The following is a 72,089-nucleotide window of genomic DNA, read 5'->3' on the forward strand; positions in this document are numbered from 1 at the left end:
CGATAATCCACGCAGGGGCGCAGAGTACCGTCCTTCTTCTTAACAAAAAGAACCCCGCCCCGGCCGGAGAAGAAGAAGGCACTATGGTACCGGCGTCAAGAGACACAGACAAATAATCCTCGAGAGCCTTACGTTCGGGAGCCGACAGAGAGTATAGTCTACCTCGAGGAGGAGTGGTCCCCGGAAGGAGATCAATACTACAATCATACGACCGGTGAGGAGGAAGGGAGTTGGCTCGGGACCGACTGAAGACCGTGCGCAGATCATGATATTCCTCCGGCACTCCTGTCAAATCGCCAGGTTCCTCCTGGGAAGTAGGGACAGAAGAAACGGGAGGGATGGCAGACATTAAACACTTCACATGACAAGAAACGTTCCAGGATAGGATAGAATTACTAGACCAATTAATAGAAGGATTATGACATACTAGCCAGGGATGACCCAAAACAACAGGTGTAAACGGTGAACGGAAAATCAAAAAGAAATAGTCTCACTGTGGTTACCAGATACTGTGAGGGTTAAAGGTAGTGTCTCAAATCTGATACTGGGAAGATGACTACCATCTAAGGCAAACATGGGCGTAGGCTTGTCTAACGGTCTGAAAGGAATGTTATGTTTCGAACCCATGCTTCGTCCATGAAACAACCCTCAGCCCCAGAGTCAATCAAGGCACTGCATGTAGCACCCGAACCGGTCCAGCGTAGATGGACCGACATAGTAGTACAAGATCTAGATGAAGAGACCAGAGTAGTAGCGCTCACCAGTAGCCCTCTCAGAAGAGAAATGGCTCCCGGAGTAAGACCGTAACCCTCAATCGTTCTGAAAGCCCGCTTACTGATGGGCTCTGGCCTCTTACTGGACATGAATTAACAAAATGTCCAGCAACTCCGCAATAGAGGCACAGGCGGTTGGTGATCCTCCGTTCCCTCTCCTTAGTCGAGATGCGAATCCCTCCCAGCTGCATGGGCTCAGTCTCAAAGCCAGAGGAGGGAGATGGTTGCGATGCGGAGCAGGGAAACACCGTTGATGCGAGCTCTCTTCCACGAGCCCGGTGACGAAGATCTACCCGTCGTTCTATGCGGATGGCGAGAGCAATCAAAGAGTCCACATCTGAAGGAACCTCCCGGGAGAGAATCTCATCCTTAACCACTGCGTGGAGTCCCTCCAGAAAACGAGCGAGCAGCGCCGGCTCGTTCCACTCACTAGAGGCAGCAAGAGTGCGAAACTCAATAGAATAATCCGTTATGGACCGTTCACCTTGGCATAAGGAAGCCAGGGCCCTAGAAGCCTCCCTACCAAAAACTGAACGGTCAAAAACCCGAATCATCTCCTCTTTAAAGTTCTGGAACTTGTTAGAGCAATCAGCCCTTGCCTCCCAGATAGCTGTGCCCCATTCTCGAGCCCGGCCAGTAAGGAGTGAAATGACGTAAGCAACCCGAGCTCTCTCTCTAGAGTATGTGTTGGGTTGGAGAGAGAACACAATCTCACACTGCGTGAGAAAGGAGCGGCACTCAGTGGGCTGCCCGGAGTAGCAAGGTGGGTTATTAACCCTAGGTTCTGGAGGCTCGGCAGGCCAGGAAGTAACAGGTGGCACGAGACGTAGACTCTGGAACTGTCCAGAGAGGTCGGAAACCTGAGCGGCCAGGTTCTCCACGGCATGGCGAGCAGCAGACAATTCCTGCTCGTGTCTGCCGAGCATGGCTCCTTGGATCTCGACGGCAGTGTAACGAGCGTCTGAAGTCGCTGGGTCCATTACTTGGTCGGTTCCTTCTGTCATGCAGGTGAAAGAGGACCCAAAAGCGACTTAACAGAAACAGAGTTTATTTAAGTAAACAGGGAATAACAGAAATCCTCTAGTCTGTAGAGGGGAATAACTGGAGAAGCGGCCACAGACTGCAGGTCGCTTTAAAGTTCGGGTAGGCGCAGGCCGTAGTAGACAGAGACACCTGCTCACACGTAGCATCTGATGAAGGCAAAAAACACGACAGGACAGGGCGATACACAATCACAGCAAAAACACGACAGGACAGGGCGAAACGCAATCACAGCATGGTGAATACTAAACAAGGAACCGACGGGACAGGAACGGAACACAAAGGAATAAATAGGGACTCTAATCAGGGGAAAGGATCGGGAACAGGTGTGGGAAGACTAAATGATGATTAGGGGAATAGGAACAGCTGGGAGCAGGAACGGAACGATAGAGAGAGGAGAGAGAGGGAGGGGGAGAGAGAGGGATAGAAAAAGGGAACGAACCTAATAAGACCAGCAGGGGGAAACGAACAGAAGGAAAGGCAAAATGACAAGATGATATAAGACAAAACATGACAAATCTCTTCTCTTCTGAAAGAGAAGATAAGTATGTGTGGTCATTCATAACAGAGAAGCTCTTCCCTTCTGAAAGAGAAGAGAAGTATGTGTGGTCATTCATAACAGATAATCTCTTCTCTTCTGAAAGAGAAGAGAAGTATGTGTGGTCATTCATAACAGAGAAGCTCTTCCCTTCTGAAAGAGAAGAGAAGTATTATTCATAACAGAGAAGCTCTTCCCTTCTGAAAGAGGAGAGAAGTATTATTCATAAAAGAGAAGCTCTTCCCGTCTGAAAGAGAAGAGAAGTATGTGTGGTCATTTATAACAGAGAAGCTCTTCCCTTCTGAAAGAGAAGATAAGTATTATTCATAACAGAGAAGCTCTTCCCTTCTGAAAGAGAAGAGAAGTATGTGTGGTCAGTCATAACAGAGAAGCTCTTCCCTTCTGAAAGAGAAGTATGTGTGGTCATTTATAACAGAGAAGCACTTCCCTTCTGAAAGAGAAGTATGTGTGGTCATTTATAACAGAGAAGCACTTCCCTTCTGAAAGAGAAGTATGTGTGGTCATTTATAACAGAGAAGCTCTTCCCTTCTGAAAGAGAAGTATGTGTGGTCATTTATAACAGAGAAGCACTTCCCTTCTGAAAGAGAAGTATGTGTGGTCATTTATAACAGAGAAGCTCTTCCCTTCTGAAAGAGAAGAGAAGTATTATTCATAACAGAGAAGCTCTTCCCTTCTGAAAGAGAAGGGAAGTATTATTCATAACAGAGAAGCTCTTCCCTTCTGAAAGAGAAGAGAAGTATTATTCATAACAGAGAAGCTCTTCCCGTCTGAAAGAGAAGAGAAGTATGTGTGGTCATTTATAACAGAGAAGCTCTTCCCTTCTGAAAGAGAAGAGAAGTATTATTCATAACAGAGAAGCTCTTCCGTTCTGAAAGAGAAGAGAAGTATTATTCATAACAGAGAAGCTCTTCCCTTCTGAAAGAGAAAAGAAGTATTATTCATAACAGAGAACCTCTTCCCTACTGAAAATGTTCTTTCTCTGGGAAAGGGTGCCTGTCTGGCCCCTCTGGGCTACGGCATTCTACAGCTAAGTCTTGGGATGAGTTGATGAGTTTGAAATACAATACAATCAATATGTAGGCTATTTTATGTTTAATTTATTTAACCTTTAGTCAACCAGTTTAATAATCTCATTGAGATAAAGATATGTTTTATCTCAATGGGACTAACCTGGTTAAATAAAGGTTAAATAAATAAAAATTAATAAAATGGCCTACATATGGATTGTATTGTATTTCAAAATGCATCAACTCATCCCAAGACTTAGCTGTAGAATGCCGTACAGTGCAGTCTAATGTTACCGTATTTCAGGAAGCATCAATAAAAACCATCAACATCTTTAAACCAATTAAAACCCTAAAATAGTATTTTGTCTTTTTGCCTTATGTCTTCCTCTCTCCTCTTCTCCACAACGTTACATCTTCCTCTGAGACCTCATAAGTCTCATCACTGTTCAAGCCAGAGTATGGAGGCTACAGATTTATCACTAGAGGCAAGCCGGGCTTGACACCACCCAAGCACCAATGTAATTGCAGGTTTGTTTATTTCCTATTGAATAAACATTTATGGGTGGAAAAAGCAATTCCCCCCCACCTGCGACCTCTTAAGACCCACGGCGCCTGTGTCAGACAATACCGCAGTTATAAATAATCCCTTGCTCTCCTGGAAGCAGAAATTGATGGAACTGTTGCCTACTTGGTATATTTCAACTTGAATCATTTGTATTATTATTGTATTATTAAAAAGTATTACACTTTTAAAATCCACCATTTGTTTGTATAATTGGAGAAGGTTAAAACTGCAGCGCTACGGCAGTGTGTGCCGCATTGGACCTTTTCTTGAAGCTATAACGTTGACCTAATTGAGATATGTCTCAAAACATAGCCATTGTTAACAACAGATTTGAAGTAAGACTACACAAAAAAGCTCGTCAACACACCGTGAGCTTCATTCAACGGTCCATGTGATAGCTAGCTAACGTATATAGGAAGATTTGAGAACAGACCTTCAAATACCCTACTGCTCTCCTTCTGTCCTTTCCCCTGACATTGAGGGGTGGAAAACATGCCAGTCAAACGGTTAGGTGCAGCCTAGGGCCTAGCGGTTTAAAGGGGAGCTTGTTGTTTTCACCCATACACCTGCATGCACCTGCAGTAGTAAGCCACTGGGACACGTTGCCTGTAAACACACTGGAGATACGGGTGAAGAGAAAGAGAAAGCACCAAGGACGGTTGGTGAGAGGGAGGGATCATGGGAGGATAGGAGATGAAAGAAGGGCATATAGAGAGAAAGAAAGACAGACAGAGAGACAGAGACAGGGGGAGCGACATCCATCCAAAGAGCATGCATATTAGCCTGGTCGCAGTGTCTGTTCGGCTTTTACATTCTACTCCTTGCCACTCCAGTTGTTTTCCAAAGGAGTGGAATGTTGGCTAAAAAGACTGGTACAAGGAGTGGAATGTTAGCTAAAAAGACTGGTACAATGAGTGGAATGTTGGCTAAAAAGACCGGTACAGGGAGTGGAATGTTAGCTAAAAAGACTGGTACAAGGAGTGGAATGTTAGCTAAAAAGACTGGTACAGGGAGTGGAATGTTAGCTAAAAAGACTGGTACAAGGAGTGGAATGTTAGCTACAAAGACTGGTACAGGGAGTGGAATGTTAGCTAAAAAGACTGGTACAGGGAGTGGAATGTTAGCTAAAAAGACTGGTACAATGAGTGGAATGTTAGCTAAAAAGAGTGGTACAGGGAGTGGAATGTTACCTAAAAAGACTGGTACAGGGAGTGGAATGTTAGCTAAAAAGACTGGTACAGGGAGTGGAATGTTAGCTAAAAAGACTGGTACAATGAGTGGAATGTTAGCTAAAAAGACTGGTACAATGAGTGGAATGTTAGCTAAAAAGACTGGTACAGGGAGTGGAATGTTAGCTAAAAAGACTGGTACAGGGAGTGGAATGTTAGCTAAAAAGACTGGTACAAGGAGTGGAATGTTAGCTAAAAAGACTGGTACAGGGAGTGGAATGTTAGCTAAAAAGACTGGTACAAGGAGTGGAATGTTAGCTACAAAGACTGGTACAGGGAGTGGAATGTTAGCTAAAAAGACTGGTACAGGGAGTGGAATGTTAGCTAAAAAGACTGGTACAATGAGTGGAATGTTAGCTAAAAAGACTGGTACAGGGAGTGGAATGTTAGCTAAAAAGACTGGTACAGGGAGTGGAATGTTAGCTAAAAAGACTGGTACAAGGAGTGGAATGTTAGCTAAAAAGACTGGTACAAGGAGTGGAATGTTAGCTAAAAAGACTGGTACAGGGAGTGGAATGTTAGCTAAAAAGACTGGTACAAGGAGTGGAATGTTAGCTACAAAGACTGGTACAGGGAGTGGAATGTTAGCTAAAAAGACTGGTACAAGGAGTGGAATGTTAGCTAAAAAGACTGGTACAATGAGTGGAATGTTAGCTACAAAGACTGGTACAGGGAGTGGAATGTTAGCTAAAAAGACTGGTACAGGGAGTGGAATGTTAGCTAAAAAGACTGGTACAAGGAGTGGAATGTTAGCTAAAAAGACTGGTACAAGGAGTGGAATGTTAGCTAAAAAGACTGGTACAGGGAGTGGAATGTTAGCTAAAAAGACTGGTACAAGGAGTGGAATGTTAGCTACAAAGACTGGTACAGGGAGTGGAATGTTAGCTAAAAAGACTGGTACAAGGAGTGGAATGTTAGCTAAAAAGACTGGTACAATGAGTGGAATGTTAGCTACAAAGACTGGTACAGTGAGTGGAATGTTAGCTAAAAAGACCGGTACAATGAGTGGAATGTTAGCTAAAAAGACTGGTACAAGGAGTGGAATGTTACCTAAAAAGACTGGTACAAGGAGTGGAATGTTAGCTACAAAGACTGGTACAGGGAGTGGAATGTTAGCTACAAAGACTGGTACAGGGAGTGGAATGTTAGCTACAAAGACTGGTACAGGGAGTGGAATGTTAGCTACAAAGACTGGTACAGGGAGTGGAATGTTAGCTACAAAGACTGGTACAGGGAGTGGAATGTTAGCTACAAAGACTGGTACAATGAGTGGAATGTTAGCTAAAAAGGCTGGTACAGGGAGTGGAATGTTAGCTAAAAAGACCGGTACAATGAGTGGAATGTTAGCTAAAAAGACTGGTACAAGGAGTGGAATGTTAGCTAAAAAGACTGGTACAGGGAGTGGAATGTTAGCTAAAAAGACTGGTATAAGGAGTGGAATGTTAGCTAAAAAGACTGGTATAAGGAGTGGAATGTTAGCTACAAAGACTGGTACAGGGAGTGGAATGTTAGCTACAAAGACTGGTACAGGGAGTGGAATGTTAGCTACAAAGACTTGTACAGGGAGTGGAACGTTAGCTAAAAAGACTGGTATAAGGAGTGGAATGTTAGCTAAAAAGACTGGTATAAGGAGTGGAATGTTAGCTAAAAAGACTGGTATAAGGAGTGGAATGTTAGCTAAAAAGACTGGTATAAGGAGTGGAATGTTAGCTACAAAGACTGGTACAGGGAGTGGAATGTTAGCTACAAAGACTGGTACAAGGAGTGGAATGTTAGCTACAAAGACTGGTACAGGGAGTGGAATGTTAGCTACAAAGACTGGTACAGGGAGTGGAATGTTAGCTACAAAGACTGGTACAGGGAGTGGAATGTTACTGACTGGTACAGGGAGTGGAATGTTAGCTACAAAGACTGGTACAGGGAGTGGAATGTTAGCTACAAAGACTGGTACAGGGAGTGGAATGTTAGCTACAAAGACTGGTACAGGGAGTGGAATGTTAGCTAAAAAGACTGGTACTCAGACTACATGCATATTGATCGAACCAATTGTATTTTTGTCATTTTATTAAAACAATAACACTGAAATGAAACATTTTGAACACATGTCCAAATGGTACACATTAGCAATAATGCTATGGTATTATTTAAAATAATTAGCATAAGTAACAGCAACTTTTTTTACACTTACTTGACCACGGTGTAATCCCAGAGTAGAGTACACAGATAATAACTTACTGTATAAATCTTGAACCTGTCATACATGACTGTAAGACAGTCCGTGTGGATTGTGTGCTCATTGAAATACAGTTAAAGCTAATCCATAAAATACTGCATGTGTGTACAGCAGATTAATCATTGAGTCGCTGTCTGATGAAAACACAATTTTTGCCATTTACATTATTTTTTTTAAATTGAAAGCAGTAACTCCCTTCAATGTACTCTGAACATGTAATGACTCTAGGACCAAGAAAATGTATTCAAAATAGCTCCTGAAGTTCCAGAATTGTATGTTCAATAATGGGACAATATGGTAATTTCTTCCATTTCCTGAAGAAATGTGTTTTGGAGAATAGTGCTTTCCATCAGCCAGCGACGACTATGCTGTTGTACGCAGATTGTTCAGTAGGGCATGCAAGGGAAACCATTTCAAAAGGTGAAATTAACATCTGTGTATCTTACTGGACATTAGTCTAGGAGGTAGTCCCTCCCTGTTTCAGCCCGTTTTATATTCCATATGGTGCCTAAAGAACATGACCTCAGGTAAGGTCAAGCACAATGAAGTTGCACCAATGCTTCAATCTCCAATAAAAGGTCAAGGGGATCCATTAATCACAAATAAACGCGTTAAAATAACCAAAAAACTTGGAACAACTACCCAAGTTTATAACAATAATACCCAACAAATAACAATAATTCATAAATAATATGAATAGGATCCTCAGTTATAACATTATGCCATAGATACAGTGAGTACTGTACGCCAGATTCATCTATTTGATTGACATCATCATTATCATCATTCTCTCTGTTCGGGGACAGTGTTCTTTTCCACAATGCAGGTTTTCTCTAGTACCATTTCATTGGTCATCACAGCTTGAACTAACTTTGTCCAGAGCAGAAACCATCCATGAGTCCACAGGTGGGAATTATGAGCCTTTGGGACTTGTTACAGGTGATCATAGTGACAAATGGACAAGGGTCATAGACAGTGTGTGTAGCACGTTCCCGTCATGGCCTTACCTACATAGTGATGAAGGCCCAGTACATACCTACATACAGAAAGTTCCAAGCTCACAAAGATGACAATCCATTTCAATTCACAACATTTCTGATGAAATCAAATGATCCAGTTCATATAAAGTGAAGGGAATACTCAGGTTCATTTTCTAGGGCATTTTAATCTAGGGCAAGTTTCTACCCATTCACAGTCTAAAAAATAGTCTTTCCTTATAGTATATGTAAGGAATCTATAAAGTACATGGAAGATTGTGCTCTTGCTGGTTCCATGACACCAAGCTGGTGCAATGCACAGGTGGTTGGTGGCACCTTCATTGAGGAGGACGGGCTTGTGGTAATGGCTGGAGCGGAATCAGTGGAATGGTATAAAATACATTGAACATGGTTTCCATGTGTTTGATGTCATTCCATTCGCTCCGTTCCAGCCCTTATTATGAGCCGTCCTCCCCCCAGCCCCTTCCAGTGCTGAAATGCGCTGTAAATGTCTGTGGTTTATACTGACAAATAGGAGAGGTGTCATCGCAGAAATCGTTCAGTGTAGTGTCAGAACAGGAAGTGTTCTTTGAAGTCCCATGTACCTCTTCTTCCTGTATCGTCCGAAACAGGTCATTGGTCAAGAGCTACATGGGTTGACAGTGGGAGGGCTCCCAATGATGGATTGTTTGTCATGATGGAGAGGGAGGTGGCTTGGCTCATCAAAGCATAGACTAACCAGTCAGGGCTTATCAAAGTAGACTCACCAATCAGGGCTCATCAAAGCGTAGACAGACCAATCAGGGATTATCAAAGCGTAGACTGACCAATCAGGCCTCATCATAGCGTAGACTGATCAATCACTGGGCTCTCTAAGGGCAGAAGCTCCGTCGTCATGTTGGCACAAGTCTCAATTTGAACACACTGCAAAGACAGCAAGAGATACATTTAGACATTACAAACAATGACCAGCACACTCTATCAGGGACTCCTTGGCTGGACAAAGCTTATGACATACACTCCCCCATCCCCCTTTGCCCCCCCGTCCGTCCATCCGTCCCCCCCCATCCGTCCGTCTGCCCCCCGCCCATTCCCCCGTCAGCCACAATTTGTTTTTAATCTTCAAACTGTACAAGAGACGATAAATCTCTTTTAAGATATAATAGAAAAGAGGACATCTCTTTGAGCATCTTCTGCCTGATATGTCACACAGAGCTGCTGCTGATTTGTTATGTATTCTCACATTATGGCATCATAGACACACATTCACACTAACAGGGAGTACTAGACACAGACACAGCTCTCAGATGGAGACAAGTCACACCAAGGAGATCACCAGAAATCTATTCACACACAAACAAGTGAACTTTTATGTTTTATTAGTCTTATGTACAGGACACACATGGTAAACATCATCCAACGAAATGCTTACTTGCAGGTTCCTTCTTGACAACCAACAACAGTAAGACATGATAAAAGATAATAATGCAAATATAAAGGAAATGGCTCAGTACAATATCATTTTTATTTTTGCATAAGTATAATATATGAAGGCACAGTTTATAGTCCAATATTTACACGTGTTTTGGGGAAGGGACGATTGGTGGGCAAGTGTATAAATTGTGCAGTATTTAACAGTGATAATAAGAGTCTGGTAGCAGCAGTTGTGATGTGTGTGTAGCATAAATATGTGTGATTGTGTATGCGTGTGTGTATGTGTGGATGACTGCATATCAGTGAGGTTGTGTGAGTGATTAAGTGAGTGCATATGTGCTAAGGTGTGCAGAGTGAGTGGAGGTGGTCAGACCAGTTGTTCAGCAGTCTGATGGCTTGTAGATAGAAACTGTGTCTGAGTCTGTAGCTATCAGACCTCATGCTCCGATACCATCTGCCTGAAGGTAAAGGAGTGACTGGGGTGTGTGGGTTCCTTGATGATGCAACTGCTCGCCCCCAGGCAACGTATTGAGTAGATGTCCTGGATGGGTGGGAACATGGTCCCAGTGATGTACTGGGCCTTCTTCACCAACAGCTGGAGGACCTTGCAGTCGTGGATGAAGCAATTCCCGTGCCAGGCCGTGATGCAACAGGTCAGCAGTACTATTTGGAATTTCTTCAGCCGCCTTAGGAAGCAGAGACGGTGTTGTGGTGGTGTTGTTGGTCCATGTCATGTCCTTGATGATGTGGACAGCGAGGAACATGACTCTACTGTAGTCCCATTGATGTGGATCAGGCATGTTCCCCCCTCTGCTTCCTGAAGTCAACAATCAACTCCTTTGTTTTGCTGATGTTGAGGAAAAGTTGTTGTCCTGGCATCACAATGCCAGTTCACTTACTTCCTCCCTTTAGGCTGATTCGCCGTTGTTGGTTAATAGACCTACAGCAGAGGACTCAGGACACACCCCTGGGGTGCCCTTGTGTTAAGAGTCTGTGTGCTGGAGAATGGCTTGTCAATCCTGACAGCTTGTCGTCTGCCCGTCAGGATGTCCAGGATCCAGTTGCAGAGATGGTGTCCAGACCCAAGGCTCTGAGCTTGGTGTTGAATCAAATCCAATGATAATGTGTTTGCCACAGGCATCGTAAACAACAGGTGTAGACTAACAGTGAAACGATGACTTACGGCCCCTTCCCAACAATGCTGGGAGAAAAAAAGATCAATAGTAACACGAGGAATAAATACACAATGAGTAACGATAACTTGGCTATATACACGGGGTACCAGAACCAAGTCGATGTACAAGGGTACAAGGTAATTGAAGTAGATGTGTACATATTTATAGGGATAAAATGACTATGCAACAGGATAGATAATAAACAGTTAAAGCAACGTAAATGCAAGAGTTAGTGCTAAAAAGGGTCAATGCAGAAAGATACATAGTTAACCAATAGCTACCCGGACTAACTATTTAGTAGTCTTATGGCTTGGGGGTAGAAGCTGTTAAGGGTCCTTTTGGTACCAGACTTGGTGCATCAGTATCGCTTCCCATGTGGTAGCAGAGAGAACAGTCTATGACTTGGGGGGCTGGAGTCCTTGACCATTTTGAAGGCCTTCTTCTGACACCGCCTGGTATAGAGGTCCTGGATGGCAGGGAGTTCGGTCCCAGTGATGTACCCTCTGCAGTGCCTTGCGGTCGGATGCCAAGTAGTTGCCATAATAAGTGGGGGTGCAGCCAGTTAAGATGCTCTCAGTGCTGCAGCTGTAGAACTTTCCAAGGGCTCATGGTAATCTTTTCAGCCTCCTGAGGGGGAAGAAGCATTGTCATGCCTTCTTCGTGACTGTGTTGGTGTGTGTGGACAATGATAATTCCTTAGTGATGTGGACACCGAGGAACTTGAAGCTCTCGACCCACTCTGCAACAGCCCCGTCGATGTGGATTGGGGAATGCTAGGCTCTCTAGGTCCGGTAGTACACGATCAGGTCCTTCGTCTTGCTAATGTATAGGGAGAGGTTATTGTCCTGGCACAACACTGACAGGTCACTGAACTCCAACCTATAGACTGTCTCATCATTGTTGGTTATCAGGCAAACCATTGTTGTGTCTTCAGCAAACTGAATGATAGTGTTGGAGTTGTGTGCGGCCACACAGTCATGGGTGAACAGGAAGTACAGGAGGGGACTAAGCATGCACCCCTGAGGGGCCCCCATGTTAAGGGTCAGCGTGGAGGATGTGTTGTTGCGAATTGGAGTGCGTCCAGGGTGTTTGAAATGATGGTCTTTGCCATGACCAGCCTTTTAAAGCATTTCATGGCTATCAATGTAAGTGCTACTGGGCGATAGTCATCTAGACAGGTTACCTTGACCTTCCCGGGCACAGGGACTATGGTCGTCTACTTGAAACATGTAGGTATTACAGACTGGGTCAGGGAAAAGTTGAAAATGTCAGTGAAGACACTTGCAAGCTGGCCAGTGGATGCTCTAAGTACGCATTCTCGTAATCCGTCTGGCCCCGCGGCCTTGTGAATGTTAACGTGCTTAAAGGTCTTACTCACATCTACTATGGAGAGGGATATCACACAGTCATCCGGAACTGCTGGTGCTCTCATGCATGGCTCAGTGTTGCTTGCCTTGAAATGAGCATAGAAGGAATTTAACTCGTCTGGTAGGCTCACGTCAATGGGCAGCTTGTGGCTGGGTTTCCCTAATCGTTCATAGTTTGCAAGCCCTGCCACATCCAACAAGCATCAGAGCCAGCATAGTAGGATTCGATCTTAGTCCTGTATGGAAGATTTGACTGTTTGATGGCTCGTTGGAGGTCATAGCAGGATTTTTTTTAAGCGTCCGGATTAGTGTCCCGCTCCTTGAAAGTGGCAGATCGAGCCTTTAGCTCAGTTTGGATGTTGCCTGTAATCCACGGCGTCTGGTTGGCATATGTACATATAGTTACTTTGGTGACAACGTTGTTAATGCACTTCAAATAGCTACACTTTGCCTTCACACTTTGCCTTCATGACAGCTTTGCACACCTTGGCATTCTCTCAACCAGCTTCACCTGGAATGCTTGTCCAACAGTCTTGAAGGAGTTCCCACATATGGTGAGCACTTGTTGGCTGCTTTTCCTTCACTCCGCGGTCCGACTCCCACCCGTAGTCCAGTACGTCCTTTGCCTCCTCTCTGCACTTGCCCTGAGGTGCGTGTCATCAGCCCGGTGCCACCTGTACCGGTCCCACGCATCAGGCCTCCAGTGTGCCTCCACAGGCCGGAGCTTCCGGCGACGGTCCCCAGTCTGGAGCCTTAGGCGACGATTCCCAGTCTGGAGCCTCTGGCGACGGTCCCCAGTCTGGAGCCTTAGGCAACGATTCCCAGTCTGGAGCCTCTGGCGACGGTCCCCAGTCCGGAGCCTCTGGCGACGATTCCCAGTCTGGAGTCTCTGGCGACGGTCCCCAGTCCGGAGCTTCCGGCGACGGTCCCCAGTCCAGAGCCTCTGGCGACGGTTCCCAGTCCGGAGCTTCCGGCGACGGTCCCCAGTCCGGAGCCTCTGGCGACGGTTCCCAGTCTGGAGCCTCTGGCGACGGTCCCCAGTCCGGAGCTTCCGGCGACGGTTCCCAGTCCGGAGCTCCCGGCGACGGTCCCCAGTCCGGAGTCTCCGACAACAATCCACGGTCGTGTTCCACGGAAGCGGAGGGATCAGTGTAGGGAGCGGGACTGCATCCAGAACTGGAGCCGCCACCGAGGGTAGAAGCCCACCCAGACCCTCCCCTGTAGGTTCAAGTTTGCGGCCGGGAGTCCGCACCTTTGTGGGGGGGGGGGGAGTACTGTCACGCCCTGACCTTAGAAATCTCTGTTTTCTTTATATTTTGGTTAGGTCAAGGTGTGACTAGGGTGGGTACGTTTGTATGTCTAGGGGTTTTGTATGTCTAGGGGTTTTGTATGTCTATGTTGGCCTGATATGGTACCCAATCAGAGACAGCTGTTTATCGTTGTCTCTGATTGGGGATCATATCTAGGCATGCCTTTTTTCCCACTTTCTGGTGTCCACTTCCTTGTCTACAGTTAGGTGCCTGTGTGCACACTAGTAGATTCACGTTTTGTTAGGTTGTTGGTTGTTTTGTTTTGGTGAGTTTCAGTTCATTAAAAATATGTGGAACTCTATTCACGCTGCGCCTGGGTCTCCTTCATACGATGAACGTGACAGGAACTCAAAAGGTGTGATATAAATGACCAGAAATGTAGATCTGAATGTGCAAATAGTCAGAAATGATTCGCAAGGAAAGTGGATCCTTTTGAATATCTCAATGGGCCGTAAAGGTTATCACTCTACAAACAAAAAGTTTTAATAGTAAACAGAATGAGATCGGATCATCATCTAATTGGCATTCACATAACTCTTATATATTTTCCACGTGGATGGGGATATTGGAAATTTCATCAAAGTTTACGGGAGGACAACTTATTTTAAACTAAGACAAAATAATTTATAACTGAATTTTTCCAGTATAGTATAGGTTCAGCAAATCCCCTTATTGTTTGGGATACCTTCAAATGTACCTTCAGGGGTCATTCAATTCAATATTTATCAATAATAACAAAGCAGTTTCTGGCAAAAGAGCCAAGACTAACAAGGGATATACATTAACTAATAGTACAGGTTGATAGCAATAAAAACTATACTACAGAGATACAAAATAAGAGGAAAAACAAAAATAACTTATTGAAGATGTCATGTTTTGTCATTTATTATCTTGTCTTGTCCCTGTGCTTCCCATTCTATTCGTTTCCCTCTGCTGGTCTTATTAGGTTCTTTCCCTCTTTCTATCCCTCTCTCTCCCCCTCCCTCTCTCACTCTCTCGCTCTCTCTTCTCTCTATCGTTCCGTTCCTGCTCCCAGCTGTTCCTATTCCCCTAATCATCATTTAGTCTTCCCACACCTGTTCCCGATCCTTTTCCCTGATTAGAGTCCCTATTTCACTCCTTGTTTCCCGTACCTGCCCTGTCGGATCCTCATTTATAATTCACCGTGCTGTGTCAATGTTTTGCCCTGTCGTGTCGTGTTTCCCTCAGATGCTGCGTGGTGAGCAGGTGTCTGAGTCTGCTAGGTTCAAGTGCCTTCCCGAGGCAACCTGCAGTTCTCGATCAAGTCTCCAGTCTGTTCTTGTCTTTACGTGTAGTATTATGCTTTTTGTTTTGTAAAGTTTATTCTGGATTAAATACTCTGTTTTCGCCAAGTCGCTTTTGGGTCCTCATTCACCTGCATGACAGAAGGATCCGACCAAGGAATGGACCCAGCGACTTCAGACGCTCGTTACACTGCCGTCGAGATCCAAGGAGCCATGCTCGGCAGACACGAGCAGGAATTGTCTGCTGCTCGCCATGCCGTGGAGAACCTGGCCGCTCAGGTTTCCGACCTCTCTGGACAGTTCCAGAGTCTTCGTCTCGTGCCACCTGTTACTTCCTGGCCTGCCGAGCCTCCAGAACCTAGGGTTAATAACCCACCTTGCTACTCCGGGCAGCCCACTGAGTGCCGCTCCTTTCTCACCCAGTGTGAGATTGTGTTCTCTCTCCAACCCAACACATACTCTAGAGAGAGAGCTCGGGTTGCTTACGTCATTTCACTCCTTACTGGCCGGGCCCGAGAGTGGGGCACAGCTATCTGGGAGGCAAGGGCTGATTGTTCTAACAATTACCAGAACTTTAAAGAGGAGATGATTCGGGTTTTTGACCGTTCAGTTTTTGGTGGGGAGGCTTCTAGGGTCCTGGCTTCCCTATGCCAAGGTGATCGATCCATAACGGATTACTCTATAGAGTTTCGTACTCTTGCTGCCTCTAGTGACTGGAACGAGCCGGCGCTGCTCGCTCGTTTTCTGGAGGGACTCCACACAGTGGTCAAAGATGAGATTCTCTCTCGGGAGGTTCCTTCCTGTGTGGACTCTTTGATTGCTCTCGCCATCCGCATAGAACGACGGGTAGATCTTCGTCACCAGGCTCGTGGAAGAGAGCTCGCATCAACGGTGTTTCCCTGCTCCGCATCGCAACCATCTCCCTCCTCTGGCTCTGAGACTGAGCCCATGCAGCTGGGAGGGATTCGCATCTCGACTAAGGAGAGGGAACGGAGGATCACCAACCGCCTGTGCCTCTATTGCGGATTTGATGGACATTTTGTTAATTCATGTCCAGTAAGAGGCCAGAGCCCATCAGTAAGCGGAGGGCTACTGGTGAGCGCTACTACTCAGGTCTCTTCATCTAGATCTTGTACTACTATGTCGGTCCATCTACGCTGGACCGGTTCGGGTGCTACATGCAGTGCCTTGATTGACTCTGGGGCTGAGGGTTGTTTCATGGACGAAGCATGGGTTCGGAAACATAATATTCCTTTCAGACAGTTAGACAAGCCTACGCCCATGTTTGCCTTAGATGGTAGTCATCTTCCCAGTATCAAATTTGAGACACTACCTTTAACTCTCACAGTATCTGGTAACCACAGTGAGACTATTTCTTTTTTGATTTTTCATTCACCTTTCACACCTGTTGTTTTGGGTCATCCCTGGCTAGTATGTCATAATCCTTCTATTAATTGGTCTTGTAATTCTATCCTATCCTGGAACGTATCTTGTCATGTGAAGTGCTTAATGTCTGCCATCCCTCCCATTTCTTCTGTCCCCACTTCTCAGGAGGAACCTGGCGATTTGACAGGAGTGCCGGAGGAATATCATGATCTGCGCACGGTCTTCAGTCGGTCCCGAGCCAACTCCCTTCCTCCTCACCGGTCGTATGATTGTAGTATTGATCTCCTTCCGGGGACCACTCCTCCTCGGGGTAGACTATACTCTCTGTCGGCTCCCGAACGTAAGGCTCTCGAGGATTATTTATCTGTGTCTCTTGACGCCGGTACCATAGTGCCTTCTTCCTCTCCGGCCGGGGCGGGGTTCTTTTTGTTAAGAAGAAGGACGGTACTCTGCGCCCCTGCGTGGATTATCGAGGGCTGAATGACATAACGGTTAAGAATCGTTATCCGCTTCCCCTTATGTCATCAGCCTTCGAGATTCTGCAGGGAGCCAGGTGCTTTACTAAGTTGGACCTTCGTAACGCTTACCATCTCGTGCGCATCAGAGAGGGGGACGAGTGGAAAACGGCGTTTAACACTCCGTTAGGGCATTTTGAGTACCGGGTTCTGCCGTTTGGTCTCGCCAATGCGCCAGCTGTTTTTCAGGCATTAGTTAATGATGTTCTGAGAGACATGCTGAACATCTTTGTTTTTGTCTATCTTGACGATATCCTGATTTTTTCACCGTCACTCGAGATTCATGTTCAGCACGTTCGACGTGTTCTACAGCGCCTTTTAGAGAATTGTCTCTACGTAAAGGCTGAGAAGTGTTCTTTTCATGTCTCCTCCGTTACTTTTCTCGGTTCCGTTATTTCCGCTGAAGGCATTCAGATGGATTCCGCTAAGGTCCAAGCTGTCAGTGATTGGCCCGTTCCAAGGTCACGTGTCGAGTTGCAGCGCTTTTTAGGTTTCGCTAATTTCTATCGGCGTTTCATTCGTAATTTCGGTCAAGTTGCTGCCCCTCTCACAGCTCTTACTTCTGTCAAGACGTGTTTTAAGTGGTCCGGTTCCGCCCAGGGAGCTTTTGATCTTCTAAAAGAACGTTTTACGTCCGCTCCTATCCTCGTTACTCCTGACGTCACTAGACAATTCATTGTCGAGGTTGACGCTTCAGAGGTAGGCGTGGGAGCCATTCTATCCCAGCGCTTCCAGTCTGACGATAAGGTTCATCCTTGCGCTTATTTTTCTCATCGCCTGTCGCCATCTGAGCGCAACTATGATGTGGGTAACCGTGAACTGCTCGCCATCCGCTTAGCCCTAGGCGAATGGCGACAGTGGTTGGAGGGGGCGACCGTTCCTTTTGTCGTTTGGACAGACCATAAGAACCTTGAGTACATCCGTTCTGCCAAACGACTTAATGCCCGTCAAGCTCGTTGGGCGTTGTTTTTCGCTCGTTTCGAGTTTGTGATTTCTTACCGTCCGGGTAGCAAGAACACCAAGCCTGATGCCTTATCCCGTCTGTTTAGTTCTTCTGTGGCTTCTACTGATCCCGAGGGGATTCTTCCTTATGGGCGTGTTGTCGGGTTGACAGTCTGGGAATTGAAAGACAGGTTAAGCAAGCACTCACGCACACTGCGTCGCCGCGCGCTTGTCCTAGTAACCTCCTTTTCGTTCCTGTTTCCACTCGTCTGGCTGTTCTTCAGTGGGCTCACTCTGCCAAGTTAGCTGGTCATCCCGGTGTTCGAGGCACTCTTGCGTCTATTCGCCAGCGATTTTGGTGGCCGACTCAGGAGCGTGACACGCGCCGTTTCGTGGCTGCTTGTTCGGACTGCGCGCAGACTAAGTCGGGTAACTCTCCTCCTGCCGGTCGTCTCAGACCGCTCCCCATTCCTTCTCGACCATGGTCTCACATCGCCCTAGACTTCATTACCGGTCTGCCTTTGTCTACGGGGAAGACTGTGATTCTTACGGTTGTCGATAGGTTCTCTAAGGCGGCACATTTCATTCCCCTCGCTAAACTTCCTTCCGCTAAGGAGACGGCACAAATCATTATCGAGAATGTGTTCAGAATTCATGGCCTCCCGTTAGACGCCGTTTCAGACAGAGGCCCGCAATTCACGTCACAGTTTTGGAGGGAGTTCTGTCGTTTGATTGGTGCGTCCGTCAGTCTCTCTTCCGGGTTTCATCCCCAGTCTAACGGTCAAGCAGAGAGGGCCAATCAGACGATTGGTCGCATACTACGCAGCCTTTCTTTCAGAAACCCTGCGTCTTGGGCAGAACAGCTCCCCTGGGCAGAATACGCTCACAACTCGCTTCCTTCGTCTGCTACCGGGTTATCTCCGTTTCAGAGTAGTCTGGGTTACCAGCCTCCTCTATTCTCTTCCCAGCTTGCCGAGTCCAGCGTTCCCTCCGCTCAAGCGTTTGTCCAACGTTGTGAGCGCACCTGGAGGAGGGTGAGGTCTGCACTTTGCCGCTACAGGGCACAGACTGTGAGAGCCGCCAATAAACGCAGGATTAAGAGTCCTAGGTATTGTTGCGGCCAGAGAGTGTGGCTTTCCACTCGCAACCTTCCTCTTACGACAGCTTCTCGTAAGTTGACTCCGCGGTTCATTGGTCCGTTCCGTGTCTCCCAGGTCGTCAATCCTGTCGCTGTGCGACTGCTTCTTCCGCGACATCTTCGTCGCGTCCATCCTGTCTTCCATGTCTCCTGTGTTAAGCCCTTTCTTCGCACCCCCGTTCGTCTTCCCTCCCCCCTCCCGTCCTTGTCGAGAGCGCACCTATTTACAAGGTACATAAGATCATGGACATGCGTTCTCGGGGACGGGGTCACCAATACTTAGTGGATTGGGAGGGTTACGGTCCTGAGGAGAGGAGTTGGGTTCCGTCTCGGGACGTGCTGGACCGTTCACTCATTGATGATTTCCTCCGTTGCCGCCAGGATTCCTCCTCGAGTGCGCCAGGAGGCGCTCGGTGAGTGGGGGGTACTGTCATGTTTTGTCATTTATTATCTTGTCTTGTCCCTGTGCTTCCCATTCTATTCGTTTCCCTCTGCTGGTCTTATTAGGTTCTTTCCCTCTTTCTATCCCTCTCTCCCCCTCCCTCTCTCACTCTCTCGCTCTCTCTTCTCTCTATCGTTCCGTTCCTGCTCCCAGCTGTTCCTATTCCCCTAATCATCATTTAGTCTTCCCACACCTGTTCCCGATCCTTTTCCCTGATTAGAGTCCCTATTTCACTCCTTGTTTCCCGTACCTGCCCTGTCGGATCCTCATTTATAATTCACCGTGCTGTGTCAATGTTTTGCCCTGTCGTGTCGTGTTTCCCTCAGATGCTGCGTGGTGAGCAGGTGTCTGAGTCTGCTAGGTTCAAGTGCCTTCCCGAGGCAACCTGCAGTTCTCGATCAAGTCTCCAGTCTGTTCTTGTCTTTACGTGTAGTATTATGCTTTTTGTTTTGTAAAGTTTATTCTGGATTAAATACTCTGTTTTCGCCAAGTCGCTTTTGGGTCCTCATTCACCTGCATGACAGAAGAATGATCTAATGTAATCTATTACAAAAATAAAGCAAACTGGGTGGAATATGGAGAAAAATGCACAACATTTTTCCTGAATCTCCAATACAGGAACACGAACAAAAATAATTTGCAGAAACTCGTTACTGAAGAATCTATGATTCTCCAAATGGAATTTTATAAGGAATTCTTTCCAAATAATATAAAAAATAGAAAATTAACAAATGTACAGAAAGATCAAATTACAGAGGAAGAACAGAGGAAGAACTTTTTGATTCTATTAAATCCTTTTAGTCTGGAAAAACCCCAGGGCTTGATGGCATACCGGGTGAGGTACATCAAGCCTTCTTTAAATACTAAAAGCGCCATTGTTTGTTTTAACTACTCCTATAGAAATGGTGGTCTGTCAGGTACTCAGCAGGAAGGTCTGATTTCTCTATTATTAAAACAAGATCTAGATGGCAAATATAAAGACCCAGTCTATCTAAAAAACTGGAGGGCCCTTACACGTCAATGTACTAGCGAAATGCATAGCATTCAGAATAAAAAAATAAAAAATACACTTGAGGCATCAACCGTAGAGGAGAAATCAGTGGTACCCATTTACAGTACTAGTGGGTGTAACTAACTATCAGCACACAGTACACTGGATCCCCTCAGCGCCAAAGCTTCTGATCAGGAGGGTTTACTATGTTAGGCTTCCAGAGTGATTTTTCAGCTCCTCTCACCCTCTATGCTGTAAAGCTGTTGTGGGCCAAGGAGAAGGGTAAACGCCCTGTGTAGTAAGTGCTTATTAATCTATTCTACTTCTTAAGATGCTCTGCAGGTGAAAAAAACGATCAAGTAATATCATTTAGATAAATATAAATGACATATAAATTGGCTGTGAATCTAGTTATATTGTATACTGCGGTTGACTGCCAATGAATGAAATGGACAGCCTTCAAGATGATCTTTGGCAGACTGACCAAAATAATTGAAACCTGACAGCCATTCATAGTTCTTGGGTAGAATATTGACCCATAGAATTAGTAGTCCACCCATCACAGAACGTTCACCTTATTGTGAATGTCCGTTCTAGTCGTTTTATTTCTATAGATTTACCTACTTGGTTGTTCTGCCTGTGTCCATTGTTGAAGTCCATGATCCGGGGGGTGAAGAGCGGGTCATGCTGCTGCGTCGTCTCCACCCTCTCCAGCCTAGGAGATATGGGACGTCCTCCTCCACTCCCCATGTCTCCTCCGTCCCCCACCCCAACCCCGTTCGCCTTGTGGAGACACAGGACCTTCCTGAAGCTCTGCTTGAAGTTGTCAGACAGGAAGCCGTAGAGGAGCGGGTTGGCACAGGAGTTGACGTAGGTCATGATGACCAGGAAGAAGTAGACGCCGGCGGTGACACTGTTCTCTGGTATGATGAAGACGAGGTTGACTATGTTGGTGGTGAAGAAGGGCAGCCAGCAGATGACGAAGACCACCACGATGATGACCACCATGCGGGTGACTTTGCGTTCGGAGCGGCGCCGCTTGGTCAGGCCCGCCCTGGCCCCGGCAGACTTCACCTGTGATGAATGGGAGGTTTTGGTCTGTGACTTTGTGAAGGAATAGCTCTGGACATGGACACCTTTGAAGATCACTATATTGAGAGGATTTATAGTGGTTTGGAGAGGTTTTAGGCCCAGGCCAGGGTCTAAGGCACTGGTCCATTGGGTTTGGAAATAGAAACAAACCTAAGAACCATTAGAATTCAGTTTGGGACAGTGAGAAGAAGGGATTAAGGACTCAAATGCATTGGGGCCTCAAACAAATGGAATGGGGTTTCAAACAAATGGAATGGATCCTCAAACAAATGGAATGGGGTCTCAAACAATTGGAATGGGGTATCAAACAAATGAAATGGATTCTCAAACAAATGGAATGGATCCTCAAACAAATGGAATGGATCCTCAAACAAATGGAATGGGGCCTCAAACAAATGAAATGAATCCTCAAACAAATGGAATGGATCCTCAAACAAATGGAATGGATCCTCAAACAAATGGAATGTGGTCTCAAACAAATGGAATGGATCCTCAAACAAATGGAATGGATCCTCAAACAAATGGAATGGGGTCTAAAACAAATGGAATGGATCCTCAAACAAATGGAATGGATCCTCAAACAAATGGAATGGATCCTCAAACAAATGGAATGGGGTCTCAAGCAAATGGAATGGATCCTCAAACAAATGGAATGGATCCTCAAACAAATGGAATGGATCCTCAAACAAATGGAATGGGGTCTCAAACAATTGGAATGGATCCTCAAACAAATGGAATGGATCCTCAAACAAATGGAATGGATCCTCAAACAAATGGAATGGGGTCTCAAACAATTGGAATGGATCCTCAAACAAATGGAATGGATCCTCAAACAAATGGAATGGATCCTCAAACAAATGGAATGGGGTCTCAAACAAATGGAATGGATCCTCAAACAAATGGAATGGGGTCTCAAACAAATGGAATGGATCCTCAAACAAATGGAATGGATCCTCAAACAAATGGAATGGATCCTCAAACAAATGGAATGGATCCTCAAACAAATGGAATGGGGTCTCAAACAAATGGAAGGGGCCTTAAACAATGAACAAACAATGAACAACATAAGACTAAAGAGGATGTGGGTTATAGTACAACCCAACTATACCTTGATGATGATGAGCAGGTAGCAGAGGCAGATGATCAGCAGTGGGCCGAAGAAGCCCAAGATGGCCGTGTAGAGGATGAAGACCGTTGACCACAGCTCCTGGGGATCAGGCCAGCTCATGTTGCACGAGTTGAAGCGGTCCTGAACATCTGAGTAGATGGTGACCGGCAGCACCACCACGAACGACACCACCCACACCAGCCCGTTTATGATCTTAGCCACCTTCGGCTGCCGCCACTTGACGCTCCGAATGGGGTGCACCACGGCCAGGTAGCGGTCAATGCTCATTACGGTCAGGCAGAAGGTGCTGGTGAACTGGTTGATGGAGTCTACCGTCATGACCACACGGCACAGAAACTGCCCGAACGGCCAATAAGAGAGCACGTTCTGGGTGGTCAGGAAGGGAAGTCCTAAGATGTACAATTCATCTGCCAGGGCTAAGTTCAGAAGGTACATGTTGGTGACAGTCTTCATCTTGGCATAGCGCAGGACCACGTAGATGGCCAGCGTGTTGCCCAGGAGGCCCACCATGAATACAGTCATAGAGATTACTGCCGTGATAACGGTGCTGCTGTCCTGGAAGGGAGCGCTCTCGCCGGACTCATTCAAGAAGAGGTTGGTGACCGTGGAGTAGCCCCTGGAGGAGGAGGAGAGGTTGAAATCCCCAGGGATGGAGGTGCAGTCTTGGGGATTCATAGCGGGGAGGTGGGGGTGGGGTTGGAGGTCAGGGAGATGAATCAGGAAATGGCCCATAAGGCTGAAAATAAAAATAGAACTGTCAGTTATTGAGGATGGAAAATAGACATTCTAATAGATGGACATTTTGAAAAGAACAGAATAGAAGAAGAATATAGAATAAATTAGAATAGAATTGAACATCATTAGTCATTCTGACATTTGTCTATGAAAACCATCTTATGGATGAGAGGTTGAGTGATGTTTCAATGTTTGTGTTATGTAATAGTGTGATATTTCACCTTTTCCACTATACTGCTTCACCACTCCACTTTGTTCACCCACAACACCACATGGACATTCTCTGGGCAGGGGGCCCATATTGACACTGTTCACTCTGTACATCATCAGAAAAACAGCACATTTTCATGGACTACCTCAGGCAGGCATACATCCATGCACTTCTTCCACATATTCCTCATGCCTTACTACAAAGTAGTCACCCTGCAACTGACTTGGTAAATAGCTGAAGGATGGGGTTGGAGAAATGTAACCAAAGTGGTCACCCTGCAACTGACTTGGTAAATAACTGAAGGATGGGGTTGGAGAAATGTAGCCAAAGTGGTCACCCTGCAAACTTGGTAAATAGCTAAATGGGGTTGCTGGTCACCCTGCAACTGACTTGGTAAATAGCTGAAGGATGGGGTTGGAGAAATGTAACCAAAGTGGTCACCCTGCAACTGACTTGGTAAATAGCTGAAGGATGGGGTTGGAGAAATGTAACCAAAGTTGTCACCCTGCAACTGACTTGGTAAATAGCTGAAGGATGGGGTTGGAGAAATGTAACCAAAGTGGTCACCCTGCCACTGACCTGGTAAATAGCTGATGGAGAATTGTAACCAGTTCATAGACAGAGCTATGGATGCAAGGACTGACCATCCAAGATATCCAAATTATACTTTTAACCTTGTTTTGATGCTATACAGTGTTTGTTTACAATTGCATTGTTTACAAACAAAGGGGTAAAACATGGTTATATTGGGGCGGCAGGGTAGCCTAGTGGTTAGAGCGTTGGTTGCAAGTTCGAATCCCCGCGCTAACAAGGTACAAATCTGTCGTATTGCAGTTGGCTGTCATTGAAAATAAGAATTTGTTCTTAACTGACTTGCCTAGTAAAATAAAATAAAATAAAATGTGGGTTCTGTTTGGTTCTGATGGGGTAAGACAGTGGAACTAAACTCTTATACTCTTCAATGGGTTTATATTATGAATTCTAAGTCCAAGAATGGACGTAACAATCTGGCTAGTCTGTCAATGGCGTGCAAGTCCTGGACAATGCTGGGTGTATCTGATTGAAGACTCGGTCAAGGCTAGGTCAAGGGTTGACATTTTATTGTTCATGATGGGTCAGTGTTTCTGAGTAAACCCCTAGCCCTAGCTCCTGAAACCTGTTGCGCCAATAAGTGGTCTGATGTGGGGATTCATTGAACCGCAGTCCAAAACATTGGAATGACGTCCATTCAACAGCCTAGTGTTGTGACTATAAACAATTGCATGTGGCATGGAGGCGAAGTTGCATAAATCGGTTTGACATTTCTGTCAATCTAAATCAAAACTATTGTAAGGACATAATTGTCTGACTCTATTAGCGCAAAATCATGACAGTTTCTATTTTCACTCATGAAAAATTGCACTTTCCAGTGCCCAAAAATTGGTTATATAATATTCAAATGTATACAGAAAATAAAGTAAACATAACATGACTTTGTTTAATAACTGATGTTTGTGCCATTTACAGAGGCAATCCGCAGTTACTACATCCATTTTTGCACCGTTAAATGATTGATATATAGCCAATGATTCTTGAATAATATACTTTATCAAAGCCTCATGAGCTTAGTTCAACTGTAGGAACCCATCAGAAGCCAAAATATAAGCTTGTTTTATGTCAATGTTTTTAAACAAAGTCCATGTAAACAACCACTATAGCTTTAAAACATGGTAAAACTATCATTTCAATCTCATGGATGGTAAGTCCTTGCATCCATAGCTTTGTCTATGAATTTGTGAGTGGTTATATTACTCAAGCCCCGCCCCTCAGCTGTTTACCAATCCAAGTGGCGGGGTGACTGCTTTGTAATATTTTGAACAGTCTATGTCATGGAAAGAGCAGGTGATCCTAATGTCTTGTCCTCTCTGTGTGTGTGTGTGTGTGTGTGTGTGTGTGTGTGTGTGTGTGTGTGTGTGTGTGTGTGTGTGTGTGTGTGTGTGTGTGTGTGTGTGTGTGTGTGTGTGTGTGTGTGTGTGTGTGTGTGTGTGTGTGTGTGTGTGTGTGTGTGTGTGTGTGTGTGTGTGTGTGTGTATACTGAGATTTTTGCGCATGTGTATATATATATATGAAGGCTATCTGTCTGTTGTAACGGATATTGCTTGCACATCGAATTGCTACTTACTGCCTGTCTGTGGCTTGCTTTTTGCTATGCTGTGTACATCTAGCTGGCCTAAATAGCTGCATGAAGGCCAACTCCTCTCCTGAAAGAAGAACATGAAATTGCTAGACTGCCTGTTGTGTCGTTCTCATGTTTGCTTTGATTACTGTTACAACAGACAATGAACTAAGACTGTTTGAACAAGCAGCAGGGGAGTCACGAAATGAGTGAGCACTAAGGCAACAGCTGAAAGGACTCGATCCTGCACACGCGCAAAACCTCAGTATCTTTAGCGTAGCCACTCTGTATAATTTAACGTTTTTTAAATGGGTTTATATTATGAACATTTGTAGCTGAAATGGTTCAAGTTTATTAGCATTATATGTATATACATAGAGTATACCCCCCCCTCCTGGCACCTACTACCATACCCCATTCAAAGGCACTTCAATCATTTATCTTGCCCATTCACCCTCTGAATGGCACATACACAATCCATGTCTCAATTGTCTTAAGGCTTAACAATCCTTCTTTAACACGTCTACTCCCCTTCATCTACACTGATTGAAGTGGATTTAACATGTGACATCAATAAACGATCATATCTTTCACCTGGATTCACCTGGTCAGTCTATGTCATGGAAAGTGAGTGTTTTCCTAATGTTTTGTCATTATAGTCTATATTAAGTCATTATAGTTTCTAAAGGTTTTAGAGAACTTGAAGTTAGGACAGCCTAAGCATCTTAAAGTTGGTCTTGTCACCAAGGAGCAGGACCGTTTTGAATAGCTACCACTGCATTCGTATGCTTCTCATTCAAACCCATGTTACTTTATGCAAATGTTAAATGGTTATAAATCCAAAAAGTATAAATAGTAACAACAAGCCGTATGCAAACAATCTGAGTTGAGTCAGTCTGCACATTTCACCATTGGATTGAAGTTCATAGCTTAACCCTGTAAGACCCATGGTTGAACAAGTGCAATGCTTCCAAAAAATTGCATTGTGTACAGGTCCTAAACTAAAACATCATGACAAACACTACCTAGTGCATCTCCTTAGACCCAGATGTATCTCTGAGCAGTATGTGTTGTGTGTCTGTATGATTATTGTGGCATCAGTAGACTCTGAAACATCAGAAACCTGTCCACTCGTCTAAGACTACACCAGTCCACCAAACAAGCATATGTTGTAAGCCATCCATGCAAGTACATGACATTAAATATTTGGTCCTTCTTCTCTAAGATGTAGTGATTATGATCAAATAAAAACATTTCAGAAACAAACATTCTGAGCCAGAGCTAGACTCAGATTTGTAAGTGCTGCAACATTGGGCTTAAAGGGTTGCCAAACTGAGACATAGAACCACATTCATATTTGATAGGCAATTTAGAGAGATGGTTCACCTTCCAACATAAAAATAACTCAAATGTATATATTTCAACAACAAACTAAACAATGGTGGTTTATGAGGTCAGAATACTGCAATTACGTTCATTCATTTGATGTTAAAGAAGTAAGGTCAAATTGGGATTTAGGAGGTGCCTAAACCTCCTGACAACAATACTGACAGCAACACGTATCACATCATACTGTAGATCATGGGGGGACCTACACTTTTTGGGGAGAAAGTCAGTAACTGTGAGAAAGTCAGTTCTGGTTACTTTTTAAAGGGGCACTCTGCTCCAAAATGATGGAGCTGCTCCAAAATAAAATGATGCTGACATTTAAAATATACTTTCCCCCTCCAGAAATGAACCCAATAACATATTGGACAATACTATCAGGCAGGGGTTATCATTATCGCCTGATGTAGCCCATATGATGCAACTTAGTGTCTGTAAATAAACAGCCTGAAGGTTACCCATCTGCATTTGCCCCATTTGGCTAATCATTAGCTAGATCACAACCTCTAAAGTATAAACATTAGACTAATCATTAGCTAGATCACAACCTCTAAAGTATAAACATTAGGCTAATCATTAGCTAAATCACAAACTCTAAAGTATAAACATTAGGCTAATCATTAGCTAGATCACAACCTCTAAAGTATAAACATTAGGCTAATCATTAGCTAGATCACAACCTCTAAAGTATAAACATTAGGCTAATCATTACCTAGATCACAACCTCTAAAGTATAAACATTAGGCTAATCATTAGCTAGATCACAACCTCTAAAGTATAAACATTAGGCTAATCATTAGCTAGATCACAACCTCTAAAGTATAAACATTAGGCTAATCATTAGCTAGATCACAACCTCTAAAGTATAAACATTAGGCTAATCATTAGCTAGATCACAACCTCTAAAGTATAAACATTAGGCTAATCATTAGCTAGATCACAACCTCTAAAGTATAAACATTAGGCTAATCATTAGCTAGATCACAACCTCTAAAGTATAAACATTAGGCTAATCATTTGGCAACACATTAATGACTTGAATGCTAGATCCCCCTAAAGTAAAAAAGAACATTCCATTAGGCTATCTTGTTGCAGCCAATGGACTAAATGGCACGCAGCCAATTAAAATCCTGTTGCTGCAGGATTATTTTGCTGCGACAATACAGGTGAAATGAAGATCCTACCACTGTAGTAACAGTAGAAAGAAAAGTGATCCTCCACTTTTAACAGTGACCATCAAAACTGCTTTCAAATGTGTGTTTTCCTGCGACTGCATTGAGAATGTTGTACAGTGAGTGACAGAGCATACATATTTCTCTCCCTGTGCAGCACTCGCAATTTGAATACACTTTCGAGAGGAATACATTATAGGCTGAACAATTGAATAGTTCAACTATTCAACAGTGGGATTCTTTGATTTTTCTGTTGCATACTCCCTTTACAAAAAAGGATGTAAAATTTGCAGTTTCACATGTTGAGCTTAAATTTCACGTGAAAACCATATTTTCACATGTATAAAATGTGGAGTTCACGTGTTAACACCAACTTTCCATGTGAAATTAGCTGTTTCACTTCATGTGAATTTTAGATATGCAGTTCAACATTTGAAAATTAAATTGTGTGCCGTCCTATCGGACATCCAATCACAGCCAGATGTGATACAGCCTGGAATTGAACCAGGGTCTGTAATGACACCTATAGCACTGTGATGCAGTGCATTAGACCGCTGTTCCACTCCAGAGCCCACACCAAGACACGTAAACAACAACCGTGTAAAAATCACATTTGCATTTTCACATGTATGGTGAAATAGTGTTATTCACGTCACATGTGAAAAGGTGTTGTTAGCATGCTGCAGTAGCAATGTTTCCACATATGGAAGTGCAAATTCTGTAATGCCATTCTGTCAAAAGGCAACTTAGCCTATCTGAATATAATAATTAAAGTGTGTTAAAAATTATTATTTCTTATTTCTGAGCCATTCATTTGGTGTGTTACCTGGCGGATTGGGTCCAATTTAAACCCTGGTTATGTCTCCAAGTTCAGCCATAAAGGACAACAAAATATTACTAAAAGAAAGTTACATAGAAAATCCACAAAACATTTGATCTTTTAAAAAATATATGTTTTGGGGGGCAAAATACAAAATATGGATTGGTCAAGTTGATACATTTTGACATTTCAGACAAAACCACCAAAGTCCCTGTGCCCAAGAAAGCATAGGTAACCTGCCTAAATGACTACCGCTTTGAAAGGCCAGTGATGGCTCATATCAACTCCTTCATCTGGAAACGCTAGACCCACTCCAATTTGCATACGCCCTCAATAGATCCACAGATGATGCAATCTGCCCTTACTTTAAAAAAAAAATCAATAATCAAAGGCCCATTACAAGTATTTCTGAAGGGTAATATATTTGTTCCTCATTTGGATGTATGCTGGCTTCTTAATGTTACCATTGTAATGCACATTTTAAATGTTTCTGGTTCGAAAAGTATAAATAGTATCAAAAAGCTGTGCGCAATTATTAAATAGTTTCAGTCTGCATATTTCAACATTTGTCTGGTTTTGATAGCTTAAACGGTTCAAGAAGAGTAGCGTTAAGGTTTGACCATTCAAGTGGTATTTTAAGGGTCTGCAATAAACCATTTATTAGCCATTTATAAATTGTTTGTTCACCATTTATTAAGCATTACTCCCACATGAATAAACCATTTACTAATCAAGTGAAGTATTTTTGCATTCTTTTATCTCAAATCAAATCAAATCAAATGTTATTTGTCACATACACATGGTTAGCAGATGTTAATGCAAGTGTAGCGAAATTCTTGTGCTTCTAGTTCCGACAATGCAGTAATAACCAACAAGTAATCTAGCTAACAATTCCAAAACTACTACCTTATAGACACAAGTGTAAGGGGATAAGAATATATACATAAAGATATATGAATGAGTGATGGTACAGAGCGGCATAGGCAAGATACAGTAGATGGTATTGAGTGCAGTATATACATATGAGATGAGTATGTAAACAAAGTGGCATAGTTAAAGTGGCTAGTGATACATGTATTACATAAAGATGCAGTAGATGATATAGAGTACAGTATATACATATACATATGAAATTAATAATGTAGGGTATGTAAACATTAAGTGAGTGCTATGTATATAAATCTTCCATAAATGTTTGGAGTGACCAGTGTAAAAAAGATGGGCATGCCATTGGTAGACATTCTGTAGTCCCTGGTAAAATAACAAGCACACAACACAGGATGTTCAAGGAAATATATATACGTGTGAATAATTAGCTTACTAACGTTCACAAATGTGGGAGTAATGATTGTCTCAGTGTCTCCTGACCCCTCCTGTCTCAGCCTCCAGTATTTATGCTGCAGTAGTTTATGTGTCGGGGGGCTAGGGTCAGTTTGTTTATCTGGAGTACTTCTCCTGTCCTATTCAGGTGTCCTGTGTGAATCTAAGTGTGCGTTCTCTAATTCTCTCCTTCTCTCTTTCTTTCTCTCTCTCGGAGGACCTGAGCCCTAGGACCATGCCCCAGGACTACCTGACATGATGACTCCTTGCTGTCCCCAGCCCACCTGGCCATGCTGCTGCTCCAGTTTCAACTGGCCTGGGCCCTAGGACCATGTCCCAGGACTACCTGACATGAGGACTCCTTGCTGTCCCCAGTCCACCTGGCCATGCTCCTGCTCCAGTTTCAACTGTTCTGCCTTACTATTATTCAACCATGCTGGTCATTTATGAACATTTGAACATCTTGGCCACGTTCTGTTATAATCTCCACCCGGCACAGCCAGAAGAGGACTGGCCACCCCACATATGCTCTCTCTAATTCTCTCTTTCTTTCTCTCTCTCGGAGGACCTGAGCCCTAGGACCGTGCCCCAGGACTACCTGACATGATGGCTCCTTGCTGTCCCCAGTCCACCTGACTGTGCTGCTGCTCCAGTTTCAACTGTTCTGCCTTATTGTTATTTGACCATGCTGGTCATTTATGAACATTTGAACATCTTGGTCATGTTCTGTTATAATCTCTACCCGGCACAGCCAGAAGAGGACTGGCCACCCCACATAGCCCGGTTCCTCTCTAGGTTTCTTCCTAGGTTTTGGCCTTTCTAGGGAGTTTTTCCTAGCCACCGTGCTTTTACACCTGCATTGTTTGCTGTTTGGGGTTTTAGGCTGGGTTTCTGTACAGCACTTTGAGATATCAGCTGATGTACGAAGGGCTATATAAATAAATTTGATTTGATTTGATTTGATTTGATTAATAAATGGTAAGCAAATGCCCTTTAAATGCCTTATAAATGGTTCATTATGGACCCTTAAAATAAAGTGTTACAGGAACTTGTATTGCCATTGAAATGCATTTGGTGAAATGCACTTAAGAAATGTTGCAGTAGAAAAGGTATAAATAGAAGGGAAAAAAATCTCAAGCAATCGAAGTTGGGGTTGTTTAGTGTTGAATGTGTAAGCGGTTTAAGTGCTAGAGTGAGTGGAAGAAATAGATCAACTACAAAAGTACATTTCCTAAAGAATATTTGTGTGCTTGATAGCTTGTCTTAAAGTATTTATAGTTTTGAAATACGTTATAGTAGTGATAGTGACTGCAGTACCCTTACAGGAAAAACCATATCCATTTCATATGTGATCTTATGTGAAGTTAATGTGATAACATGTGACAACATGTAAAAGAAACATGTGACAACATGAAACTACACATAAAAACATGATCTCATGGAAATAAATGTGACAACATGAAACTACACATAAAAACATGATCTCATGGAAATAAATGTGACAACATGAAACTACACATATAAAAACATGATCTCATGGAAATAAATGTGACAACATGAAACTACACATATAAAAACATGATCTCATGGAAATAAATGTGACAACATGGGGATGTAAAATTTCATACCATGAAACTATGTGACAACTTTTTTACGTTTTTCCCGTTAAAGTGCAAGTTAGATTTTCAAGTGACAGTTTTTGACATGTAAAAAAGCTCATTTAATTTTCACGTGAAAATTGAAATGAGTGAAAACATGTTATTCTCTTCATGTGATTTTTTGTTGTTGTAAGAGAAGTAATGAAATGGAGGTTTTAAGTTAGTGGTATGTTGTTCAGCTAAAATGGTGTACAAATCTTGTATCTTTGACAATATGATTACATTTGGCATGATCACGTAGTAGTGACTTTTCAATATGACCCCACCTGGGTATGCTGATGTTTCTGCTGCACCACAAAGTCTGTAACCTTCTCAGAAGGCAGATTCAGTACCTATAATACATCTCTGCACTTAGCAAAAGAGTGCCATCTGCACTGCTATTTTAGTTATCAGTTCATCTGACTATTCTCTCATCATTGATTCTATTTACTTATTTCAGCAATTAGATCTTTTTTTGTATAGTTGTCTAATGTTATTATGTTTAAATGTTACTCCTGAATCACTATGATAAATCAAATAGTTTTTCTTCATACAATGCTGAGATTTACTTTTCCAAAGTGTACATGTGAATCAGTGTACAGGTGAACTCAGTGTACAGGTGAACTCAGTGTACAGGTGAACTCAGTGTACTCATGTGAACTCAGTGTACAGGTGAACTCAGTGTACAGGTGAGGTGAACTCAGTGTACAGGTGAACTCAGTGTACAGGTTCACTCAGTGTACAGGTACAGCCAGTGTACAGGTGAACTCAGTTATTCATACAGAACCAGCCATGGTATAGCAGGAGAATCAGAATACTGGGAACTAAGAATTTCTGAGTTCAAATCCCAGGTGAGAACATGTTGACTAATAATGACTGTATAAATATACATACACAATGTAATCATGTACATCACGTTTGTAAGTTGAAAACACTGTGGCTATTTCAGGATGTTCCAGGGACATCCTAACAACACATTTTTGCTTGCAGTGCATTATGTGAACATTTTAATTCACATGTGGGCGGCAGGGTAGCCTAGTGGTTAGAGCATTGGACTAGTAACCGCAAGGTTGTAAGTTCAAACCCCCGAGCTGACAAGGTACAAATCTGTCGTTCTGCCCCTGATCAGGCAGTTAACCCACTGTTCCTAGGCTGTTATTGAAAATAAGAATTTGTTCTTAACTGACTTGCCTGTTTAAATAAAGGTTACAATATATATATATATGTGAAGGTTAATGTGAAATATCATCACTTGTGAAGTGTTCCAAAACCACATGATTTCACATGTGAGAGGTTATGTGATTACTTGTGGAAATCCACATGGTGATGAAAATGCCCTCCTACATACCTATACACTTCCCTTTTACACAGAAAAATGGTTGGATGGAAACGTGGTAACTGTCTGCAAACCTGCATGGTGACATTCTTTCCACACCTCTTCTTTGGCTGCATTTACACAGGCAGCCCAATTCGGATATTTAGCTGCTTATTGGTCTTTGGTCTTTTGACCAATCAGATCAGCTCTTTTGACAATAATTGGACAAAAGATCAGAATTTGGCTACCTGTGTAATATTCTTTCTCTCCAATTGTCATGTCACACATAACAAAGGCATGGTTTTCTACAGTCAAATTCTAATTCCTGTCAACGCGCCCTGCAACAAGAAGGAACTGGAAAAGTGGCATATCTGTTCATTTGAAACTCTGGATGATGACCTTGTGAACTATCTTATGACATTTTTAGCTAACCACATTGGAACATTCTTATCTTTAAGGACATGGATGTCCTGGCAATAAATCAGCTCATCTCCGGGTGACTTCAGTCACAGGAAAATGCTATGATAAGTGACGCTGGGCAAATACCTAACATCAAGTCAGATAGTTTCACAGTCAGTCATTGAACTAATAGAAAAACTAGACACAGGCAATGCTGCATATCAATGCAAAAGCCTGCAGGCAAAAATGTTAATGCATTGAATTGTTCACATTTTACAATTGTATAATACATATAAAGTTGGTTCAGCCATGTGAAAAGAATAACACATACATACTAGAAAAGTACATTTCCTAAAGAATATGTGTGTGCTTGCTAGCTTGTCTTGAAGTATTTATGGTAGTGCTAGTGACTGCAGTAGTAATCGTAGTGACCGGTTACAGTTGAAAAAGTAGCTAGATTGAAAGATTGATTGATTGATTGATAGCCTAAATATGTAAAAGTTGGTTTGGTGTTTCTAGGTGTTTTTGAGCGGTTCAAGAGTTACTGCTATTTTAGATGGGTAATTTATGCAAATGTCAATAGTTATAATTTATAAAGTTTTTACATTTTAAAGTTGTTTTAATGTTTGTAGCTGTAATGGTTAAAGAGCTTTTAACCAGCTTTTAAAATGTCCACCACTTTGTTCTTATGGCTGGCATTGAATCCATTAAGTGTTATGGAAATTTATGCAAATACATTTATTTATGTAGTTTAGAAAGGTTTTATAGAATTTGTTGTTCTTGTAGCTTAATTAGCTTAGGAGCAGGACAATGTTGAATACCTACCAATGTATTACAATTGTTCTCATTCAAGCCCACGTAAATTTATGCCACCCAAAATATGATTCATATTATTACGTAAGAGATCTAGAGTGGTCTTGCCTTCAGCAAGCACACTAATAATAATAAGAGTATGTAACGGCCTAGCTATGCCACACGTGGATTTCTGTGAGACTTGCTTGATACGGAGTTGATAAGAGTCATTCTGTAGTCAATGTTACTTACTATATCAGCACGTGCATAAAGCCTAGGTGTTGTGTAGCTGCTGTAGCAGCAACCTAAAATTAGAGTCTATTTTTCTCAGATCCACATGCGTAAACACCATACAAAGTGCCTAAATCTTTTTTTGACACTTAAAAAACATATTCACTCAGCTTCATAGTGAAAATGTAATAGAAATATGAATAATAGTAGTCGGTTACATCAACACAATAGTCGTCACGCACTGACCTTAGTTATATTTGTTTTCTATATTATTTGGTTAGGTCAGGGTGTGTCAAGGGTGGTTTGTGTAGTTTTTGTATTGTCTCTGGGTTTTTGTTTATGGGGTTTTCTAGTCTAGGTGTATATATGTCTATGGTTGCCTAGATTGGTTCTCAATCAGAGGCAGCTGTTTATCGTTGTCTCTGATTGGGGACCATATTTAGGTAGCCATATTCCTTGGATAGTTGTCTGTGTCGTTATGTCTATGTATAGTTGCCTGTGTTGACACTTGTTGTTCATAGCGTCATGTTCGTTTTGTATAGTTTGCTAAGTGTTCTTCGTTCATTTAAAGAAGAATGTATTCTCATCAAGCTCCGCCTTGGTCTCCTCTATATGACGGACGTGACAATAGTAGAAGGCTACCTGTATGGAAATCACATAAAAATAAAACTGTAGTTTTAGGTGCTTCTACACCTTCTACAACTACACAGCACTTTGTGACATCAGCTGATGTAAGAAGGGCTTTATAAATACATTTGATTGATTGTTGTCCTAGTTCATAACTGGAGGTAGGTTATATGTATAGTAGCAATAGGTTTATTAGAAACATTTAAACATTTAAACCAGCTGATGAACCGAAAGGCAGTTGTAGAGCTGATGGTCTACCTTGTATTATCTTTTGAGGCAGAGGATGCTGTAGAGTAGACCCTCCCCCAACCCTCCTTAGAAGTTATTCTGATTTGACAGGACAAAGTTGGCCAAATGGATGCCACCCGTTTGATCATCGAAGTTGAGAAGCACCCTTTGCTGTACAACCCCAGCAACCCCAAATACAAGGACGCTTTGTCCAAGGAAAAAGCATGGAATGCTGTAGCAACCGTCCTCTGAGAACCAGGTATGTTTTGTCAACAAAATCAATTGATGTGCATTTGTTCTGGCCTACAAAGTACAGACAGCTAGCCAGTGGCGGCTGTGATTGGTTGAAACCCAGGGGTGGTGTTCTATTTAGAATGAGCAGCCAGCTCACAAATGAACAAGTGCCCCAGGGAGAATGCAACAAGCATGCAGATGCTATAAGTCAAAACACATTATCTAACTGGGGATGGCTAACATAATGTCACAAAGCATGATGTGCTAGCAAGTTAACTTTCATTCTGAAATAACTTCCTATTTCCGAGTTAGTCAGATATTAGTTTAGAAAGACTTGAAATTGGCATGGGAGCTACCTAGCTAACAAGCTACCAGCTAGCTATAGCTAGCTATCTGCTTATCAAAGGTAGATAAAGGGTTTGATCCCAAAATCTACCTGTCATGCCCTGATCTGTTTCACCTGTCCTTGTGATTGTCTCCACCCCTTCCAGGTGCCGATGATTTTCCCCACTGTATTTATCCCTGTGTTTCCTGTGTCTCTGTGTCAGTTCGTCTTGTATGTTTCCAAGTCAACCAGCGGTTTTCCTGTTCTCCTGCTTTTTGCATTTCTCCTTTTTCTAGTCCTCCTGGTTTTGACCCTTGCCTGTTTCTGGACTTTGACCACAAGCCTGTCTGCCACTCTGTACCTCCTGGACTCTGATCTGGTTTTGACCTTTTGCCTGTCCATGACCATTGTCTTGCCTACTGTCTTGCCTACTCCTTTTTGGATTAATACACATTGTAAGACTCCAACCATCTGCCTCCTGTGTCTCGCCTTATGTCATGACACTACCAAACTATTTCACAATATTTCTCAAAGTTACTATAACTAGCTAATTAATTTGATCATGCTTTGTGATAAACACAGATTTACGCTGTGTAAGTCAACACAACATGTCGCCTGATAAACACCATGGGGAAAACAATACAATTGACCAGCCACAGTCATGCTTTTTTGCCCAACCAGATCTGCGATGAGAAGGTTCTAGCTAGTGTATCCCTCTGTCCTTCCACTCTTGTTGGATGTAGATGTACGGTTGATCAGGTCCCAGGCTTCCATGACTGTTGTGATTATTTACAAGTTAAATACAATTAGCTTTTTGCTTAAGCATCATCTGTACCTGATAGAGCAGATCTAGTCTCAAGCAGAAGTAAGCTGTGGGGGTTGGAGAGACTCATTGGGAGGAAGACTAGATCAGAACCAGAAGTTCTGAGTGAACATTTGAGTGCTCCAGGGTGGTCCATTTATTTATTGATGTAAAAATGTATGCTATAAAATTCTGTGATTTCATTGGGGAAGTTCTCCCTCATATCAAATAGGTGGCAAAACAATCCAAGCTATGTTCACACGGCCTGTGTGCCCACGGAGCTGCTGCTGCTGCTGAGTCAATGAGGGGCAGAGTAGTAAGTGACTGCACCACTTGTTTTGAACAATATATTTTTTAAACAGGGAAATGTACACATTTGCCACACTTTTATGAAACATTTAAAACATAATCATGATTATATAATATATTTGTATTTATATATATATATAAATATATTATTATATATTATTTATTTTTACAATTTGACCAATCACATGTGGGGTTCTGCCCCTAACGCCCAAATGGGCAGGCCACCACTGCAGCTAGCCAGCAACTGTTCAATTGTTGATTAATGAATGAGGTTAATGAATTGACTGCCAGATGGTTGTAGAATTTTTACTCAGCTTTATTTTTGATGTAATGAGAAATATGGTTGTCGTCATATACACACATTGGACCCCAAATCAAGATATTCCTTGCAGAACAGATCTAGTACTACTGATTCTGCTTCCACCCACACATATGTTTCCCTCTCTGGTGTAGCGTGTAAAATTACAACACTAACGTCCTGTTCACAGTTTGGGAACGCGCCATCCAGGTGTACAGTAGCTCCTCTAAGTGTTAGAGTAGTCTTGTTTTCACCAAGCACACCAATCCTTCAAACCTAATATTACATTGCTTAGGGACATATTAAACAATGTAACTTTAATCTTGTTTTAATAATTCCCATGAAAAAACTAACATATTTGCTCGCTTTATTCATTTCTATTGAAAGACTTACCTGAGCGTTTCATACACTGTCCATGGTACGTCCGAGTTTAGCCGTTCGCGCAGTGCGCATTTCCATGTCTTTTCCACTTCAGACGCGCGCCTTTATCGACGTGGTGCTGTTAAAGACTTGTATCAAAGCAACGAAATGTTTTGAAGTTGACTATGTTACACAACGATCAAGTCAACAAGTCCTCGTCTCAATTCCAAGCGGGAGCAGCACACACTCAATAATCCGTTTTTGCATCTTTGCTGATCTCAAAACGCCCACAATCTAATCATTATTGTTATGTAAACTAAGATACATTTTCTTATCAAATCAAAGTATCTTGTTTGATTGTGATGAATGTGTAGTTTACTGTTAGCAAAGTAAAACAGCAAGCTCCACCTCTGCAGGGTGCAGAATTCATTTGAAGGTGGGAATGCAGTTAATTCATCTGGAGCTTTTCGGCTAGTCCTTTTGGAGAGGGAGGCTGGCTGCTGCGCTGGTATTTATATATCACAATAGCGTGACAACGTCACTATGCTTCTGAGCAGGTCTCTCACCAATAGCTGCTGATCCACCATAAAGCCATACATACAGTACTCACTTGTTGCACAAGCTACGGCAATAGGACTGATGCAACCTGGACTCAGGGTTAGATGTAACATGGACAATCTTGGATGTTCAAATTAGAATGATATGTAACATTTGGTATGGTATTTATACATTTGTGGATATCTATCATCAATTTCGTATGATATGTTACGAATTCCAATTTGTTGTTGCTAACGTTAGCTAGGTGGTTAAGGTTAGGAATTAGGTTAAAGTGTTATGGTTAGAAGAAGGGTTAGCTAACATGCTAAGTAGTTGTAAAGTAGCAAGTAGTTCATTAGTAAGTTGCTAATTACCTAAAGTGCCAAAGTCCATGATGAGATTCAAACACGCAACCTTTGGGATGCTAGACATTCGTGTTATATGCGTCACTATACCAAATGTAACATATCATACAAATTGAGATACTCTGATCTTCATTTACTATGTTACGTCTATTATATGATACCAAGCTGACTGATGAAATCTTTGCACAGCAGCTGTTTTTAGCATTATTAACTTTATTTACACCTTTCCAAATATCAGTCTTACCTTTTTTATATTTTTTAAAATCTTTTGTTAAAATGTATATGTTTTTTAATTAGGCTAGGACTATCCATGATTCTATAAAAAAAATAGATTCTACACTTGGATTGATGTATGGTTCAAGACATTAATTTGAGAGGGAAGCTGTTTATATCACTATATTGGCTATATTCCTAATACATAGTTTATTATTTCAGACTCTCTCCCCATAGGATAAACCCGCGGCTTTCTGGCTTGAAATGCCTTCATGTTGTTTTATGTTGACAGATGAATGGTTGTATGGTTTGGGTGTCAGACACTAATGAACTAAGATCATAGAAAATGGATTCCTCTACCAGCATGGGGTCTTTCATCTTGTTTAAGACATACAATATTGCATGGACATGTATTCCAGTCATTTCTATTAGCCTGGTCCAAGTTATGTGTGTGTGCTTGTCAAGCCAAACATGTCTGAATACCCTTTAAGCACATACATGGGGTGGCAGGTAGTGTTTAGAGCGTTGGACTAGTAAGCGGAAGGTTGCTACATTGAATCCTGACAAGGGAAAAATCTGTTGTTCTGCCCCTGAACAAGGCAGTTAAACCACTGTTCCTATGGTGTCATTGTAAATAAGTATTTGTTCTTAACTGACTTGCCTAGTTTAAAAAAAATACATAATTGTTTTCCAAATTACACTTTATTTTCCTGGGAACCCAAAATGATAATTTTTTCCCTATCACCAACACACCTGGTTGAAATAATCAGGCTTGGTGATGAGTTGAATCAAGTTAAGAAAATGTGTTAGTTCTAGGGCAAAAGCAGAAATATCCACCCCATAGGGTCACACGACCAGGATTGGGAAACACTGACTCATACCCTCCATTAGATGATTGATTACGGCCCTCTATCACTCCCTTGTGGCCTAAGTAGAGATCATTGTCAGGGTGGCATGTGGGCATTAGTCTGGTCCCAACCCCATTGCTCATTGTCAAGCCAAACATGTTTGTCATGATAACGAGTGATAAGGAGTTGTCATGACGGAAACAAACAGATTGACACTCATGCTACATTTGTATGACTTTTTTACACATGAATGTGAGATTATCCTTCCTTTCAAACATTTGACTTTTATCATTTAAAACACGTGACAGTTACCAACAACAACAGAAAACATACAACACAACACAATGTACAACACAAACACAATGTACAACACAACACAATGTACAACACAACACAATGTACAACACAAACACAATGTATAACACAACACAATGTACAACACAACACAATGTATAACACAACACAATGTATAACACAACACAATGTATAACACAACACAATGTACAACACAACACGGGGCGGCAGGGTAGCCTAGTGGTTAGAGCGTTGGACTAGTAACCGAAAGGTTGCAAGTTTGAATCCCCGAGCTGACAAGGTACAAATCTGTCGTTCTGCCCCTGAACAGGCAGTTAACCCACTGTTCCTAGGCCGTCATTGAAAATAAGAATTTGTTCTGAACTGACTTGCCTAGTAAAATAAAGGTCAAATTTAAATAAAAAAATGTACAACACAACACAATGTACAACACAAAATCAACGATGTCAAGGAACTCCAAAAACATACTAGAAGAAGAAAAATACAGCATTGTCACTATGTTCCAACTCATCACTCTTTCTTCCTTCCCTTGTCCCTCGTCTTGTTCTCTTACGGCCCAGCCAACCCCTCTCAACACTGCATCCTCTCCCATATACCAAACCACGGGGATCCAGATGCACAGAAACCTATCAAGTTTCCCCTGGAAGACATGCAGTATGCCAGTCCTTCCAGAGGAAATAACCACAGATGATCCATCTTGGTATGACCACTACTGTCTCTGTTGCAGTAGGGCCTAGACAAATCACATACAAGTTGAAATCCTCATAAGGCACATGCACCAGTTGTTTCTCAAATTACAAACTCTGGTTTTAGTTTTTGCCCTATCACCAACACAGCCTTTTTATGAAATGATAAAAGGCTTTATGATGAGTTGATTACTTGTTTCAATGTGTTAGTGCTATGGTAAAAACAAAAATATTCACCCCTTATGGTCCTCATGGCCGGGACCAGGATTGGGAAACACTGACCTACAGCCCCCATCAGTTGATTTATGCTTGTGGCCCCTTGCGGCCAAAGTTTTACTGATTATGTTCATATGTCTGGATTTACTTCAAACCTCTGTGGTGAACCAACAATGGAAATGTCAGGAAGAGTACCATGAACAACTGGTCAATATTTGACTTAATGGCTGCTTTCACATAGGCCTCCCAAGTCTGATCTTATTTTCACTAATTGGTCTTTTGACCAATAAGATCAGCTCTGAAAAATATCTGAAGTGAAAAGATTTGATGTAACTGGTCAAAAGACCAATTAGTGGAAAAGAGATCAGAATTAGGCTGCCTGTGTAAATGCAGCCATTAAGTGACATTGAGTTGGCATGATAGCACAAAAAGATTGGCACTCAGGCACTTATTTTTATTGGCATAGCACATACATGTGATTATCCTTCTTTTCAAAGATTTTACTTCTATAATTTTAATGTATGACAGTCACCAACAACAACAGAAAATACACAACAGAAACACAAAACACACACAATGCAAAACACAAAACCATAGCACATAAATGTGAGATTATCCTTCCTTTCTAACATTTTACTTTAACACAAAACAACAGCAATTTCAAGGAACTCCAAAACAAAACATAATAGAATGTTTTTTTTCAAACTCCTCCCTCGTCCTTTATTCCTTCTCCCTCTTCTTCTTCTCTCAGAGGACTGGGATTGACCTGTACCCTCCATCACTGTTTAAGTATTGCCTATCTATCAATCCCATGTGGCCAAAGTTCTACTGATTATGTTCATATGTCTGGATTTGGCAAGAACAGGACCATGAGAAACCGGTTTATATATTTGACTCATCCCTCAACTTCCTGCCTATACTACTGGGATGTGTTTTTATGTTTTAACATTGCCTTGTGTTATTGTTTAGTATGCCCTTGGGATATTTTTATTATATGGAAGACTACACTAAGTGTACAAAACCTTAAGTGTACAAAACACTATGTGTACAAAGCTCTTTCGATGATTGGCCAGGTTAAAGAAGGGTTTTTAAGTGAGACATGGATTGTGTACTGTATGTGTGCCATTCAGAGGTTGAATTGACAAGAAAAAACTTTGTAGTGTCTTTGAACAGGGGGTGGTGGTAGATGCCAGGTGCACCGGTTTCTCAAGAACTGCAACGCTGCTGAGTTTTTCACGCTCAACAGTTTCCCGTGTGTATCAAGAACGGTCCACCACCCAAAGGACTTTCAGACAAATTGACAGAACTGTGGGAAGCATTGGAGTCAACATGGGCCAGCATTCCTGTGGAACGCTTTTGACACCTTGTAGAGTCTATGCCCCGATGAATTGAGGCTGTTCTGAGAGTGAAAGGGGGTGTAACTCAATATTAGGAATGTGTTCCGAATGTTTTGTGCACTCAGCGTATATAGGAAACAGAGAGAAAAAGAGAGAGAAAGTAAGGCTGTATTTAGACAGGCAGCCCAATTCTGGTACTTTTTTCATTAATTGGTCTTTTGACCAATCAGATCAGCTCTGAGAAAGATCTGATGTGAAAAGATCTGATGTGATTGGACAAAAGACCCGTTTTGGCCTGGGTCAATGCAATGGCCTGGTTCATACACAGCCAATTATATGATGACATGTAAAGTATCCTTTGTAATCCTGTGGCAGTTTCAGTGTTTGACTTTCAACTTAAAAAATATCACAAAGCAGACAGCGAGAGAGAGAGAGATAAACTCACATATCTATTGGGTGAAATACAACAGTGTGCAATCACAGCAGCAAGATTTGTGACCTGTTGCCACAAGAAAAGAGCAACAAGTGAAGAACAAACCCCATTGTAAATTCAACCTATCTTTATTATTTTGGAACTTTTGTGAGTGTAATGTTTAAGGTTAATTTTTATTGTTTATTTCACTTTTGTTTATTATCTATTTCACTTGCTTTGGCAAGGTAAACATATATTTCTCATGCCAATAAAGCCCCTTTACTGACAGACAGACAGACAGACAGACAGACAGACAGACAGACAGACAGACAGACAGACAGACAGACAGACAGACAGACAGACAGACAGACAGACAGACAGACAGACAGACAGACAGACAGACAGACAGACAGACAGACAGACAGACAGACAGACAGACAGACAGACAGACAGACAGACAGACAGACAGACAGACAGACAGACAGACAGACAGACAGACAGACATTGCATTGCATTGCAGGGTGGGGCTTAAGGACATAATACAGTAGGGGCGAGAGAGCGGGATGAAAGGGGGATGAAGAGGGCTGAGGGAGGGAGAGAGGGAGGGAGGAAAGGGGGATGAAGAGGGCTGAGGGAGGGAGAGAGGGAGGAAAAGGGGATGAAGAGGGCTGAGGGAGGGAGAGAGGGAGGAAAGGGGGATGAAGAGGGCTGAGGGAGGGAGAGAGGGAGGAAAGGGGGTGAAGAGGGCTGAGGGAGGGAGAGAGGGAGGAAAGGGGGATGAAGAGGGCTGAGGGAGGGAGAGAGGGAGGAAAGGGGGTGAAGAGGGCTGAGGGAGGGAGAGAGGGAGGAAAGGGGGATGAAAGAGGGCTGAGGGAGGGAGAGAGGGAGGAAAGGGGATGAAAGAGGGCTGAGGGAGGGAGAGAGAGAGAGGGAGGAAAGGGGGATGAAAGAGGGCTGAGGGAGGGAGAGAAAGAGAGGGAGGAAAGGGGGGGTGAAGTTATATGACAGTGATTTCCTGGGAAGTGGGAACGATGTCTCCTGAGACAATCTGACTCAAGATGGCCGACTAGTCACTTTATATCTGTCACTCTGATGAATGAACTGATATGTCTAAGAGTCCACCTCCATTGCCCAGCTTTACCCAGGAGGTAAACTGTCCTCTCCTCTCCTCCTTCTCACTACCTTATACCTTCCTGTAGACATATGCCTACCTCTCCCTGTCCTCTCTTCCCCTCCTTCTCACTACCTTATACCTTCCTGTAGACATATGCCTACCTCTCCCTGTCCTCTCTTCCCCTCCTTCTCACTACCTTATACCTTCCTGTAGACATATGCCTACCTCTCCCTGTCCTCTCTTCCCCTCCTTCTCACTACCTTATACCTTCCTGTAGACATATGCCTACCTCTCCCTGTCCTTTCCTTCCCTCTCTTCCCCTCCTTCTCACTACCTTATACCTTCCTGTAGACATATGCCTACCTCTCCCTGTCCTTTCCTTCCCTCTCTTCCCCTCCTTCTCACTACCTTATACCTTCCTGTAGACATATGCCTACCTCTCCCTGTCCTCTCTTCCCCTCCTTCTCACTACCTTATACCTTCCTGTAGACATATGCCTACCTCTCCCTGTCCTCTCCTCTCCTCCTCCTCACTACCTTATACCTTCCTGTAGACATATGCCTACCTCTCCCTGTCCTCTCTTCCCCTCCTTCTCACTACCTTATACCTTCCTGTAGACATATGCCTACCTCTCCCTGTCCTTTCCTTCCCTCCCCTCTCCTCCTCCTCACTGCCCTATTCTCTCCATTCTAGGTCTTCAAATCCCCCTTTTCCTTACTTCTCTATCCACCATCCCCAACTGCCCCCACCAGTCTCCCGTAGCCCTGAGACGGGCCGCTAACCACCATGAGATTACCCAGTGCCCCGGGGCAGCCTCCAGGCTGTGGCAGTGTGTAGCACCAGTCAAGGGACCACTATCGCTACGTGTCACCACTTACTAAGGACTATTATAGGTTAGAGTGACTGTACATTTCTCTCTTCCTGTCTCTCTCTTTCCCTTTCTCTCTCTGGTTCTCTCTCTCGCTCTCTCTCTCCCTCTCCCTCTCCCTTGCTCTGACCGTGTCCCGAATACCCGTGTTCTAAATAGTAGGCATTTTCGGTATGCACATTTTCTACAATAAAGTTTGCTTTAAATGCCAGGATGTCATACTCATTTCGGTTGTTCATCTAGTAGAATTTGTTGCACACTATTGAAGAAGAGAATGATCTTTCCAGACACACGGGTTTGACAAAAGCTGATAATCAGATAAGTGGATGCACTGTTCTAAAATGAACTAATGCTGGGAATCAATGTCAAATCAAATCAAATTCTGTTTGTCACATACACATGGTTGGCAGATGTTAATGCGAGAGTAGCGAAATGCTTATGCTTCTAGTTCCGACAATGCAGTAATAACCAACGAGTAATCTAGCTAACAATTCCAAAACTACTACCTTATACACACAAGTGTAAAGGGATAAAGAATATGTACATAAAGATATATGAATGAGTGATGGTACAGAGCGGCATAGGCAAGATGCAGTAGATGGTATCGAGTACAGTATATACATATGAGATGAGTATGTAAACAAAGTGGCATAGTTTAAAGTGGCTAGTGATACATGTATTACATAAAGATGCAGTAGATGATATAGAGTACAGTATATACATATGAGATGAGTATGTAAACAAAGTGGCATAGTTTAAAGTGGCCAGTGATACATGTATTACATAAAGATGCAGTAGATGATATAGAGTACAGTATATACGTATACATATGAGATAAATAATGTAGGGTATGTAAACATTATATTAAGTAGCGTACTTGCCCATTAGATGATGCATTCTCAATATGTATGAGCCTAGTGTGGTAATATGTGTTGCTTACTTCATTTGTTTTTACTAAACAGTACGTTCTAAATAGTATGTAGTACAATTAGTATACAGTATGTCGTTTTTGTAAGTAGTAGGCAGGACAGATTGTGAACATGGCCTCTCTCTCTCTCTCTCTCTCTCTCTCTCTCTCTCTCTCTCTCTCTACTAACAGGGACCTGATTTAGAGCAATAGACAGTTTTCCTGGGTAAGTTGAGGCTGAAGTAACTCCTCTGAGTTGTGTTCGTGGGCAAAGGAAATCTCTTGATATACTTTACATAAATCTCTTGACACTCTCTGGAAGAGACACAGTGAGAGATAGAGAGAGTGAGACTATTGCCCTAGAGCACACAAAGAATAATACCTACCTCGGCCTAAAAATCAACACCACAGGTAACTTCCACAAGGCTGTGAACGATCTAAAAGACAAGTCAAGAAGGGTCTTCTATGCCATGAAATGGAACATAAAACTTGACATCCCAAATACTTCAATCAGTTATCAAACCCATTGCCCTCTATGGTTGTGATTGTCTGGGTCCACTCACCAAACAAGAATGAACTAAATGGGACAAACACCCAATTGAGAATCTGCATGTAGAATTCTGCAAAAATATACTTTGTGTTCAACGCAAAACCCCAAACAATGTATGCAGAGCAGAATGATGACTATACCTGCTAGTTATCAGCATCCAGAAAAAACCTGTTCAACTCTACAACCTCCTAAAAGGAAGCAATGTCCACACATTCCACCACAAAGCCCTCACCTACAGAGAGATGAACCTGGAGAAGAGTCCCGTCAGCCAGCTGGTTCTGGGGCTCTGTTCACAAACACAAACAGACCCAACCAAACTGTGAGAAGGCCAACAGATAACTAAATGACACACTGGAAAGAATCAGCCAAACAAATTGCTATTTGGCCCTGAGCAGTGACTACACAGTGGCAGAATATCTGACCACTGTGACTGACCACAAATTAAGAAAATCATTGACTATGTACAGTGAGCATAACCTTGCTATTGAGAAACATCGCCATAAGCAGACCTGGCTCTCAAGAGAAGACAGGATATGTCTCCACTGTCCACAAAATTAGGTGGAAACTGAGCTGCACTTCCTGACCTCCTGCCAATGTATGACCACATTAGAGACACATACTTCCCACAGATTTCACAGACCCACAAGGAATTTGAAAACAAATTCAGCATTGATAAACTCCCACATCTGTTAGGCAAAATACCACCATGTGCAATCACAGTGGCAAGATGTGTGGCTTGTTGCCATGGGAAAAGGGCAACAAGTGGAGTACAAACAACATTGTAAATATCACCAATATTTATCTGTTTATAAGTATTGGTGGTATTTGTAGTACTATTTGTACTATTATTCGTACTACAACTATTTGCACATTGCTAAAATACTGTACATAACTGATGATGTAACACTTGAAATGTCTTTATCTTTTTGAAACCTTTTTGACTGCAATGTTTACTGTTAATCATTTTTTGTTGATGTTGTTAAATTTGTTTCTTCTCAGTTTTAATTCTTGTTCATTTCACTTGCTTTGGCAATGAAATGAAATTGAATTGAAAGAGAGATGGAGATGGAGAAAGAGAGAGTGAGAGACATGGAGGGGGAGAAAGAGAAAGTGAGAGACATGGAGAGGGAGAAAGAGAGAGTGAGAGACATGGAGGGGGAGAAAGAGAGAGTGAGAGACATGGAGAGGGAGAAGTGTTCAACAGCATCTGAATGGATGGCTCCCTAGAGACAAGGAGAGGAGAGGGAGGAATGTAAGGAGGGAGCAAATACATAAAATAGAGGAAGAGATATAGAGGACAGAGGCAGGGAAGGAGGGGTAGAGCTAAAAACTCAATAAAAGACAGAGAAATAGCACTATTCTAAAGCCTGTGGACGTGGTGAACGCTAACAGGGTGAGGAAAGACCTCTGGGGTTGATGACTCCTATGACACATGGCACCTCGCTTGACTTAGTGTAGCAACATTGTCTATGTCCACTCTCTGAACATGCGTCACTCAAAGAGATGAGAGTATGGTGACCTGTCCAAACTTAAAGAAGCTATGAGTTCAATCAACAACGGACCAGTCAATTTGACAACAAGAGATTTGCTGGCCCCAGTCAATTTGACAACAAGAGATTTTCTTGCCCCAGTCAATTTGACAACAAGAGATTTGCTGGCTCCAGTCAATTTGACAACAAGAGATTTGCTGGCCCCAGTCAATTTGACAGCAAGAGATTTGCTGGCCCCAGTCAATTTGACAACAAGAGATTTGCTGGCTCCAGTCAATTTGACAACAAGAGATTTGCTGGCCCCAGTCAATTTGACAACAAGAGATTTGCTGGCCCCAGTCAATTTGACAACAAGAGATTTTCTTGCCCCAGTCAATTTGACAACAAGAGATTTGCTGGCTCCAGTCAATTTGACAACAAGAGATTTGCTGGCCCCAGTCAATTTGAAAACAAGAGATTTGCTGGCTTCAGTCAATTTGACAACAAGAGATTTGCTGGCTTCAGTCAATTTGACAACAAGAGATTTGCTGGCCCCAGTCAATTTGACAACAAGAGATTTGCTGGCCCCAGTCTGACAACAAGAGATTTGCTGGCTCCAGTCAATTTGACCACAAGAGATTTGCTGGCCCCAGTCTGACAACAAGAGATTTGCTGGCTCCAGTCAATTTGACCACAAGAGATTTGCTGGCCCCAGTCTGACAACAAGAGATTTGCTGGCTCCAGTCAATTTGACCACAAGAGATTTGCTGGCCCCAGTCAATTTGACAACAAGAGATTTGCTGGCCCCAGTCAATTTGACAATAGAGACAGTTTGTGTGTTACATTGTTACACGTAGTACCTTTAATCATATCTCTTTCTTTTGCTCTTTCCCTCTCAATCTCTCTCCCTCTCTCTCCCATTGTTTTCTCTGTCTTCCATTTTTCTCTTTCTATAATGGTTATCTCCCTCTTTCTGTGTTTCTTTTTCTTTGCCCTACTCTCTCTGTCTGTTTCCTTCTCTCTGTCATTCTCCCTCTCTATCTATCTCTGTGTAATATTGCTTCCACAGCACCCACTTTCCTCTCCATCCACCAGATGCTGTAAAATAATAGTTTATCGTCTTTGTTTCCAAATGTGCCACATCACTATCAGCTGCTCTCCCCTAGCCTTCCTCTCTTCATCACAACATTCTGTTCCTGCAATCTGTCCTCTGAGCTTTGTCCTTCCTGGTTCCCCTTGATCAACTGTGTTCTCTCAGCCATGTTGTCTAAACCCAGCCTCGCAAGCCGCCTGGTCTCGCGAACTTACATGGCTTTTCCCTACGCAGCGGTAATCAGTCTGGTAATTACAAGGCTAGTCTAATCCCTCTGTGACCAATAAACACACAGCAGAAACTCAGAACAGATACGATCTTCCAGACCTGGGTTCAAATACTACTTGCAATTTTGAGACTATTCTATTGCTCCAGGCAAGTTCAATCAAGCACAGTCATAGTATTTGAAAGGATTTCAAATAGTATTTTAACCCACGTCTTCTATCTTCGTTGGCTTATGGATGTTCAGTGTAGCCCTCCACTACTAGTCATAACTCTGTCTGAAGAATACAGAGACAGAAATAATAGTATTCTCCTTTGCTACTGTTGGTGGATTTGATATGGAAAAGTAAGACGTCTATTTGGTGTTCTATTCCATTTCAGACAGTCTGCAAGTTGGAACGCAAGAACGAAAGATACAAAAAGAATACATCTCTGTGCTTGTTATTCACAGAAACAGCAGCCAATTGGTTGGATCACAGAGCAGAGCAGTGACGACAATGGACCCACTAGGAAAGGAGATGAGGATAGGAGGACAAGAAGAGGGTTTGGGCAGGGTCAGTGCTGTCCTGGCTCTCTACTCCTCTGGGAAGGGAGTAAATAAAGACAGAAAATGAGTTGCATTCTTTCTGATTGACAAAGCCCTCCTAAACATCCACTGATATGGGTGTCCATATTAGGAATACATGTCCAATGCCAGGGCCTATGGATGGAGATGAAGCTGGGCTGGGTAGAGGTAGCGGTTGTTGGAGATTAGCTGTGAAAAACTCATTGGATAAATTGAACTGCCAGAGAGAATACACAAAGGTGCTATTTACAGTCGTGGCCAAATTGTTGAGAATGACACAAATATTAATTTCCACAAAGTTTGCTGCTTCAGTGTCTTTAGATATTGTTGTCAGATGTTGCTGTGGAATTGTGAAGTATAATTACAAGCAGTTCATACGTGTCAACGGCTTTAATTGACAATTACATGAAGTGCAAAGAGTCAATGCAAAGAGTCAATATTTGCTGTGTTGACCCTTCTTTTTCAAGACCTCTGCAATCTGCCCTGGCATGCTGTCAATGAACTTCTGGGCCACATCCTGACTGATGGCAGCCCATTCTTGCATAATCAATGCTTGGAGTTTGTCAGAAATTGTGGGGTTTTGTTTGTCCACCCACCTCTTGAGGATTGACTACAAGTTCTCAATGGGATTAGGTCGGTGGAGTTTCCTTGCCATGGACCAAAAAATATCGATGTTTTGTTTCCCGAGCCACTTAGTTATCACTTTTGCCTTATGGCAAGGTGCTCCATCATGCTGGAAAAGGCATTGTTCATCCCCAAACTGTTCGTGGATTGTTGGGAGAAGTTGCTCTCAGAGGATGTGCTGGTACCATTCTTTATTCATGGCTGTGTTCTTCGGCAAAACTGTGAGTGAGCCCACTCCCTTGACTGGGAAACAACCACACACATGAATGGTCCCAGGATGCTTTACTGTTGGCATGACACAGGACTGATGGTAGCGCTCACCTTGTCTTCTCCGGACAAGCTTTTTTCCGGATTCCCCAAACAAACGGAAAGGGGATTCATCAGAGAAAATTACTTTACACCAGTCTTCAGCAGTCGAATCCCTGTACCTTTTGCAGAATATCAGTCTGTCCCTGATGTTTTTCCTGGAGAGAAGTGGCTTCTTTGCTGCAAAAGTCTTCACCTCACTGATGCACTCACACCTGCCTGCTGCCATTCCTGAGCAAGCTCTGTAGTGGTGGTGCTCTGATTCCACAGCTGAATCAACTTTAGGAGACGATCCTGGCACTTGCTGGACTTTCTTAGGTGCCCTGAAGCCTTCTTCACAACAATTGAACCGCTCTTCTTGAAGTTCTTGATGATCTTATAAATGGTTGATTTAGGTGCAATCTTACTGGTAGCAATATCCTTGCCTGTGAAGCCCTTTTTGTGCAAAACTATGATGATGGAACATGTTTCCTTGCAGGCAACCATGGTTGACAGAGGAAGAATAATGATTCCATGCACCACCCTCCTTTTGAAGCTTCCAGTCTGTTGTTCGAACTCAATCAGCATGACAGAGTGATCTCCAGCCTTGTCTTCGTCAACACTCACACCTGTGTTAACGAGAGAATCACTGACTTGATGTCAGCTGGTCCTTTTGTGGCACTGCTGAAATGCAGCGGAAATGTTTTTGGGGGATTCAGTTCATTTGCATGACAAAGAGGGACTTTGCAATTAATTGCAATTCATATGATCACTCTTCATAACATTCTGGAGTATATGCAAATTGCCATCATACAAACTGATGCAGCAGACTTGAATGAATATTTGTGTCATTCTCAAAACTTTTGGCCACGACTGTAGAACCTAAAAGAGTTCTTTGACTGTCCCCATTGCACAACCCTTTGAATAACCCTTATTGGTTCCAGGTAGAACCCTCTGTGAAAAGGGTTCTACATGGAACCCAGAAAGGTTCTACCTGGAACCAAAAAGGGTTCTCCTGTGATGATAACCGAAGAACCCTTTTGGAACCTTTTTTTCTAAGAGTAGATGAGGATTGTTTTTCTCTAACCTTGCAGGCTTCCATAGTACTGCACCAACCTCTAAGCTCTATACCCAAAGACAAAGAGCTGACTGATTAAACATGAAGGAAGCAACTGGTGAGGAAGTGGCTGTTTTGAAAAAGGAACGCTTTCCTCATAGTCTTTATGTAGCTGGTTGTGGTAGGCTCTGTTGTCTCTGCAGTGTATAGATGTGTCTAGTGGCTCATGCAGACATACAGAATCCAATATATTCAGACTTTCAGCTACACTCGTGTGAGGCTCGTTTTCCTTACTCTTCCATGGTAGATCTAGGGTACTGAAGATCTCCCTTTTCATCACTTATAAGTAATGCTACTACTGTACTCCTTCAGGCCATATTTCATTGTTTTCATTATGTGGAGTGGTACTTCTCACAAGTTTCCAATTTAAAAGATGGACTTTTCACAGAGTGGAGATTCAATCAGAGAGCCCAGACAAGCCCTTAACAATTAATTAATGAGAGAATTACTTTGATTTTATTAGCTGCTTTACATAGTGTTTTCCTCCTTTCTTGGAGAGCCAAATTAATTCATGAATTGATCATTAATTGGTCATTTTAATCAATCAGTCATCATCTGTCATGTAAATTACATTAGCTGTCAGTTAAGCACTATTAGCTATGAATTTGTTGAACATAGAAATGTAAAGGCTTTTTATAAACCCAATTATGGTTAGAATACACACATTATTAAAATATTAAAAGGGCCTGTATTCTCCATTAGAATGTTCTGCCCCTTCATCCTTAGACATTTGAGTGACAGCTTTGTAATTGAACCGTAATTAGGATAATCACTTGAACTATGTGTCCATCGAAAAAAACAGGTTTGTTCTTCAGCCTTCAAGGAAAACTATCTAGGAAATCTATTGTTTTAGAACAATGATTCAATGTGTTTATCAGTTACATTTTGAAATGTGTCTGTGGTTTATGTTGATATTAGGTGGGTATGACAGTGGTCTAGCTGGCCACATGACATTTGGTTTGTGGTGCCAAGATTAGTGTGACAGGGGTTACCCAAAAAAAGACCTCTCATTATTAGTTAACACTTCAGAAGTAGCAGCGTCAGCTTGGATTTTGGTCCCTTGCCTCCCCTTATCTTCCGGCATAATGTGGCCTGCATAGAGACAGGCTGCCAGAGAAAGGTGTCACAAATAACCTTCCATGAGGCAGTGTGTGTGTATTCATGTGTGTATATGTGTGTGCGGGCCTGCGTGTGCATGCATGCAAGTACAATTGGTTCTGAATGTGTGTGTGTGGGTAGCAAATAATAATTTGTTAAAGACACCTCATCTGTTAATAAAAGTAGGTTCGACAACATCTTGATTGACAGGATGTTGATTGACAGGTTACTCACATCCTGAATGTCACAATACTGTCTGTCTCACACAGTGGATCTGTCCAAATTAAGATGTGACACTGAGTCATATATCAGTCTGTCGAAGTACATCGATTAATTCGCCCACCAGGTGCTTCATGGATGAATGGCCCTCCTATCCTGGGGATCCTGGAGAAATAAGATCTTATAAGAGAGGAGGGACACTCACCCGTAGTCCAAATCAAATCAAATCAAATTTTATTTGTCACATACACATGGTTAGCAGATGTTAAATGCGAGTGTAGCGAAATGCTTGTGCTTCTAGTTCCGACAATGCAGTGATAACCAACAAGTAATCTAACTAACAATTCCAAAACTACTGTCTTATACACAGTGTAAGGGGATAAGGAACATGTACATAAGGATATATGAATGAGTGATGGTACAGAGCAGCATACAGTAGATGGTATCAAGTACAGTATATACATATGAGATGAGTGTGTAGACAAAGTAAACAAAGTGGCATAGTTAAAGTGGCTAGTGATACATGTATTACATAAGGATGCAGTCGATGATGTAGAGTACAGTATATACATATGCATATGAGATGAATAATGTAGGGTAAGTAACATTATATAAGGTAGCATTGTTTAAAGTGGCTAGTGATATATTTACATCATTTCCCATCAATTCCCATTATTAAAATGGCTGGAGTTGGGTCAGTGTCAATGACAGTGTGTTGGCAGCAGCCACTCAATGTTAGTGGTGGCTGTTTAACAGTCTGATGGCGTTGAGATAGAAGCTGTTTTTCAGTCTCTCGGTCCCAGCTTTGATGCACCTATACTGACCTCTCCTTCTGGATGATAGCGGGGTGAACAGGCAGTGGTTCGGGTGGTTGATGTCCTTGATGATCTTTATTGCCTTCCTGTAACAAAGGGTGGTGTAGGTGTCCTGGAGGGCAGGTAGTTTGCCCCCAGTGATGCGTTGTGCAGTCCTCACTACCCTCTGGAGAGCCTTACGGTTGAGGGCGGAGCAGTTGCCGTACCAGGCGGTGATACAGCCCGCCAGGATGCTCTCGATTGTGCATCTGTAGAAGTTTGTGAGTGCTTTTGGTGACAAGCCGAATTTCTTCAGCCTCCTGAGGTTGAATAGGCGCTGCTGCGCCTTCTTCACAACGCTGTCTGTGTGGGTGGACCAATTCAGTTTGTCTGTGATGTGTATGCCGAGGAACTTAAAACTAGCTACCCTCTCCACTACTGTTCCATCGATGTGGATAGGGGGGTGTTCCCTCTGCTGTTTCCTGAAGTCCACAATCATCTCCTTAGTTTTGTTGACGTTGAGTGTGAGGTTATTTTCCTGACACCACACTCCGAGGGCCCTCACCTCCTCCCTGTAGGCCGTCTCGTCGTTGTTGGTAATCAAGACTACCACTGTTGTGTCGTCCGCAAACTTGATGATTGAGTTGGAGGCGTGCGTGGCCACGCAGTCGTGGGTGAACAGGGAGTACAGGAGAGGGCTCAGAACGCATCATTGTGGGGCCCCCGTGTTGAGGATCAGCGGGGAGGAGATGTTGTTGCCTACCCTCACCACCTGGGGGCGGCCCGTCAGGAAGTCCAGTACCAAGTTGCACAGGGCGGGGTCGAGACCCAGGGTCTCGAGCTTGATGACGAGCTTGGAGGGTACTATGGTGTTGAATGCCGAGCTGTAGTCGATGAACAGCATTCTCACATAGGTATTCCTCTTGTCCAGGTGGGTTAGGGCAGTGTGCAGTGTGGTTGAGATTGCATCGTCTGTGGACCTATTTGGGCGGTAAGCAAATTGGAGTGGGTCTAGGGTGTCAGGTAGGGTGGAGGTGATATGGTCCTTGACTAGTCTCTCAAAGCACTTCATGATGACGGAAGTGAGTGCTACGGGGCGGTAGTCGTTTAGCTCAGTTACCTTAGCTTTCTTGGGAACAGGAACAATGGTGGCCCTCTTGAAGCATGTGGGAACAGCAGACTGGTATAGGGATTGATTGAATATGTCCGTAAACACACCGGCCAGCTGGTCTGCGCATGCTCTGAGGGCGCGGCTGGGGATGCCGTCTGGGCCTGCAGCCTTGCGAGGGTTAACACGTTTAAATGTCTTACTCACCTCGGCTGCAGTGAAGGAGAGACCGCATGTTTCCGTTGCAGGCCGTGTCAGTGGCACTGTATTGTCCTCAAAGCGGGCAAAAAAGTTATTTAGTCTACCTGGGAGCAAGACATCCTGGTCCGTGACTGGGCTGGATTTCATCTTGTAGTCCGTGATTGACTGTAGACCCTGCCACATGCCTCTTGTGTCTGAGCCATTGAATTGAGATTCCACTTTGTCTCTGTACTGACGCTTAGCTTGTTTAATAGCCTTGCGGAGGGAATAGCTGCACTGTTTGTATTTAGTCATGTTGCCAGACACCTTGCCCTGATTAAAAGCAGTGGTTCGCGCTTTCAGTTTCACGCGAATGCTGCCATCAATCCACGGTTTCTGGTTAGGGAATGTTTTTATCGTTGCTATGGGAACGACATCTTCGACGCACGTTCTAATGAACTCGCACACCGAATCAGCGTATTCGTCAATATTTCCATCTGACGCAATACGAAACATGTCCCAGTCCACGTGATGGAAGCAGTCTTGGAGTGTAGAGTCAGCTTGGTCTGACCAGCATTGGACAGACCTCAGCGTGGGAGCCTCTTGTTTTAATTTCTGCCTGTAGGCAGGGATCAGCAAAATGGAGTCGTGGTCAGCTTTTCCGAAAGGGGGGCGGGGCAGGGCCTTATATGCGTCGCGGAAGTTAGAGTAACAATGATCCAAGGTTTTACCACCCCTGGTTGCGCAATCGATATGCTGATAAAATTTAGGGAGTCTTGTTTTCAGATTAGCTTTGTTAAAATCCCCAGCTACAATGAATGCAGCCTCCGGATAAATGGTTTCCAGTTTGCAAAGAGTTAAATAAAGTTCGTTCAGAGCCATCGATGTGTCTGCTTGGGGGGGGATATATACGGCTGTGATTATAATCGAAGAGAATTCTCTTGGAAGATAATGCGGTCTACATTTGATTGTGAGGAATTCTAAATCAGGTGAACAGAAGGATTTGAGTTCCTGTATGTTTCCTTCATCACACCATGTCCCGTTAGTCATGAGGCATACGTCCCCGCCACTCTTCTTACCAGAGATGTATGTTTCTGTCTGCGCGATGCGTGGAGAAACCTGTTGGCTGCACCGCCCTGGATAGCGTCTTTCCAGTAAGCCATGTTTCCGTAAAGCAGAGAACGTTGCAGTCTCTGATGTCCCTCTGGAATGCCACCCTTGCTCGGATTTCATCAACCTTGTTGTCGAGAGACTGGACATTGGCAAGAAGAATGCTGGGAAGTGGTGCGCGATGTGCCCTTTTTCGGAGTCTAACCAGAACACCGCTTCGTTTCCCTCTTTTTCGGAGACGTTTCCTTGGGTCGCTGCATGCGATCCATTCCGTTGTCCTGTTTGTAAGGCAGAACACAGGATCCGCGTCGCGGAAAACATATTCTTGGTCGTACTGATGGTGAGTTGACGCTGATCTTATATTCAGTAGTTCTTCTCGACTGTATGTAATGAAACCTAAGATGACCTGGGGTACTAATGTAAGAAATAACACGTAAAAAAACAAAAAACTGCATAGTTTCCTAGGAACGCGAAGCGAGGCGGCCATCTCAGTCGGCGCCGGAAGTCAACAGGTTGTCCCTGATTGTTATGATACTAACCAAGGTTCATGTTAGGATATCCATGACTACCACTTCCACATTGCATCCAGGTTTGTTTGGTGGCCATGAGGCTGCAGATCTGTTTGGTGGCCATGAGGCTGCTGGTTTGTTTGGTGGCCATGAGGCTGCTGGTTTGTTTGGTGGCCATGAGGCTGCAGGTTTGTTTGGTGGCCATGAGACTGCTGGTTTGTTTGGTGGCCATGAGGATGCAGGTTTGTTTGGTGGCCATGAGGCTGCAGGTTTGTTTGGTGGCCATGAGACTGCTGGTTTGTTTGGTGGCCATGAGGCTGCTGGTTTGTTTGGTGGCCATGAGACTGCTGGTTTGTTTTTTGACCATGAGGCTGCAGGTTTGTTTGGTGGCCATGAGGCTGCAGGTTTTCTTGGTGGCCATGAGACTGCTGGTTTGTTTGGTGGCCATGAGGCTGCAAGTTTGTTTGGTGGCCATGAGGATGCAGGTTTGTTTGGTGGCCATGAGGCTGCTGGTTTGTTTTTTGACCATGAGGCTGCAGGTTTGTTTGGTGGCCATGAGACTGCTGGTTTGTTTTTTGACCATGAGGCTGCAGGTTTGTTTGGTGGCCATGAGGCTACAGGTTTGCTTGGTGGCCATGAGACTGCTGGTTTGTTTGGTGGCCATGATGCTGCTGGTTTGTTTGGTGGCCATGAGGCTGCAGGTTTGCTTGGTGGCCATGATGCTGCTGGTTTGTTTGGTGGCCATGAGGCTGCAGGTTTGTTTGGTGGCCATGAGACTGCTGGTTTGTTTGGTGGCCATGAGCCTGCAGGTTTGTTTGGTGGCCATGAGACTGCTGGTTTGTTTGGTGGCCATAAGGCTGCAGGTTTGTTTGGTGGCCATGAGGCTGCTGGTTTGTTTGGTGGCCATGAGGCTGCAGGTTTGTTTGGTGGCCATGAGACTGCTGGTTTGTTTGGTGGCCATGAGACTGCTGGTTTGTTTGGTGGCCATGAGACTGCTGGTTTGTTTGGTGGCCATGAGACTGCAGGTTTGTTTGGTGGCCATGAGACTGCTGGTTTGTTTGGTGGCCATGAGGCTGCAGGTTTGTTTGGTGGCCATGAGGCTGCAGGTTTGTTTGGTGGCAATGAGGCTGCAGGTTTGTTTGGTGGCCATGAGACTGCTGGTTTGTTTGGTGGCCATGAGGCTGCTGGCTGGTTTGGTGGCCATAAGGCTGCTGGCTGGTTTGGTGGCCATAAGGCCTTGGCTTTGAGACTTTAGTATGGGGAATGCATGTTTGTAGTTTTCCTTTGTGTATGTTTATTTTTGTCACCATCCAAACAAATAATAATCCACTTGGACTGGCCAACCAAGAGGTCAAGAAGGAGCTGGCTCTGGACCTGAGGCAAGGTTGTTGTCTCCTGGGTACATGCATTCAACACCTGGTCGCATACGCTTACCTCACACATTTATGCACACATCACATCAGGTTACATACCATGTAGCTAGGCCTAAGACCCCCAGACGAGTGCAGCAAAATAAAATCATTGGGCTAGTTACTGGTGTCGTAACATATGGGGGCTCGTCCGGGATGAATGTTAACAGATGTTAGCGTTTGTGGTTCACCTTCGTCACAAAGGAAAAGCATTTCCTGGGAACCACTGCTCTGTGTGCGTATGTGTGCGTATATGTGCGTATGTGTGTGTGTGTGTGTGTGTGTGTGTGTGTGTGTGTGTGTGTGTGTGTGTGTGTGTGTGTGTGTGTGTGTGTGTGTGTGTGTGTGTGTGTGTGTGTGTGTGTGTGTGTGTGTGTGTGTGTGTGTGTGTGCGTGTGCGCAAGTAGACATAGGTCTTGCAGACACAAGTATGCATATGTCCCCTTAAGCAGTACGTTTGTTTGTATGTATGTATGTATATATATATCGGGTTTGGCTGGGTAGGCCGTCATTGTAAATACAAATTTGTTCTTAAATGACTTGCCTAGTTAAATAAAGGTTAAATAAAATATATAAATTATATATACATACACATGTATATACATATATATATAATGTATATACATATATATATAATGTATACATGTAATATATAATATATACATGTATATATATATATATATAACACACTAATTCCACCCCTCTACATCTGCAGTAGCTCCATACCTCCAGCTCTCCCCATCTCCTCCCAGACCCCAGACCCAGTGTCAGGCCCCTAGTCTGCAGGTCTTGCCTTGGGTTGGTAGGTCCTGGGGAAGCAGACAGCTGGCAATGATGTCTGGAGCCCATCAACTACCTGCAGAAGGACAGAGTTAAGGGATGACTGCAGGACCCACTCAGACCTCTAGAAAAAGCACGTCTGTACAGCAAACCTCTGTGTATAACTGACCTCTATCTTAACTGCGTGAATTATAATACAAATCATGGAATGGGTAACATTTTAATATATATTGTATAAATATATATTAAAATGTTTGGCTGGGTAAGCCGTCATTGTCTGGGTAAGCCGTCATTGTAAATATGAATTTGTTCATAAATGACTTGCCTAGTTAAAGGTTAAATAAAAATGCACGCGCGTGCAGGAAAAACACAGTCACAGATAAACATGGGTGAACACACACAATGTGAGAGACCACACTGTCACCACCTCTTACAACTACCAGACAGATGGAGGTGAGATGGAGAAAATAATTGCCTCTCTCGCAAAACACAAAGGACCACATGACCAGCCATCAGTCATCACATCACAACCAATCCAAGGACGGTTATTAAGTCCTGACCAAAACCCAACCATGCAACCATGAACGCACAACCAAATAACAACTCAGTAACAAGTCTGTCTCAATACAGCACAGTGTGAGTCACTCCTCGTTCCTCTGTTGGTCATTAGTTCTATAAAAGTACTTTCTCTCATTAGTGGTGAATTTAGGATCTCAGGAGCCATGATAGATCCTCCTCCCTGTCCCTGCAGGCAGGGCTGGAATAAAACACTTTCCTTGGCTTGGTGGGTGAATCACCACAGAATGGGTAAGGCTGAGTGAACACTCACAACCAGTCTTGTAGCAAGCTGCTGGCTGCATTATTAGACGTTTGTCCAAGGTTACAAGTACGGAGCAGAACTGGTCATTCATCCACCAGAGGGCAAGTGATTTGATGTGCCAATTGTTTTAAAAAATGTCATGACAAATTAGAATTCCATGGTGCTCTGAGACATTAATAATGTAGCAATGAGCATGTTTACAGGCACAATAATAATTCAATTTGAATTAAAGTGATTATGGCAATAGGAAGCGTAAGGCTTCCCCGATTAAAATATCTGGTTTTCTAAGCAGTCTTTCCTTTTATTAGGACATGTAAACAGCGTAAGGCAATAGTCAGGTCAAATGAAAGTAAGCATACCCCGATTAAAATATCTGGTTTTTTAAGCAGTCTTTCCTTTTATTAGGACATGTAAACAGCGTAAGTTGTGTTCCAGCAGCACAAGCTGCTCTTATGGGTGAGTGAAGTGAGTTCAGAAAAACTGAAAATATGCATCTTGGAAATCATTTTGTGCATTTATTTAAGTTCCATCAGGTAGGCTGATTTCAGATGTGTCCATGTAAACAGGATTAAAATCATTCTTCTTGCAAAGTAAGACCACCTCTCTGCTGCATAGCTGGCTCTCAAACTCTTAAGTCATTGGAGGACACCAACACAGCCTCTTCCACTATAATTCCAGGGAGGTAAAGTCAACACCTATTTGATTATGCTCAGGGTTGGGTAGGTTACTTTATAAATATTATGCGTTACAATTATTAGCTACCTGTCCAAAATTGTAATCAGTAACGTAACTTTTGGATTACCCAAACTCAGTAACGTAATCTGATTACTTTCAGTTACTTTTAGATTACTTTCCCCTTAAGAGATATTTGAAGAAGAGAAAAATGAATATTCTCAATTGAACAACATATTTTGCAGGATAAATCAATGTTAGAGTTTACATGAACTTAAGTTGATGTTGCATTTTTCCTTACGGGTTATGTAGGCTTCTTCTAATCCATTGCTTTCTACTTCAATACAAATATTAATACAATTAGGGTATATCTTTGCAATAGAAAATAAAGCCTGTCAGATTTACAGTCATTCCAATGATTTAATAGCCCTCAATTGACTGACTGGGCTAATTGCTTTGAGTTGAAAAATACATTCTCCTCTCATGGAATGGCATGCTTTGAGAACGACCACAAAGTTATATTTGCTTGTGAAAAATGAATCCCACATTTGTTATCGGCCTATTGTTTACTTTTTTGTTGGTAACACTTTAGATCTTTAGATCACTTTATCAAAAGTACATGTGTGAGTTTGAGCATGTGTCCATTAGGCCTAGGGACATTAATTTTGAATCAGCATTCATTAGATTGAGCAATAAAAGCCACACTTGTGGTCTTTGTAAATGAAACTTGTTTCTGACAGTATGTGGAGCACAATACCATGGAGGAGTTTAGAAGGGAGGAATTGACTCAACCTTGTGTTCCATAGGCTGGGATCCTCACTATGAAGTTGTTGCACTGTTTTCACTGGCTGTCCACTGGTCGCAAAAGCAATGATTGATAGGCAGCTTAATGTTCTTCAATTCAACCATTATTAGGTTAAAATACACATATACTGTACATTTGTGAACAGCCATACAAAACAACCAAAATCTTTAAGGCGCAAATAGCTAAATGAATCAAATAAAATGTTATTTGTCACATGCTTTGTAAACCACATGTAACGGCTGTTGTAGGTGGAATAAGGAGAGGACCAATGTGTAGCGTGGTTCATGTTCATGATCTTTTCATTCCACGGAACATTAGAACAAACAAAACGGAACTAACAAAACAGTCCTGTCTGGTACAGAGACAGAAAACAACTACCCACCACTCAAGGGCGAAAACAGGCTGCCTAAGTATGGTTCTCAATCAGAGACAACGATTGACAGCTGCCTCTGATTGGGAACCATACCAGGCCAAACACATAGAAATAAAAACATAGAATAAAACAGAATGCTCACCCCAACTCACGCCCTGACCAACCTAAAATAGAGACATCAAAAAAGGAACTAAGGTCTGGACGTGACACCACAGGTATAGACTAACAGTGAAACGCTTACTTAAAGGTCCTTCCCAACAATGCAGAGAGAAAGAAAAAATAAATAGGAGTAAAATATCAAAATAATAACACAAGGAATGAATACACAATGAGTAATGATAACTTGGCTATATACACGGGGTACCAGTACCGAGTCAATGGGCAGGGGTACGAGGTAATTGTGGTAGATATGTATATATAAGTATGGATAAAGTGACTAGGCAACAGGGTAGATAATGAACAATAAAAGCAAAAAGGGTCAACGCTGCTATTGGTTAACTATTGAACTAAATATTTAGCAGACTTGAGGCATGGGGGTAGAAGCTGTTCAGGGTCCTGTTGGTTCCAGACCTGGTGCATTGTACCGCTTGCCGTGCAGTAGCAGAGAGGAAAGTCTATAACTTTGGTGGCAGGAGTCCATTTTAGGACCTTCATCTGACACCGCTTGGTAAGCGGTCCTGGATGGCAGGGATATCGGCCCCAGTGATGTACTGGGCCCTACGCACTACCCTCTATAGTGTCTTGCGGTCAGATGCCAAGCAGTTGCCATACCAAGCGGTGATGCAGCCAGGCAAGATTTTTCAGGATCTGAGAGCCCATGCCAAATCTTTTCAGCCTTATGAGGGGAAGAGGCGTGGTCGTGCCCTCTTCACAACTGTGTTGACCTGTGTGGACCATGATAGTTCCTTAGTGATGTGGACACCGAGGAACTTGAAACTCACAACCTGCTCCACAACAGCCCCATTGATGTGGATCGGGCCTTCCTGTAGTCACGATCAGCCCAGTGTTGAGAATCAGCATGGTGGATGTTTTGTTGCCTACCCTCACCACCTGGGGGCAGCTGGTCAGGAAGTCCAGGATCCAGTTGCAGAGGGAGGTTTTTAATCCCAGGGTCCTTAGCATAGTGATGGTGGGCACAATGGTGTTGAAAGCTGAGCTATAGTCAAATTGGATGTATAATCTTTGCATGACGACAACAGTCACACCATTGGAAGACATAGCTTGGACTGTAGCCTACAAAGCCTATTCCTGCTCTTTTCCCACAATCTATAAAATGCATTTGGTGAGTCATCATAGTGGTCTCTGACATGTGGTCAGACTCGCTCAGGCGGAACCAAACTTAATTTTGCACCTTTTTTCAATGCTGATTTGAGTATCATCGAGAAAACAGAAAGGTGTCATAATGTATGTTTTCAGAGACATCGTTTCTGAATTTTAAAGTAATCCTAGAAGAAATCTTTTAGTTTTTCAAAGGTATTTGTAATCTGATTACAATAATTTAGCTGATAACGTGCCAGATTACAGTTACAGTTTTTCTGTAATCTGTTACATGTAATAAGTGCTTACAGTGCATTCAGAAAATATTCAGACCCTTTGACTTTTTACACATTTTGTTACATTACAGCCTTTTTCTAAAATAGATTAAATAAAAACATTTCCTCATCAATCTACACACAGTAACCCATAATGACAAATGAAAACAGGTTTTTAGAAATACCTTATTTACATAATCATTCAGACCCTTTGCTATGAGATTTGAAATTGAGCTCAGGTGCATCCTGTTTCCAGTCATCATTCTTGAGATGTTTCTACAACTTGATTTGAGTACACCTGTGGTAAATTCAATTGATTGGACATGATTTAGAAAGGCACACTGTCTGGATAAGGTCCCACAGTTGACTGTGCATGTCAGAGCAAAACACAAGCCGTGAGGCCAAAGGAATTATTAGTAGAGCTCTAAGACAGGATTGTGTCGAGATCTGGGGAAGGGTATGAAAAAATGTATGCAGCATTGAAGGTCCCCAAGAACAGTGTCCTCCATCATTCTTAAATGGAAGAAGTTTGGAACCACCAAGACTCTTCCTAGAGCTGGTCGCCCGGCCAAACTGAGCAATCGGGGGAGAAGGGCCTTGGTCAGGGAGGTGACCAAGAACCCGATGGTTACTCTGACAGAGCTCCAGAGTTCCTCTGTGGTGATGGGAGAACCTTCCAGAAGGACAACCATTTCTGCAGCATTCCACCAAGCAGGCCTTAATGGTAGAGTGGCCAGACGGAAGCCACTCCTCAGTAAAAGGCAAATGTCAGCCCGCTTGAAGTTTGTCAAAAGGCACCTAAAGGACTCTAGGACCATGAGAAACAAGATTCTCTGGTCTGATAAAACCAAGATTGAACTCTTTGGCCTGAATGCCAAGCGTCACGCCTGGAGAAAACCTGGCACCATCCCAACGGTAAAGCATGGTGGTGGCAGCATCATGGTGTGGGGATGTTTTTCAGTGCCAGGGACTGGGGAAATTACTCCATTACTCCCCAACCTTGATTATGCTGGACAGGTTCACTCAGAACACACAGGCAGCAAGGGACAGTCAGTTTTCTCTCGACCTATGACCGACCTCCTTTGTGTCCAAAGGTTCAGGCAACTCCCTTACCCATGTAAAATGCCCCAGCATAAGTCCATCCCTACACACCAAGGGCTGCCCTGAAAAGCCTTCTATCTACATTTTTGTTCATTTGGATTATTTTACATAAATTGAAAGTAGTCATTGCCATGCATATGTTGTAAATGTTTTATGGCTCAAGGATCAATTAAAAACATCCGAAACACTGTGTCAACTTCCAAGACTCAATGGTATTAGATCTGAAAACAACTGCAAAAAATGGACTTTTTGGAGATACTAGGTTTTTTCTTTGCACACCTGCCTCCCCCACACCCAACGTCCCAGACAGACAAAGAGAATTCCGGACACAAAGCTGATTTATTCGCATCAACCTGGTCCCATGGAGGTATCAGAGCTGCTGTTCACAGTGTAATGTATACATGAATCAAAGTTTCCATTGACAAGTGTGCTCAGGACCAAAGAGGAGCGAAATGACAAACCAAAGAGGAAAGAAAAGAGGAGAGAAAGGACAGACCGAAGAGGAAAGAAAGGACGGACCAAAGAGGAGAGAAAGGACAGACCAAAGAGGAGAGAAAGGACAGACGAAGAGGAAAGAAAGGACAGACGAAGAGGAGAGAAAGGACGGACCAAAGAGGAGAGAAAGGACAGACCAAAGAGGAGAGAAAGGACAGACCGAAGAGGAAAGAAAGGACAGGCCGAAGAGGAGAGAAAGGACAGACCAAAGAGGAGAGAAAGGACAGACCGAAGAGGAAAGAAAGGACAGACCAAAGAGGAGAGAAAGGCTAGACGAAGAGGAGAGAAAGGACAGACGAAGAGGAGAGAAAGGACAGACCAAAGAGGAAAGAAAGGACGGACCAAAGAGGAGAGAAAGGACAGATCAAAGAGGAGAGAAAGGACAGACCAAAGAGGAGAGAAAGGACAGACCAAAGAGGAGAGAAAGGACAGACCAAAGAGGAGAGAAAGGACGGACCAAAGAGGAAAGAAAGGACAGACCGAAGAGGAGAGAAAGGACAGACCGAAGAGGAAAGAAAGGACAGACCGAAGAGGAAAGAAAGGACAGACCAAAGAGGAGAGAAAGGACAGACCAAAGAGGAGAGAAAGGACAGACCGAAGAGGAGAGAAAGGACAGACCGAAGAGGAGAGAAAGGACAGACCGAAGAGGAGAGAAAGGATAGATGAAGAGGAGAGAAAGGACAGACCAAAGAGGAAAGAAAGGACAGACCAAAGAGGAGAGAAAGGACAGACCAAAGAGGAGAGAAAGGACAGACCGAAGAGGAGAGAAAGGACAGACCGAAGAGGAGAGAAAGGATAGATGAAGAGGAGAGAAAGGACAGACCAAAGAGGAAAGAAAGGACAGACCAAAGAGGAGAGAAAGTACAGACCAAAGAGGAGAGAAAGGACGGACCGAAGGAGAGAAAGGACAGACCGAAGAGGAGAGAAAGGACAGACCAAAGAGGAGAGAAAGGACAGACCAAAGAGGAAAGAAAGGACAGACCAAAGAGGAGAGAAAGGACAGATCAAAGAGGAGAGAAAGGACAGACCAAAGAGGAGAAGGAGAGAAAGGACAGACGAAGAGGAGAGAAAGGACGGACCAAAGAGGAGAGAAAGGACAGACCGAAGAGGAAAGAAAGGACAGACCGAAGAGGAGAGAAAGGACAGACCAAAGAGGAGAGAAAGGACAGACGAAGAGGAGAGAAAGGACAGACAAAGGGGAGAGAAAGGACAGATAAAGAGGAGAGAAAGGACGGACCAAAGAGGAGAGAAAGGACAGACCGAAGAGGAAAGAAAGGACAGACCGAAGAGGAGAGGAAGGACAGACCAAAGAGGAGAGAAAGGACAGACGAAGAGGAGAGAAAGGACAGACGAAGAGGAGAGAAAGGACGGACCAAGAGGAGAGAAAGGACGGACCGAAGAGGAGAGAAAGGACAGACCGAAGAGGAGCAAAAGGACAAACCAAAGAGGAAAGAAAGGACAGACCAAAGAGGAGAGAAAGGACAGACCAAAGAGGAGAGAAAGGACAGACCGAAGAGGAGAGAAAGGACAGACCGAAGAGGAGAGAAAGGACAGACCAAAGAGGAGAGAAAGGACAGACCAAAGAGGAGAGAAAGGACAGACCAAAGAGGAGAGAAAGGACAGACCAAAGAGGAGAGAAAGGACAGACCAAAGAGGAGAGAAAGGACAGACCAAAGAGGAGAGAAAGGACAGATCAAAGATGAGAGAAAGGACAGATCAAAGAGGAGAGAAAGGACAGACCAAAGAGGAGAGAAAGGACAGACCAAAGAGGAGAGAAAGGACAGACCAAAGAGGAGAGAAAAGATAGACCAAAGAGGAGAGAAAGGACAGACCAAAGAGGAGAGAAAGGACAGACCAAAGAGGAGAGAAAAGATAGACCAAATAGGAGAGAAAGGACAGACCAAAGAGGAGAGAAAAGATAGACCAAAGAGGAGAGAAAGGACAGACCAAAGAGGAGAGAAAAGATAGACCAAAGAGGAGAGAAAGGACAGACCAAAGAGGAGAGAAAGGACAGACCAAAGAGGAGAGAAAAGATAGACCAAAGAGGAGAGAAAGGACAGACCAAAGAGGAGAGAAAAGATAGACCAAAGAGGAGAGAAAGGACAGACCAAAGAGGAGAAGGAGAGAAAGGACAGACCAAAGAGGAGAGAAAGGACAGACCAAAGAGGAGAGAAAGGACAGACCAAAGAGGAGAGAAAAGATAGACCAAAGAGGAGAGAAAGGACAGACCGAAGAGGAGAGAAAGGACAGACCGAAGAGGAGAGAAAGGACAGACCGAAGAGGAGAGAAAAGATAGACCAAAGAGGAGAGAAAGGACAGACCGAAGAGGAGAGAAAGGACAGACCAAAGAGGAGATAAAGGATAGACCAAAGAGGAGAGAAAGGACAGACCAAAAAGGAGAGAAAGAGAGGCCTGAGGAAATATGGCACCACATTTAGTTTCAATTTCTTTCTTGAAATAGCCTGCAGGCAGGTCTGATTATATATGATATCATCATTTATTGGCTGCCACTGACCCTTGGTCCTTGGCTGCAGGCACAGTTGTTTGACTGTCATGTATTGTGAACTTGATCGCATTTCTAAAGAAATAGATCTGTAAAAAATTACTTTTTCCAGCCAGACAGAAGGATTCTGTGAACATTTTCTTTGAAAAACGTTCACATTAATTTGCACATCTGATGTCCAAGTATGCACCTTGAAAGTGTGTCCATAGTTATGAGAAATTAAGTGTATCCATAAATCATAAGTCTTTAGTCCCAACTTAAGTACCTCATAGTTTTGCTAACTTTTTACTTCCTAGGACTATTACCTGCTCTTTGTCATTCGGAGGAGCCTTCTGTAGAAATGATCCAAGGTAGAGTCCGGTCAGTCACATTATGCACAAACCACAAAACCTCACTTCCCCAACATTTTGCATGTAAACTAACTGTAGCGGCTCAAACACAGCAACAACAGAAAAAAACTCAGTCTTTGTCGATTCAGAAGAACAACAATAGCTGACAGGAGAGCTTGGAAGCATTTCACTGTACTGTTTACATTTCACTGTACTGTTTACATTTCACTGTACTGTTTACATTTCACTGTACTGTTTACATTTCACTGTACTGTTTACATTTCACTGTACTGTTTACATTTCACTGTACTGTTTATATTTCACTGAATCCTGTGCATATGACAAATCATTTTTATTTGACAATAGACAATGCTGCAAGGACAAGCCCTTTTCTCTCTAATGACATATATTCAAAATCTATCTTCGCTCCAGATTGGTTTATACATCAAACTTAATTAAACTTTTCAGAAGTACAATGAGAGTCAGATTGTTTTATTCTCAGTCATGTGATTGAGCCAGTATTTAGCTCACGCTTCAGTTGACAGAAGTTACAACTGTGAAATCTGTCACTTCTTTTATTGAGCAAAATACAGTATCACTTCTGCTATTTTCAAGTTCGTTATGTTGATCAGTAGGTCTATTGTTATTGAGTCATAAACTACAAATGGCAACACAGCCTAGCAACCCACATCAACACAACCTTTGGGTAATGATTAACATGATCACACCAGGGAGTGTAACGAATGACGTGAAACAGTAGGACTGTTGCAGATAGACAATGACAAGAACTGACACGATTCCCTTTTCTTAATGATACATTTTACACAATCTATATATATCTAAACATTTGTTTGAGTTGCACAGCCCTTGTCCCACACTCTCTGGTTCAATCATACAGTGAGCTGATAGGGAACAAAGGTTCATGTGTGTCATTAATCATTCACACATCTCTATTGTTAGCATGTTGCTGTAGATTTTGGTTGTCAATCATTGCTATACGCTATGCAAGTATTTTGTAGGCAAATTGTTTTACATTTTTGCCTAAAATGACATACCCAAATCTAACTGCCTGTAGCTCAGGACCTGAAGCAAGGATATGCATATTTGAAAGGAAACACGTTGAAGTTTGTGGAAATGTGAAATTAATTTAGGAGAATATAACACATTAGATCTGTTAAAAGATAATACAAAGAAAAAAATGAGTTTTCAATTATTATTTTTTGTCCCATCAACTTTGAAATGCAATAGAAAGGCCATCATATCACGTAGGAGTCCAGGAGCACTTTAGATTTTGGCCACTAGACAGCAGCAGTGTATGTGCAAAGTTTTATACTGATCCAATGAACCATTGCATTACTGTTCAAAATGTTGTGTCAAGTCTGCCCAAATGTGCCTAACTGGTTTATTGATACATTTTTAAGTACATAACTGTGCACTCAAACAATAGCATGGTATTATTTCACTGTAATAGCTACTGTAAATTGGACAGTGCAGTTAGATTAACAATAATTTAAGCTTTCAGCCCATATAAGATATGTCTATGTCCTGGGAAATGTTCTTATTACTTACAATGTCATGCTAATCACATTAGCGCACATTTACTCAACCATCCTGAGGGTGGGTCACCGATCCCATAGAGGTTAATGAAAAGCATCTAACAGAAGTAAATTCATCCACAAACACAAATATCAGTTTTTATATATCTTACATGACTGTGTTTTCATGAATTTGAGGATATAATCGTCAAGCCCATTCAAAAGCAGACAGAATGAAGTGTCTATGGATGCTTCCGAAATGGCACCCTATTCCCTATATAGTGCACTACTGGACATTTTGAATGCACCCTATGTCTGCATCTGAAAGATGGTACACTTCAATGGAGAAGGACCCCTGTCCTGTACACAAACTTTCTCTGATTACCTCTCCCTATTCTATGGGCTTGTAAGAAAAGGTCAACATCATAATGAAAGATCAGTTCTTGAGTTGAGTCCCCTTCCAACTCCAATCTTTTAAAAATACCTAAACCAGCAGTTCTCAATTCTCTCCTCAAAGAACCCCAGCTGTTCCAGAGCTACCACACCTGATTCAACAACACCTATGGAATTTTAACAGTATATGTCTAACCAGAATAAATATCTCTTTCTGGTTCTTCAAAGGGTTCTTTGTACAACCTTTGAGATTGAGAAAGGTTCTTAATTTAATATAACCATTCGCCATAAAGGTTCTATAAATAACCATTAAAAAGGGTTCTTTATAGCACCGAAAAGGGTTGCAATGATAGCGGAACCCTTTTTGGTGCTATGTAGAACTTTTTTAAAGTTATTTTTAGAACCTTAGGAAAGGTTTCTTTATAGTACCATAATAGTTCCATTTATAACCTTGTGAACATGGTTCTTTATGGAACCTTCAAAAAAGGGTTCTATATAGTACCAAAATAGGATACACTATTGTTATGAGCCAAATAACTATTAATTGGCATTATATACTGTAGAACCATTTGTTTTTAGTGTGCAGTCCACATAGCACTTCAGCAGGTAATCAACTATCTGGCAGTTAGTGAGCCAACTAGCAGTACAACAAGAGAACATGTCTAACAACCAAGAAAGAAGTGGTCAACATGAATATAAGATCACAGTCCTTTGCAATTGGCAGAAAACAAAGTGCTGCTAGTGCCTTTGGCCCAACGGAATTAGACATTCATATTGTATTTGCATCAGGATCCAAAGTTTTGTCGTTTTTAATTTCTATGAAATCGATACGATCAATCATTAACTCAGCTTCCTACTGCACACTTTAATAGCTACAAGTGATAAACAGTGTGTCCTTGCCTGTAGAATCCTCATCTGCAATAAGAGTTCATTTACAGTGTTATAGGAATAACTAAATATCTTCCACGTGTCTGAGGCAAAAGACATCAACAAATGTCCTGCCAACGTTCTGCAAATGTTCTTCTTCCAAGCTCTCAGTCATTGATTTGAAAATAAACTCTTCATTCTCTAGAAATGAAATGGATCTTTTCAACCATATGTGGAGAATCAAGATGACCAACGTGCTGGAGTGTCTTATTCAGTAAACAGTATTTTCTCCGTGCAATATGATAGTGTGTCAGTCATTGACCGGTTCTGGAAAAGTTGGAGTGAAGGTTCCTGAGAATCTGGCCTATTCCTCATCCAATGTGAAGAAGACCACCTTTATCGAGTAGATCGTATCCAAAATATAGATCACCAGGTTGATCACGGTCATGAACGTCACCACAACCAGATTGTCCCAGGGACAGGGGGAACACGGAACGGGCCGGGGGTTGTTCTCGAAACTATACAGCGGCCAGATGACCATGGCAGTCATGTACATCATGGTGGCCAGAATATTATAGACCGTGAGCAGTTTGTCAAACGAGAAGGGGAAGAGCGACAGCAGCTGACCGACGGTGAGGAAGATGATGACGAGTGCAAAGATGAAGCAGAGGGAATAAACCGCCACGCACCACTGCAGTCCCGGATGAAACAGAAACCTTGCCGGATCCAGCGACGTGAAGATAATACAGGCCAGCAGAGTCTCCAGGATCTTCAGGAGGCCCGGGACAGTGGACAGGAAGCCACTGATCTCACCACCGGGCCGGAGGCGGGCCAACACCACCTCGCCGGCGTACACTCCGAAACAGAGTAGGGAGCTGACGGTGGCGGCAATCTGGCGGTAGCAGGTGGGGCAGGTGAAGAAGGTGGGGTAGATGACGGAGGAGGTGAAACACATTAGTGCGGCCAGCACGGCGAAGGCCGTGGTGAAGTCATCCCAGGAGATGGGCACCTTGAGATGATGAGGAGGGGAGATGTGAGGAAAGGTTATGTCTAGGGCCAAAAGTTTTCATGAAAAATATGTTTTCCTGAAAAACGTGCAACTGCTACTACTGCTTTACAATAGAAATAGACATTAGAAATATATAAGACAGATACACATAAGCTACGATACACGTGAGCCACAAATTCCCCTCCCACCAATCTATTCCAACAAATCCAGACAGTAAACATCCCCCACCTTGGCGCTGAAGCTGGTGAACTCCATGATAAGGATGAAGAGGGAGAAGAAGCAGCAGAAGCACCAGGTGAACATGCACCAGTCCCAGTGTGTGGAGAGCACATGGCCTGCCGAGGCCACCAGACTGAAGGTGATACAGGTGAGGACCACCTCCAACATACGGATGATGCCCACCGGCAGGGTGAGAGACCTCAGGTCCAGGTTCACCATGATGAGATACTGTTGAAGGATCTATCTAGGGACTGGGTGACTGTTCACACACCAAGGGTTCCTTGACTTTTTGTTTTCCTCTCTCTTTCTTCTGGCTAATGTTCTTCTTTCTGTCTCTCTCCTTTGCTCTCTTTTACCAAATGCACATATTTCACATTTGAATGAATCACTGATTCAATTAACTGTGTTCATGTTGCCTCTTAGACTTACATTCTCCTCTTCATGGAAGCTCACCCAGTCATTTTCTGCTGTGTCACTTTCTTTTCTCCACTGTGTCACATTGACATCTCCACTCCTCCTCCCTCTCCTACCGTCTTTGTCTCTCTGTGCATTCCCCTGCC

At 43.1% G+C, this 72,089-nt stretch overlaps 2 protein-coding genes across 5 annotated transcripts in view; both read right to left on the minus strand.

Moving 5' to 3' along the window:
* Positions 1–7,205: 7,205 nt before the first annotated feature.
* On the minus strand, positions 7,206–38,401 carry LOC124018876 (somatostatin receptor type 5-like). Of its 4 annotated transcripts, none has more exons than XR_006835690.1 (5): positions 37,960–38,401; positions 22,550–23,306; positions 20,974–21,423; positions 9,152–9,308; positions 7,206–8,998 (listed from the first exon to the last, which is right to left on the minus strand). XR_006835690.1 is itself a non-coding variant. In XM_046334186.1 (5 exons), exons 3-5 carry the CDS (start codon positions 23,300–23,302, stop codon positions 9,225–9,227), a joined length of 1,287 nt encoding a protein of 428 aa, XP_046190142.1. In that variant the 5' UTR covers positions 23,303–23,306; positions 23,527–23,621; positions 37,960–38,401; the 3' UTR covers positions 7,206–9,224. The 4 variants fall into 4 exon arrangements, 3 of the variants coding, with proteins under 3 accessions (XP_046190142.1, XP_046190141.1, XP_046190143.1); XM_046334186.1 differs by adding an exon at positions 23,527–23,621 and having other exon boundaries at positions 7,206–9,308; XM_046334185.1 differs by having other exon boundaries at positions 7,206–9,308.
* Positions 38,402–68,977: 30,576 nt separating this feature from the next.
* The window catches only part of LOC124018867 (myeloid-associated differentiation marker homolog), a 9,810-nt gene continuing 6,698 nt past the window's right edge, over positions 68,978–72,089 (minus strand). Inside the window, exons 2-3 of the mRNA XM_046334176.1 lie at positions 71,539–72,089; positions 68,978–71,310 (exon numbers count right to left, since the gene is read on the minus strand). The exon at positions 71,539–72,089 is cut by the window's right edge and continues 228 nt beyond it. Coding sequence (XP_046190132.1) covers positions 70,666–71,310; positions 71,539–71,748 — 855 coding nt within the window. The 5' untranslated portion in view covers positions 71,749–72,089 and the 3' untranslated portion in view covers positions 68,978–70,665. The remainder of the gene's footprint in view (positions 71,311–71,538) is intronic.

Source organism: Oncorhynchus gorbuscha, unplaced genomic scaffold (assembly GCF_021184085.1).
Source record: "Oncorhynchus gorbuscha isolate QuinsamMale2020 ecotype Even-year unplaced genomic scaffold, OgorEven_v1.0 Un_scaffold_585, whole genome shotgun sequence".
Lineage (NCBI taxonomy): Eukaryota > Metazoa > Chordata > Actinopteri > Salmoniformes > Salmonidae > Oncorhynchus > Oncorhynchus gorbuscha.

Excerpts from the sequence above, each read along its gene's own strand:
- LOC124018876 (XM_046334185.1), bottom strand. The coding sequence starts at position 23,302 with ATGGGCCATTTCCTGATTCATCTCCCTGACCTCCAACCCCACCCCCAC. Across the intron at positions 21,424-22,549 it reads ACCTGCTCATCATCATCAAG|GTGAAGTCTGCCGGGGCCAG; the intron begins GTATAGTTGGGT and ends CATTCATCACAG. Across the intron at positions 9,309-20,973 it reads GACACAGGCAGAACAACCAA|TGTGTTCAAATTGAGACTTG; the intron begins GTAGGTAAATCT and ends CTGTCTTTGCAG.